Source organism: Equus caballus, chromosome 2 (assembly GCF_041296265.1).
Source record: "Equus caballus isolate H_3958 breed thoroughbred chromosome 2, TB-T2T, whole genome shotgun sequence".
Classification (NCBI taxonomy): domain Eukaryota; kingdom Metazoa; phylum Chordata; class Mammalia; order Perissodactyla; family Equidae; genus Equus; species Equus caballus.
Window position 1 is genome coordinate 52,855,516 of NC_091685.1, and position 72,089 is coordinate 52,927,604.

At 37.4% G+C, this 72,089-nt stretch overlaps 1 long non-coding RNA gene across 3 annotated transcripts; it reads left to right on the plus strand.

Annotated features, from left to right (window-relative positions):
* Window positions 1-31,845: 31,845 nt before the first annotated feature.
* Window positions 31,846-41,031, plus strand: LOC138921530 (uncharacterized). 3 transcript variants are annotated; one of them, XR_011434170.1, is made up of 4 exons: window positions 31,846-32,048; window positions 39,460-40,110; window positions 40,322-40,478; window positions 40,644-41,031. It is a non-coding gene; the product is annotated as an uncharacterized lncRNA (long non-coding RNA). The 3 variants fall into 3 exon arrangements; XR_011434173.1 differs by lacking the exon at window positions 39,460-40,110; XR_011434168.1 differs by lacking the exon at window positions 31,846-32,048 and having other exon boundaries at window positions 39,382-40,110.
* The last annotated feature ends 31,058 nt before the right edge of the window (window positions 41,032-72,089 follow it).

Genomic DNA, 72,089 nt, shown 5'->3' on the forward strand with positions numbered 1-72,089 from the left:
TTTATCTGAATAGCTTCATAAGTTTATTGAATATACCTATATAATTTTTCCAATATTTCAGAAAAGCTGCAGTTCTTTGTTTTCAATAAATTGGATATTTACCAACAAATTTATTATTTCATACCAAATGGTCAATTTTCATTTCATGAGATATTTTCTATTTCAATATACCTACTATTCCTTTATTTTTCTGAAAACAAGAGATACCGTTTTCAGCATTGTGTCTCAGTAGCCCTGTTTATTTCTATGCCTAACACATCACATTTTCCCTTCCGTCTTGTGTACTCTCTCCCCTCCACCCTTTTCTCCTGACTGTGATTTAGAGCTCCAGTCTAATCAGCGAGTATCTGAGCTACCTGGTGTCACTTCCATTGTTATTTTGTCCTGGGGTTTTATGACTAAGTTGGCCAGGTTTCTGAAGCAGTCAACACTAGTACTGTCTGCAAGTATTTAGCACAACTGGTATCAGGGACACTTGGTAAAGCTGTGCTACACTCCTGACTGATCTGTCCTTAATTTTTATTTCCTTCAGCTTGAGTCTCCTACCTTGTTTCCCGGAATAATATTTAAATCATTCCTCTATTTTATGTGTTTTATTTATTTTTAGCATAATTATATACCCCCTCCAGTTTTTTTCTTTTTGTTATTAATATTCCTTTCTCCTACCCCTGCTAAAGAGAGTGTGTATATGACATTGCTTACCCCGTTAGTGGACATTGTAGTTATTTTCTACTTATTGACTGAGTTCAGTGTACTCACCTGATGTTAACCTCTGTGAGGTAATTCAGATCATTCTCTTTATATTGTCTACTTACTCACTCATAAGCCATGTGTTCCAAATATATGAGGGAAACATTTTCCCATTTTACATCAATTGCATTTGTTTCATTTGCTTCATTCAGCATATATGCGAGCTTCAAGTTAAACTTTCCTACTAATATTGAAAGGTATATTACGAAAGCATAAATTTATATAGGTCAGTCTTTCATTCTGAAAACTGCATGACCACAATAGGAATGTTGTGATGATCACCTTGTCATACATTAGCCATTACTTTAGGAAAGGTAGCTATTACTTGTTCATTACTTTTCAAAGAAAACTTTCATATGTAACATAATATGAAATATAATGAAACTTAAATATAGTATATGCAAAGTAGCTGATAAAGGACAAGTAGTCACAAAATGTTATTACTTTTCCTTTCCATTTTCCTCACCCAATTGTTCTCTCTGTGTGTACTCTTGTTTTGTGCTGATGATCAGCAGAGTTTTGAATGAGAGCCATGGTCAGAGATAAGTTAACAACCATCCATTGGTTCTCAGATAAAAGTCTTCCATGAGTAAGCAGTTGAATTTAGAGTTTCATATCTTTGGGGCACACATAAGATATCACCCTCTCCCATTTTTGCCTTCCCTGATGTTTACTCACTCTTCCTAACCTTACCTTTGAAAAACTTTCATCAGATTCCATAGCTTCTCGGACTCAAATATAAGAACTGTTTTTAATACATGAACAGCTTCGGTTATTGAGAGAGAAAAATATGTCAAGTTCTAGTCTAATGTAGAACTTGGACTCTGGCTGCTTTTAAAAGCTCCTCCCATCCCAAATTAATCCTTAATCTGTCTTCAGGCACCGGAGGTAAAATAATGAGGAATAGTCTATTCTTTAAATCAATTTTCATTTCTTTCTCCTTTCTGGTTCCCCAAGGTTGAGGCAAAACTCAGGTGAGTGATTTAAAGGGAAGATTTATGTAGCAAGTCATATTTGAAGTTATCTCCGGTGTGCTAGGGTCCTCTTTATGGCAGTTATCCAAATATAACTCTAGGAATAGATTATTTGAAGGCCCAAATGGAAAATGGCAAATGATGCATTTCACATTTCCATCACATAGCCTTGTTCTCTCAAGATGTACCATTAGCCCCAAGGGTACCCTCCTCACCCGCTTATGGGTGATGATCCCACATCCTCTTAAATGGGATGGCTTCAGGATACTTCATGTGTGATAAATACCAGTTTCCACTTGACTCAAAGAAGATACACACATCCTTAGACATACCAATGACAGACGTGGGCCCTGTCTCTGCTTCAATATTCTCTACTTTTTTGTGGCATTGCAGGCTATCCAAGCCAGCATCCTGCCCTCTGAAATTTTCAGGGAAAAGAAAATGTCACTTATTCCCAAAACTCCAGGGGAAATTTGTTAAGGTCTCCCAAGATTCCTTTATTATGAATCACTTTTTATTTCTGTACTGAGCAAACATCTGTTCAGGGAGTAAGAAAACAGCCTTCCTTTCCTGCAGAAACATTCAGTCGCTCTGAGTGGTTCTCATGGAAATCCACCTCATCTTGGCATTATCCATCTATGTTTACTGTACAATGTGACTTCACAAAATGTTCTTACTTAAATACACTTTCTTAAAATATCTAGTCTTTTTACAGAAGGTGGTTAGTGCAACTGTTTTGTGGTAGAGTTTAAGGGATAAGTACTATATTTTTATAAAGAACTGGAAGAGCTATCAGGAACTTCAGTGTTACTCTCATTAGAATTTATGACCTGTTTTCAGCTTTAGAGATTTAGGGGAAAAAATATGAAGATCACAGGTAAAATTATGTTGAACAGTCTCTTGTGTATATTTATATCAGTAGTTCACTTTGCCGGTATCAATGTATACTAATAATGACTTAGTATAAAAATAATGCTTATTTAAACTCCAAAACAACAGACATAATTTTTTAAACTTAATTTATTATATCTAAAACCTTATTAGCTTAACTGCACAGCATATTTATTTCAAAAGTTAAAAAGCAAGATTTCTAAATGCTAGAGTTGAGCAAAATAGCAGTTGAAAGTCATTATTGTAAACTTAGGCACATATGAGAAACAAACATATAGGCAAAAATACTCCTGTCTCAATAGAAAATAATTATTTAGTGGTAGCTCCTGCAAAAATAAAATAATCTGTAAATGTTGCCTGATATTATACATAATAAATCTTGTGCCGAAAAGTCTCCAAAATCCAAGAAATTGTACATTATTGAAATGGGCTTAATGTAACAATAGAAAGAAAGATTTAAATTTTAGCATTCAAAAGCCCAAGCCTATTGAAAAAACTTATTAGTAAACATCTGACACTTCCTACAGAGAAACGATTTATTTCCCACAGAGAAAACAACATGTGAACAGAAACCTCATAAGGATACAATCTGGCTCTAAAGGGCAGATGTGATCAATGATTCAATATCTGCAATCAAATAATAAGGGAGCAATTGTAAATATTTAGTTATGAAATTGTAATTTATATCATAATGTTTCATGTCTGGAAAAGAGAAAAATTCTGCAACGTAAATTCTATTTCTCCATTTTCATACAAAGAGTATGTTTTGGAAATTAAGAGAGTAATTGCCAACAAACAAAAATAAATTTAGATATTATTCACTGTGGGAGATATTTTCATTAAAAGGAAACTCTGCTTCTAAATTCCAAGCATCTTGATGGACAAACTATTTATCTAACAAAGTCCACATGGAAATAAGTAGGTAAAGTCCAAAGATTGAAGGGATAAATAGAATATTTTAACTTTATCTTTCCGGAAATAAGGCTATTAATATAAGTCATTGATAATGATGGATGATATAGTTCCTACTGTTTCTTTACACTTATTCTTGTCTCAATTTATATTGTATAATTAGATAAAATAATTCAAAATTATAACCTCACCTTTCTCAAATACAACAGTGAATTAAAATGCAAGATCGTTGCCTTGGCTTTATAATAGAGCTCAAGGTCTTGTCAACTGCCTGTTGGGGGTAATTTTATCTTCATTTCACACAGATATCTCCATCTCAACATGGATTGTAATGAATTTTTTTATCTTTGACCTTGGACTTTCCCCCTCTTATATTTGCCATGTAAGTGAACCATACAACTATATATCAATCCATTGAAAGTGTCTTAACATTGTATTCTAGTCCTTAGCACAGAGCCAGTGAATGATATTACTAGTATTTATCAACATTTAGACTTCTTTGTCCCTTTCCAGTTATTTTAGTGTGAAATTAGTGTGATGATCGCTTTCTTTGGCCAATGAAAGGCAAATGGAAATGATAAGTATCACTTCCAGTCTGAAAATTTTTATTTCTCTTTGTAATTCTCCATGTGCTTTTTCTCTGTCATGACAACTGTGGACAGTAATTTTGAGATAGAGAATATTGACCTACCACATCGACAATGGCATCATGAAGAGGACATTTTACTGAGAAATGAAAGAGAATTCCATTAAGCTATTAAAATTTGGGAACGTTTGTTAAGGCATCATAATCCTGACTATCCTTAGAGATACTATATCTATAGTAAGAGATAATCATTCATGTTATAAACCAATGTTACCTCAATAAAAAATAATTAAATAATAAAAGAGGTATTCATTAAATCATTTTGAGTTAAAAGTAATTTTGAAATCCTAATCTCTTTCCCTCCTCCATCAAATAAGCTTTTAATAATTGTTGACTTAATCATTCAATTATCTTTGAGATGCTTTTCTCCACATTTCATTAGCATTCTTTTATTTTCACTGCCAACATCTTGAAATCTTACTTAATGTTTTGCATTTCCCTGATTTATCCTCCTTAATATCACATGTGACCTTTTAAAAACAGGAACCTAGGATCATTCCATGTCTGATACCCTTCCCCCAACAAAGAGGTTGGGGAGATTGTTATGGTTCGCCAGATGAGTGAACCATAGGTTTAACAGAATGCAATGAGTACCTATGTTCTAGGGCTACCATTGTTCTATAACCAGAAGCATCCAGAGAAGTCCAAAATAGAGTGAATCTGGGTAGTAGAGTGAAATGAAGTTGATAAGCAAGGGGTGAGAGTCAAAATATGTTCTCAATCTGAGAAGGTGACTAGGAAGCAGATAACTAAAGTACCGAAGATATAAGGAGATGAGAGCATAGGCCCATGAGTTCACTGGCCATGAAAAACTGTAGATTAGGTAAAACTTAGATAGCAACAACTGGGGTAGAAATTGTTGCCCAAGCTTTTGTGATCTTTGCATGGAAAAATTAATCTGTAAAGCTTTCACATTAAAAAAAAAAAAAGAAAACAGAACAAACATTCAGGCTGTCTGTCAGATTTTCACTTCTTTGTGGGGCACTGTGTCCCTGGTTGGCTAGATTTATTCTAAAAATATTTATTGAGAACTTATTATGTGCCCAGCAGTGTTCAAGGCCATTGGGGTACATCCGTGATCACGCTGGACAAATCACACTTGCCCATGTGAGGCTATTTGTATAATAGGGGAAAACAGGAAATAAATACAGCAAATAAGACAACTTTGTATTATGACGGAATTTGATAATTTCTACGGAAAACAAGTGGAACAGGAGTGCTTGTGGGGTAGTAGACAATTTGTTCCATTTTCACAAGGTAGGATGGATAATCACATTGAGGAGGTTTGAAGATGACTGAGATAGTCATTCAGGTGTAGAAGAGTGTTCCAGGTAAAGGAATAGCCAGAAAACAGGCATAAGCATACCCAGTGTGTGGGAGGAATAGTTTGGAGCCACTGTGGCTGAATGGAGAATGTATAAGTAAAAGTATCAGGAAATCACGTCACTAAGATAAATAGAGATGAGATCACGTACGGCATCATAGTCTATTATGTCATAGTCTGTTATAATGACTTTGGTTTTTATTCTCAGTGAAAGAGGAAATTTTTTCAGGGTTTCAAGAAGAGAAGTGCCACAATTTGGCTTATTGTTTTACAAAATAATGCTGCCTACTCTGTGGAGAATAGATTTTGTAGGGATAATGATAGAAGTAAAGAGAACTGTTAAGAGGCTGTTTCAGGCAGCTAGGCGAGTGGTAGTGGTGATCTGTAACAGTGGAGATGGTGGGAGGATGTTATATTATGTATATAGTTATAAGTCAGTCCTAACAGAATTTGTTTTGGATTAGATGTGGAGTGTGAGAGAAAGAGAAAAGTCAAGATTGATCCAAAGTTTCTTTGCCTAAGTAACTACGGATGAAGATACTATCAACCATGTTAGGAAAAAGTCTGGGGTTCAAATTTGAACATCTTAGATTTTATATTCAAGTGGAATAGTTGAGTAGGTATTTGGATATGTGAGTCAGGAATTCAGGAAGCATTCTGGAGCATTTCTTCAAGAAAGAGAATTCTCTTCGGTGACCTTCCATATGCTTATCATTTAAATAAGGTTCTTCATTAATAGTGCAAGTCAGTGTCCTATTCAAATATTAAATGTCTTTGATAATTTATTCTGGACAAAATAATGCAAATTAACTTTATAATATAAAACTATGTCATAAAAACTTCTCTTTACAGGTTTTTTAAACTAAGACTCAGAACAAATTGATATAAAAATTGTATGTCTATCTATTGAGAATCTCTGTCCTGGAACATGAATTTCATTACTTTTTTCCTTCATAAGCTTTTTCCACCAGACAGTAACATAATTTCTCAGTTACTCTATAATTTCAAATTAAGCATAGCTCTAATTCTTGATTTTTACCACTACATGAAATATTTTTTCCACTAAAGATTTCATGTATTGCTGTTCCTTTGTGATTTAGCTGTCATTCTTTAATTCACAAATGCTTGCATGTTTGTGCTCGGTGATCAAAGATGTTTACAGAGCCATTTATCATTTAATTCTGTCATGAGTAGCATCATTGATTGTTTCTTGAAGCAGAACAGTTTTAAGAAAGGTCTGCACACTTTTCAAAATAAATAAATCAAACTTCTCAACATATATGAGCCTCACATAAAGTCACAGAAGGCAAGTTGAACTCAGTGATTGTTGCCATCAAGCATTATAAAATTAGTATATTCTTACTTAAGATCTATTTTTCTTTCATTATGATTCTTTACTTTTCTTTGTGTTTAACACTAAGTTTCTAGTAACTCCATTAACATAACTATTATGTCCGTATTTGAATAAATGTACTGGGGATTTCTGTGACTGAAATTCGTATATTTCTGTATTTATCTAGATCAAGCTAATGAATTAAATACTCACTTTCATTGTGTTCCTACTTTACATATGGCTCAAAAGCATATATGCAAAAATGTATGCAAATATGTCAGGCTTAAAGTTTACATTGGAGATTAAAATCCATGATTGCATAAGTTGCATTTAGTTCAAATTGACTTTCACTTACAAATCCTAATATGGCAAATTTCAACACCATGAGGTGGCAAGACCAAGATGGCAGAATGTCCTCAGTCCTCAGCAGAGTGTTTATACCTAACAGTCACTCAATGGAAGTGCATTCAGTAACTGAATACACGAAAAACAAATTAGAAAACGTAACATTGGGGCTAATTAGAAATTGCAGTAACTCTTATCTGTAGTTGACTTTCTAAAGTTTATATGTTCTCTTATACTTGTTATTAACAGAAAATATTGCTTTTAAAAAATGAGGCAACTTAATATATTAAAGCCTTTCTGATAATTTTCTTGATTGACCAGTTTACTGAAGAGTATCTTATAGATGGCAGAATATCACCCAGATGAATGCTTTATTAGTTGTTTGGCAAAGAGAGAAGAGTAATACATAATATTAGTATCATATGAAGCCATATGAAACACATCTAAAATCTAGTTAATTTTGAAACGAGTCAGACAACCTCACATACTGTTTCTTCTCATGCTAGGTAGATACCTTAAAACTGTGCATTTAGCCAGTCGGGGAAGACATAATGACATAATTTAGTGTGATTCTCTAAACAAAGACTATTTCGTGTTTTTTTGTTTTTTGGGTTTTTTTTGAGGAAGATTAGCCCTGAGTTAACTACTGCCAAGCTTCCTCTTTTCGCTGAGGAAGACTGTCTCTGAGCTAACATCCATGCCCATCTTCCTCCATTTTATATGTGGGACGCCTAGCACAGCATGGCTTTTGCCAAGCGGTGCCATGCCTGCACCTGGGAATCCCAACCGGCAAACCCTGGGCCACCGAGAAGCGGAACGTGCAAACTTAACCGCTGCGCCATCGGACTGGCCCCACAAGGACTATTTCAAACTAAATAAGACGAGCAATTTTACATATTCACACTTTTAATGAAAACATCCACATTTTTCTTTATCTTTTTGTAATCAAACAACAGTACTTTAATATATTAGTTTCTGTTTAAAAATGGATTTTTCAAAGAACATAGAATGGTCAGTTCATCCCATTGGGATGATTAAGAAAAACTAAAACATATATAAATCTTAGATTGTACTTGGTACTTACCAATTCTTAGATAAAATTAGTGCTCATAAATACTGTAAGCCATAGCTATTTTTTACTTTTTAAATTTCAGTGCCTATTATTCTCATTGCTTTTATTTTAAGTACATACAGGACATCTGTGAGAATAATGGAGTATTTTTACCCTTACAGCGAGAGATTATCTGTCTCTTCAGACTTGAACAGGAACTATCATTTTGGCGAGTCCTACAGTCAGCACCATTGTGTTTGGTTGTTTTCATGCAATTTAAAGTTTCTATGTAAAGCTGTCTGTTCATTTTGTACTAAAAAAATAAAAAACTCTTTCGAGGTTTTCTCTCACACTGAGATATGCATGTCAATGAGCCCAGAGAAAATAATACTTAATCTTTACTATATAACATATTTTCTGGAAGGATTACTATTTGCCAGTTTATAAACCACAGATGGAACGTAGCTGATATATTCGAAAGAGCAGTTATTATTGATCAATGCTCTTTAATCTCTCTCAGAAAGTTAACAGTAACGCTATTGGAAGAGATTACTTTGACTGTAATTGGGTTGTTGTCCATGGTGGAAACTACATAGTGAAAACTGCTTTTTATTACAGTCATATCTCCTACATTTAAAATAATAAATTGGATTCTTTTGTGGAACTAGATGAAAGACAAATACGTGTTTACTTTTTTTCAAAAAGGAAACTATTTTAACTGAGGTTGTGGAGTCTGGCAATTCCTTCAGGTGAGTGTATGGGCTTATTTAAAACCTTTGAGAAACAAAACAAGAATAACTAAGCTTAAGAGGCAAATATCTTCTTTGAGTCACCTTCAAGTGTGATTAGAGCTGCTTATTACTTAAGATGGGGAACGAGTTAAACCTGAGCGTTCCTGCTTTCTTGTTCTTCTAGTATCATTTCGATCTCAGAAGGTAAATTTGAGAGAAATGACCGTCCATGGGTTACGAGAAAGACTATTTGATAGCTTAGTGTTTCTTATGCCTGAATACAAAATTTTGAACTGATTCCCACTACTCACTGATTTGGAATTCTAACAAATATAAATAGCTATGTATCTCAATGCAAGCAAGTGGTTTTCATTTCAAAGACTTCTAAATACGTTCCTAATGGAAACTTCTGGCTTTTTGTTATTTGAGTGGTTATGTTCATCCCCTAAATTCAATTTCACCTGACATAATTTGACTTCATATAAACACAATACCACACTTATGCTGCCAGATCTTACACTTTGTTTCTTAAACTATGCTCTGTGAATGATAATTTAGTTATATAAACATGAAATCCACTCCTCTAAATTTCTTGAACATTCAGTCTTTTCATAAACAAGAAAGTAAAATTATTACTGTCACATTCAATTTGGAGTTAACTGTTTTGACAAATACTGGCCAACTTCACTGCTGAAAAATAGTCTAGAACCTCTCTATATTAAAACAATAATTTCAACTACTCTCAGAAAAACCTAAAATCAAGCGAAAATATCACCAGGAATAACAATGCACCAGCAAAAGGAGACCCGATTAACTTCCGTCAGAAGATAGTGTCATTGCTCAGCAAATTAACACTATTTACAAAAGAATTTTAGGATAATACAATTATAAACCAGTGAGTGCTTTCACCACCATCATGCTCATCAGAAAATCAAAGCTTTCTTAATGAGTTTATTCGCAGTATTTTATAAGACTCCCTTATCCCACTCCATACCTCAAAAACATAAGCTAAGGCTGGTATAGGAAATAGCTGAAGCAAGAACTGGGAGGAGCCAGGGAGATTGGGGCTGTCCTAATAGCAGATACTTTCAATTCCTGAAATATTTACTTTTTATATTTTCTTCTAGCTTTATAGGGTTTTTCTGGGCGAGTAGGAATGCCCAGTATCAGTTACTGTACTATTCTCAGAACTGAAAGTCCTTAATGTAACTATAATTTTAACTAGTTTATTGTCTTTCCTCTGCTTCTCCCCACCCCCACACTTTTCTTATATAATTTAAGTTTCAGTTTACTACAGTATATCAAATGACTTATTAATAAAATAAATGTAAATGTTATAATTTTTAACTGTTTCATATATTAACACAGTTATGCCTCGCTTAATGGTGGGGATATGCTCTGTGAAATGTGTCATTTGGCAGTTTCACCATTGTGTGAACATCGTAGAATGTAATTACACAAACCTAGATGGTAGAGCCTACTGCACAACTGGGCTAGCTGGTACTAATCTCAGGGGACCACCATTGTTTTGTGATCTGTTGTTCACTAAAATGCGGCTATGTAGCTCATGGCTGTATTTATCACCAATCCCACTTGAGCGCTAATTTGGTACTTTTAGAATTCAACGATGCAATTCATATTTCCTCAGAACTTTGAAGTCTATCAGCATCGTAGGTTGAAGATACACACTCATAGGCTAGTACACTCATTTTTCCCTGCAGATTGTGTGTGTGTAGGTGTGTATATTTGTCTGAGAGTGTGTCTCATTTTTATTCACCCTTCTCTATCTGGTATCTTTTTGGATTTATCTATGCACTTGGTGTCCTTAATTTCTAGTCTGTTGTGTCTATGTGGGGATTTTTCACTCTAAATGCTATGCCTTCTTTGGAAGCCCATTGCAATCTGAAGACCACTGCATTTACTCCACATAGGAGAGAATCTGTCATATTGTTTCTTTAATTTTTTTCTCCAAACTTCTTCTGAAACTCCTACTGGTTGTATAGTTTCCAAATATAGACCAAACTTTATTCCAAACTTTCCCCTTACTTTTCATTTATTAATTCTTTTGCAATTACATCTGGAAGAATTACTTGACTCTGTATTCAAAGTTATTAATACGAAATTAGTTGACATTTAATCTATTTTGTTTTACACTATGCATTTAAATTTCAAATTCAAAAATCATATTTGTATTTCCAATATCTGTAGTACTCTCAAACCATAAACTCACAGTCTTTCTCATCAGAGTTCTCCGTACTGTTTATCACTCTGAAAAACTCCCCTAAGTCTCCTCCCCTCCTCCTTCTTATAATCATCGAATTTGTGTTTGGAGTACCCATAAATTCCCCCTTCCTTTAAAATAATGTTCTCTTACATGCATTTTAAGCTACTGTATCTTTGGGCTTTGTTTCTCTGTATGTATATATGTATGTGTATGTATATATAGATACACATACACACACAGACATTTTGACTATCTGTCATTCAATAAGTCTGCAAAATTTCTGTTCTGTAATGGAGCTTGGATTTTCCTCATACTGTTATTTGTTGGTGATTTTTATATTTTTTTCTATTTTACCTACCCAATCTATCATCTTGATCTATATTCCTTGGTGTTATTTTACTAATTATTTGAGTTTGTATTTATTAATTTATTTGATTGTTATTACTTTGTTCAGGATTCCTATATCTTCTAATTTTTATATCTTATATTCAATATTGGGCGTTTATAATTTCCTGGAAGACTATACTTCACAGAAATCTTCCAACTTATTGGCATGTTGTCTCAGCAAAAGGAAACCTGTTATACTTTCTCTACTGAAGTCTTTGGGTGACCAAATTCTCTCTATTTTTGTTTTTCTTAATGAGTTTTGTTTCATCTCATTTTGGAAGGACTGATTATGATTATTATTTAATTTTAGTTTGATAGTATTTTTCTTTGAAATGTTTGAAGACATCATATCATTGCTTTTTTATTTCCTTTATTTCACTTGAGAAATCTTATTGTTGCTCCTTTAAAGTAATATATCCTGTCTTCCTTTCTTTCATATTTTTCTTTGTCTTCTCCCACCCCCAACGATGTTCCTACGATTCCTAGGGGTGTGTGTGCGTGTGAGTGTTGCATTGTATTTCTTTTGCAGTACGTGCTAAAATACTTTCTGGACCCTATTCTTTCCCTCTTTCAATCTTTTGAGGCTTTGTCTATCCACTTCATCCATACTACTGAGCTTTAAGCTTGCGAATTCCTACCCAAAACTTCAGATATATGGCGACCTGAGCTCTGACTATTGTTCCACCACGTCATAAACGTGTTATAGACTCAGTATCTAGAGTGAGATAATGCCCAATGGGGGCAAAATGTTGTTAATTTGGTTTCATTTCTCTGGGTTTTTCTCCTTTCTCAGATTTTGGCCCAGAAATTCCTCAATGCCTTGGCAACTTTCAGTTTATTCTGTTCATTTACCCAGGTCTGTGTATCTCTGATTTTCAAAACCTGGGATTATGTCACATGAAATGGAGGCACCTGAGTGAGCACTCTCAAATACTTTTAATCTCTGAAACATCTTAAATTTCGGAGCCATTTGACCTCTTTTTCTACTAAGAGTTAGCACTTCTTCTATTCTAGAAGATAGCACAGAGGACTCTGCTCCCTCCCAGGCAGCGATGCCATGAATGCCCTCCTCAGAGTGTCCTACCCCTCCCTTCATGGTGACTAGGACTGTAACTGGAGACGTAATACATCTCACCTGAGAATGAGCTGCACCTAATTATAAAACAAAAAGGCCATCTCAAAGTCTTAATAAAAAAGTCTCAAAGGAGCTGCAAGATCTAACCAGAATGTACCGATAGGAGCTGGGGTAGTGTTCATGCGACAGCCTATTAGGGCACTTGATCGGAGGGGCTGAAACTTAAAACTTAAAAGTAGGGCAAATTCTTGGGTACATGCTCAGCAATTGAAATATCAAAATCACCATGGTAAATGGTGAAGGAAGAAAAGAAAGGCTCAGGAATGTGTATATATTGAAATGGGTATGCTCTACAACCAGAAGACCCTTCAGCTGATTATGTTCAATGGGAAAGCTGAAGCACACCATTTACCAAGGTTTTAAGGAAACTTCTGCTAGGAGAGACATGAGTATCACTGGATCACAGGTGCTTTTTCTCTGTCGACCAAGACTGACAATAGGAGAAGCTGATATGCAACTTGGCTTACTGAGGATGATTGAGCCCTGCAACTATTGAAACCAGGAAGTGAGATTTAGACTAGAAGCTAGGGGTCACAATCATCATAATGGGTGTTAAAATTAGAGTGATGACTACGGAGTCAGAGATGGTGGCTATGCATGGACCCGAGCATGACTTTCATTTATCAAGGCAATCTAGCTTCTGCCACTGCTGAATGTCCAGTCTGCTGACGCCAGAGACCAACCTGAGCTCCACAATATGGTACCATTTCTCAAGGACACAAACTGTCTACTTGATGGCAAATTGACTTCATTGCTAATATTCGAGGCTATTAAAGCCAATAGTTTATTCTCATAGGAATACAAACTTATTACAGCTATGGATTTATCTTTTCTGACCACAGAGATTCAGTAAGCATCTGAGAGCACTAGGTCTCACAAAAAATTATGGCAGACCATTGCAGCCACTGAACAGCAATGGAGTCACATTAGTAAACCAATGGCTATAGAACGGACTGGTCATATCATATAGAACACCACGCAGAAGTTCCTGCATGATAGACCATCAGATCAACCTGGGAAAGTCACAGCTGAAGCAGGAGGGGAAATAAAACCCAGTTCTTTCAGCCTGATGTGGGAAAATAATGAAGTGCACTGCTTGCAAAGGAACTGTCGGCACTGCATCATAGTCAATGTTCTTTCTCTGCCTAATTCTGCTCCTCACTTTCTTTCACACATTTTGATCACTAATAAATGTCTTATAGATGAAACTTGACTAAGCCTCTTCTTCCAGAAAGCATGTAGTGCGCTCACATAGGGAGTGTCCAAGATGATCAAATACAGTGCAGGAAGGAAATATTATAACTTTCGTGTATCTTTCAATCCATTCTCTCTTTTCCCCTCTATATATGTATGTATATACAGTCATGTATCACTTAATGATGGGGACACGTTCTGAGAAATGCATCATTTGGTGATTTTGTCATGTGCAAACATCATAGAGTATCCTGACACAAATTTATATGGCATAACCTACTACACCTAGGTTAAGTAACACCAATCTTGTGGGATGATCATCGTATGTGCGGTCTGTCATTGACCGAAATGTCAGTATACTGTGTGACAGTACATGCATATATATGTGTTATTATTATAGGCGCTTTTATAATGTTAATACTACTAATAAATATGCCATATCATTGTGTGTTTATGTGTTCCTATACTTCATATTTGCAAGTTATTAAGGCATAGTGGTTAAGAGAGGCCTCTAGATTCACGAGGCATGTCTAGAATTCTGGATATATGAGCTTAATCTGTGTGTTTCTATAATTTTAGGTAAGACAATCTTTCTGTGCCTTGAGTTCCCCAAGTGAAAAATGGAAATTACCTTTTATATAAAATTTAATTGAGCATTAGATAAATTAAAACACAGAATGATGTCTACCCTGTAGCAAACACTCAATAAATACAATAATTATTACTGCATATTGAGTTTTAAATCATGAGATTCATCGTCCAAAAACTTGGAGACTACTAAAAGATAGTAAAAGGAATTTCTTATTTTTAAAATATTTTGGTGGAAGAAAATGAAGGGAAGCAGATTAAGAAGAAATCTATTCCAAATATGATGTCTGAGGAAAGAATAAAACAACTCTTCAATTGAGGCTGTGGCAAAGAACAATAAATACTATGTAATGTCATATTTTAGTCTCTTTTAGATGGAAATCCCAGAACAGTATTGACTGTGTCTGCCTAGTTTTTTACTGTGGTGCTTGACATAAATAGACGTCAAAAAATAACATCCAAATGACTGAATTAATTATCAATGAACAAATTATGCTTAAATCATCTATTACCATGAAATTATTGGTAGCTATACTTTTCAAACTCAATTAAGCTTTTCAAATTTTCAGTGGGTCAACTAGAACTCAAATACCAGGCATTGTACAGAATCTGAGGGAAAATATGCACATAATTCCAAAGGAACAAATTAAAAGGAATGTTTGAGACCTACTCAATATTAATAAGAGAAATTGCTTCTAAGACTTTGTCAATTCGTGCATACAAAAATACACACACACACACACATGCCCACACAAATAAAAGTATATTCAGTCTCATTTTTAACACACTTGAAGTATGCATGTTGGAAATAATTTTACATGTCTAATTTATCTATTAAATAAAATACCCCATTTATCATAGGATATGTCTAAAGAAACACGCATGTTGTTTGTGCTCAGAAGGTTTGGGATTCTAGATTTCTTGTGAAAAGAATAGATCAAAATAGACGTTTACACTTGGAACAATTTTTTTAACGTTATAGTTTTTACCCTTATTATACTTGCTGATTTTATTTTAATCTTTGTGTGAGTTTTTACAATTGGCTAATTTAAATGTAACTGCAAAAACACCATTGAGAATCAGAGAAAATAAAATTTCTAATCCTGTATCATATGATTACTTATATAGCTTATTCAGGGAAATGAAATAAACATTTAAATAATACCTCAAATGACTTTGAAAGAACATTTTGGCCTTTTAACTACTCATTTGCAGTAGCAAAGTGGAAATGGAAATGTTTTAATGAAAATCATATACATAAATATAGTGTATAGTCCAAAATAAATGTAAAATGACTACCTTCGGCATTCCTGGAGGCAAAGCAGGCATTTCTGTTTCTTCTTCCACGGCTAATATGGCTGAGCATTAATTAGATTTATTAGAAATTGATTTTTGGAGGATAGCTTATAGTTATATTAGAAGTCATAGACACTTAGGACCAGTAACATCCACATGAAACAGCTACTGAAAAATGTAGCTAGCATTTATATTTTCAGATTTCAGCTAGTGTTCAGATGGTGATTTCCTCTTCCACTAATCCAGTTTATTTCAGTGAATTCAGCTTAGTGAGTTGCTTCAATTCTCCAAGACTAATATATTTCAAAACTAGTATGCCTCATCCTAATGCATTACGTTCCCCCCAAATAAGAGATCCTACGCTTGATAATTTTTTTTTGGTTTAATTTATGACAATCTTAAATAAATTCTAGTGAAGTAGCAGATATTATAGCCAAACCACTCTAATATCTTAAAACGGTATTTATGAAAATGCGCATTTTGTGGCATCAGTTTAAAGAGTGGAGATGCTGTGTGTGTGTATGTGTGTATATGTAAATTCATATATACTGTATGCATGCATATATGTATGTATGTACGCATATTAAATACTATTTACTATTTTACAGTTTACACTGTTTAAATATATAGATGCACATATTGCCTCTATTGCTTTCTTCTTTCTACTATCTTCCAAAACCCAAACCCTTCTTTCTTCAGGGTTCAATAAATCAAGACGTCGTTTAGAAAAAGAAAATAAGGCTGATTTTTATTGAACATATATGGTGTGCCAAGTTGATTAACCCTTGGTAAACATTAGGATCACTGGATCGATTTTAGCTTTCCAGTTTCTCTTTTGAACAACTCTGTTTTCAAGGATCCATATTTCATGACTTTTATTCTTTGAGTCCTTCCAAAGAACAAAAATTGCATTTACCTTTTTTCGTAGAATATAATTCATACTCCCTTGCGATTATCATTTTGGTCCATTGGATTCTGTAAAGAATCTAAAATGAATTACGAGATCATGATTTTATTTTCTCTGTATTTGAAACATTTTTCTAATTCATCATCTTAAGAATTCTTCCATCATTACTCATGATTACTCATCAGTTATTCCGACTAAGCTGAAAAAAGATAAGTAATAAGAAAACAAAAGAATGGTGAAATCACTTAGGAGGAGGACACAAGAGTGGAATAAATTGTTATTTTTCTGTGTTTTTATTGTGTTATCCAACTATTGCATCATCTTTTAAGAAAGTGTTAGAAAATACTAGGGGCAGCATCTCTGTAGTTTGCTTTCAGATCCACTCAATATGAGAATTAGAAGTTTTTATTTTCCAACCATGATGACAAAGAGAAGAAATTTCACATTCCATAGCCATAAGGTGAATACGATCAGAAGAATGAATGAATGTAAAGGAAAAGATTGCAGCACTTAGGCTCTAACGGTACGATGAAATTTTCATATTAATGAAATCAGACTATGTGTCTTCAGATGACGATATTTTAAATAAATTTTCTCAAACTTAAGAATTGATCCCTAAACAATGTATTTCCAAGAAAAGAAAATGGAAATACAGTATTCTCCTCCAGTTAGTCCTTCAAAGGAAAGTACTTCACGCAACAGTTTGAAATAAAAATCTGGACAGTCCCACATTGTTAAAAGATGAAAGTATTCTTTCATCTCCAGTGATGTTTATGGACAAAAATTTACTGATTAAAATAGTTTTACTATATTTAAAATGTATTAATATTTAATAAAGTTGATTTCAGTAAGTCTTTATGATTGCATTTGTAAATTCTTTGTAAAATGACATAAAATTATATGAAGTTAAAATGTGCCCAGAGGGTAAACAGCAATAACTATTTGCCCTGTAATCTGAGAGTTAGATATCCCATCTCAATTCATTTTCACAAAAATTCTCAAGGAATCATTATCCTTTCACCTCCACTTTGAGTTAACTTGTCTAAGACTACAGCATAAGACAACATTAAAGGCAAAATTTAAGCTCCAATTTCCTAATCTTGAATTCCACATTGCTTCACTTATACCGTGGTACTCGCTTCAAAGGAGGAAAAACACTTACCTATGTCCTCTCATAACTCCGAGGACCTCTTTCGAAAGAAGTCGGACAGAGATGATATTTAATATTCAAAGGAATAATGGAAATTGAAATCTGCATTTCTTTATCACTTTCACATTGTGGATATTTATTTACTGAACAATTTCCATAACCTTGTGATAATGTGTAGTATTCAGACAAGCAAAAGGAGAAGCCCATGTTATGCTTGTCCTCGAAATAATCTTCTTAGTTAGGACACTATAGCTTAATTTCCCGGAAAAGTTATAAGACTTTGTAGAGCAGTTCCCAGGAATGGTCCAGATTAAACACTGTAGAATGTTAGGCAACAAGTAGATTCAAGTGCCTTAAAAATCATCTAGTGAAGCATCCGAGAATGTAATTCCCCTTATGGAGGAAAAATATTACATGGTACTATTAGATTTTGATGAATAGAAGACAGAAGGTAACCAGCTGGTTTAAATTATGTTGTAAATCTAGTAAACTAAAGGAATAAATACATTAGTACATTGCTTTGATATTATAGGTTTTGTGCAGATGTTTGCTGAATAAACTAATCACTAATTTAGAAAGAGATCACTGATCAGCAATGATGGTTAATTTTTTGTGACAACTCAACTGGACTAAGGGATGCCCAGGGAGCTAGTAAAACGTTATTTGTGGGTGTGTCTATGAAGATGTCTCTGGAAGATATTAGCATTTGAATCAGTAGGCTGAGTGAAAAAGATCATCCTCACCAATGTGCGTAGGCATCATTGTATACCTTGGGGGCCTGAATAGAACAAAAAGGTAGTGGAGGGCAAATTTGTTCTCTGTTGAGGTGGGACATCTGTCTTCTCCTGCTCTTGAATTTCAGCACCCCTGGTTTTTGAGCCTTTGGACTAAAATTGGGATTTACGTCATTGCCTCTCCAGTTCCTCAGCTCTTCAAATTTGGACTAGAACTACACCACCAGTTTTCCTGGGCTTCCCATTTGCAGGCTACAGATCATGGAACTTCTCAGCCGCCATAATCACATGAGCCAATCCCTCATAATAAATCTCTTTCTGTACACCTCTATCTCTGTCTCTGCCTCTGTCTCTATCTCTATATCCTGCTGGTTCTGTGTCCCTGGAGAACCCTGCCTAACACAGCTAGCATTCCCTTTTACTTATGGAAATCTCAGACAAGAGATTAGTCATTTAATATTAATATACATTGTGCACATTACATATACAACTATCTATCTAAATATCTATTTTCAAACAAATTTTATTTGTAATTCTAAAAAGAACAGACTTTATAAAATGCTTATTCCTATTTTTAAAATATTTGCCTGGAGGAAGATACTATTAGTATTTTCATTGGTATGTTATTGTTATTATTTTAGTGTTCTTGAGTTTATCTGAAATTACAAAAAGAAGGGAAAGGTGTTTAGGTAGTAGGTTGTCTGTGGTGGATTGATGAGTATGTTTAGAATACTTCTGAAGACTACAGATTGATAAAACCCACACTGTATGACTCTTTCTTTCAGGACATGAAAAGGCTATGTAAATTTTTAAAGGCTGTAGTGCAGAATATTTGATTGTTTAAGAAAATATCTTGTAAAACTCTGTATTTACTTTTTAAAAAACATATATTTTACAAATCACATATATGGATATATATCAGAGTTAGCACTACCCTGATTCTAACGTGGTATACCTAGATCTTACTGTTCGACGTCAAATGGCTTGTATCCATCTCTAAACCCATTTCTAGGTATTCTGAGCATTAATAGCATATTAAAAATTAGGTAAACATACCAATGTAACTGCCATACTTTGTATCTGCCATTCTTTAAAGCTTTTCAAAATGTATTGATTTACCAAAGGAATATCTAGTTATAATGATGCTACTGATGATAATAGCTAGCATTTATTTTTTACAATATACTCAGCACTTTGTTATGTGCATAGTTTTCCAGTATAAGGTTCACAGCATTATAGAAATGTTGATGAGGGTTTAGATTTCAGTATTAAATAGAGGGTCAGGGTAGGACCCAGTAATCCTAGTGAATTCTCAAGATAATATTCTAGGCGGAGAGAACAGGGTGGGAGCACAAGTCCTGAAGTAGATGTGTGTCTGGCTGCGTGGTGTGTTTGAGGAACAGAAAGGAAGTGCGAGTAATAAAAACAGAATCAATACAAAGAAGAGTGATGGCAGAAGAGATCAGATAGGCAATGGGGGCAAATCGTCAGGCACTTCAGTAGTAGGGCGAGGAAACATCCCACTTGTCCTGGCCAATTTATTTTTATGTCTACTCTTCTGTCATAATTGCTGTAAGGCCTTCTTTCACTCTCTAATCTGGGTTGGATCATAAATTATGTGATCACTCTACTGATAAGCATTGCAGATATCTTGGCTTTTATGCTGAATATAGAGTAGCCATACAGAGTTTTAAGCAAAAGAGTGGTGTAATCTGATTTATGTTCTAAAAGATTCACTTTGGCAGCTGTGTTTTCAGGGTCTAAGCTCTTGGGCATTAGGAAGAACTCGTAGAAGGCTATTATGCAAATCCAGGCGAGAGGTGATGGTGGCTCAGGCTAGAGCGGGAGAAGTAGAAATGGGAAGAAGTGGTTGGAGTTCAATATATTTTAAGATAGAGCTGGTGTGATTTTATGATGGTTTAGATGTAGTGTTTTAAAAATAAATAAAGGATTCTAGGGTAAAACAAAGATTTTTTTTGGCCAGAGAAACTAGAAGGAAGAATTTTCCATCAACTGAAATAGTTAAGGCTGCAGATAGATAAGATTTTTGTGAGATGTTCCTGAGTTTATACTTGGACATATTAAATTTAAGATCTCTAAGAGACAACCAGGTGGTGATGAATATACGTTTTAAGTACGAGAACCTAAGTATGGGAATTCACAAAAGAATTGTGGATTAGAGATACAAATTTGACAGCTGTGAGTACACAGGTAGTATTTAAGCCATGAGGATGAATGAGATCAGCAAGGACTAGGCTTAAGGCCTCTTCAAGTTTAAAAGCCCAAGAGAAGAGGATGCAGCCACAGAAACCGAGAAGCAACTCTAACGATAGGGGAGAAAATCCCACAGAGTATTCAGTCCTGAAAGTCAAGTGAAAAAAGTAGAAGAAGGAGAAAGGAGTTGTGTCAGATGCTTCTAATAAATCAAATAAAACCAGGATGCAAATAGATCACTAAATTTAAGAAGCTGTATATCATGAGTGACATTGATGAAATCAGATTCGTTGGAGTGATGAGAGGTCAAGAGCCTGATTGGATGGAATTAAGAGAGAAGGAGGGGACAGAAGTTGGAGACCTGGAGTCCATTACCAGAAAAATAGAGCAGACCAATTAAAGAAAGAAAATCTTAATAGTAATAGTAATGCAGGTCGCAGTGAGGACGGTTCCAACCATTTACACAGTCCCTTGGTTCTTTTTTCATTTCCACCGTTTGTTAGGTGTTTAACATTAAATAAGACAATAACTTCTCTAAACCTAAATTAACAGTAAAACGTATACACTATTATCACCCATCTCAGCGTGTTGATAGTGTTGGTGGTGTTCAATTTAGTGGTGTTCAATAGAGTTTACTAGAGTGAGGTCCTCTATTGAAAACATCTAAAACATAGAAGTAATCAAAAGAAGTCACTGTTATTTCTTCTTTTATTATCATTACTAATACTGCTACTACTACCCCTGCTATTACTATTTTCTTCAATTGCTATTCAGCTTTTACTTAACAAGGAGTGGTGAGTAGTGTCCTGACCCTGCTTGCTCCTTAGATTTTTGTACTTCTCTCATTCTTCCTCCTGTCACCACATGCCAACATCTCCTTCTCTGAGAACTATAACAAGCATACAAAGAAAACAAAATTTTCTTGCTTAATTTTAGGAAGGCACTAGGTATCCTTACATTCTTCTTCAGAGTACATCCATATGATAAAGAATTCTCTTTATTAATAATATTTCTCGTATTTTATATTACAAGTGCCTGCCAGGGTGAGGCTGAAGCAGAAAGACAGACATGAAGGAGGTGTGTGTGTTAGCTATGTCTCTGACGTTCCACATTCCCTGACTCAAGATCTGTTCATATGCCGCACGCTCTGCTTAAAATGTCCACCTCTTTCTTCTCTTCACTAATTATCACTTGCTTTACTCCAAGGTTCCACACTCAAATGCCTTCCAAACTAGAATTCAAATTGTCCCTAGCCCACATAAATATTTCAAGTGTACTGAACATCTAAACAATCTGTGTTTTTTAAAAAGGTGCCAGCAGTGAGTGTGGGAAAGAGAAACAGTCAAATCCTTTGTGGCCAATCTCCCTCCCCTCCTCTCCTCTTTTCTAGGCCCTTAGCAAGGCATTCTGACATTCCTGTCACTGGAACGGATGAGAATGCTTAGAAACATGGTTCATTTTCACAAATTACAAATCTTACTATTTCATCTCACTTACATAAATTTTAATCAGAATTGTATATATTTATCATCATCTTTGGTGCTTCTACTGGATGGAATTCCTAGACTGTAAGATATATTTTCTTTATGATGAGATTCCAAGTAATAACATTCTATTTGGAATATGGTTAATATTTACATTTTTAACTAAGTTGAACCAAATTCTGTTTCATCACGACTTTGATATAAACATTTCCTATATTTTGACATAATGACATAATTATGTATACATAGTTGTTATGCCTTTACTGTGACTTCTATTCTTACTCTATGACAGCGTAAAATATTTCTCATCAATTGTTTTATCAATATGTAGGATGAGGAATTTGTCCTTAACTTATAGCCGTGAAAGAAGCCTCAGATTCTCTATATTAGTGAAACTTAATGAAGAAAGGATGATAATGTTGCTTAATTTTCACTATATACACTTCTTTGGTTACAAGTTCTGATAGTTGTTTCGATTGTTGCATATTGTTATGGAGCTACATGCAAATATGTATAAGAGAGTATTTTACATGGTAATGTGATGTTGAGTTCCAATATATGAAATATAAGATGTTTAAAAATCTCAATGTACTAGAAGATTGCTAAAGGTGAGAGATGTAACTATTGTCATACAAACAAGAATAAAACCAAAGGGCCCACTCCATTGTAATTTAATTGGAGATTGTAAAAGTGGATTTCACTAGTATCTCTGTCTGTGGCTACTGTGAAGTGTTTACATTCCCAAAACAGTATAGAAGACCAGCAGCAAATATAAGATGGACATCTGGCCTAAATTGGAACAGGGATATTACTCTGCCATGTTCAATGGCAGTTTCCATGAGATGTTCATGTTTCCTCCCGCTCTTTACCTCCAGCACCAAAGGAGATTGACCTTAAGGAGGATGGGACTAAAAAGTGTCACAAAATCAGGTTTTGCCTTTTATCTCCCAAATCACTATCACCATTAAACTAGAGGGATGTTTTAAGTCTGCTTTTGAGACTGGGAAAGATATGAATTTTAAATTGAATTTGAGATCTCAGTTTTAAATCAGACTTGACTTTTCATAAACAAAAGTGACGAGAGTCTGGAACATCTTACAGTGCCAGAAAGTATGGAAGAACTCACAAAACAACAAAATGAAGGAATATGTCAAAGGGACACAGGAGCTAACTGAAATAACAAATTGGCACAATTTGAACAACCACATAAATAATGCATTATTGGATTATAATCTAAAGTACAAAATAAATATCCATTGGTGCATAGTGATACAAATAAATGATTGAATAAATAAATTAGTGGGAGAGAATAGATAGATCCCCATTGGAGAGGAATCCAAATAATTTCTATAAATACTTCCTCCTCCAGGAAGGAGGGCATAACTCTCCGCTCCTTCAGTGTGGGCTGATTACAGTGACTTACTTCAAAGAGGACAGTACAGAAAAGGGGGAAAACAGTAAGTTTACAGTATAGAAACCTAACCAACACTCTCTTAGTCAAGTGTTCAAGGTTAAGATCAATAGTCGTAAGACATACTTTTGATATGATATGAAGAGAATGGCAATTTACCTCTGTGGTTGGCCTCCCCAAAACCCATTACCCGATTACCCTAGTCAAAAAATGAGAATTATATCAGAAAAATTCTAGGAGATACTTTTCAAAATATCTGACCAGTATTACTCAAAACTCTCAAGGATATTCTGTAAACTGTCACAGTCTGCAACTAAATGTGATGTGACTACAGCGATATGACAACTAAATGGATGGAATCTTGTAACAGAAAAAGGACATTAGAGAAAAACTAAGGGAATATGAATAAAGTGTGGACTTTGGTTAATTATATACCACTATTGGTTTATTAATTGTGACATATATACCATGCTAATGCAAGATATAAATAATAGGAAAACTAGATGTGGGGTGTATGTGAGTTCTCTACACCATGTTGACAAATTTTCTGTAAATCTACATCTATCCTAAAATTTTAATAAGTTTATTAAAAAATTCAGAAGAATAGGGTATGTTAAAAGAACACATTAGCCAACCTGAAAGAGCACCCGGTAAACAAAGCTGGATCAATTTGAGGAATGAATAAATAATACAGTATTGGATTATAACCAAAAATAGAAAATACATATTCATGAGTCCATACTAACATAAATAAATGATTAAATAAATAAATACATGAGGAGAAGCAGCAAATCTTCCTGACAGAAGAACTACATTAATATATGGATACATCTCCTCTTTCAGGAGGTAGAAGTTAATCACCTTCTAGGCCCTGCTTGAGGGAGGGCTACACGTAGTGACTTGCTTCCAAAGAATATACCATAGAAAGGTCGATTAGTAGTTTTTACGTGGATGAATTTGGCAAACACTACCTTAACCAAGTGATGAAGGTTAAAATCCCCAATGAAATCTTGTTGATATCATGTAGCACCCAATATGATGTAACGAGAAGAGTACTGTGTGTTATTTTTTCCAAAAACCATATACTAGTCTAACCATAAAAAAAAAAAAAGAAAAAATCAGACAATCCCCAGTTGGGTACATTCTACATAATTGGTCAATGTTTCTAAACACTGTCAAAGTCACAGAAGATTAGGAAAGACTAAGAAACTTTCACAGACTGGGAAGATATTGAGAACTAACTATAATGTGGTACCCTACGTTTGAATCTGGAACAAAAAGAGAAAATTAATGGGAAAACTAGTGACATCCAAATAAAGTCTAGAGTTAGTTAATACTAATGTACCGATGCCAGTTTCTTTGTTTTTGCAATTGTTCCATGGCACTGTAAGACGTTAACAGTGGAAGAAATTGAGTATGGAGTATTTGGGAACTCCCTGAACTATCTTGCAACTTTTCTGTAATTCTTGAAGTATTCCAAAATAAAAAAAGCTTATTTATAAGGAAAGATACGTGACATTATTTTATAAATAGTATACGTGGTGCTACTAGTATCACTAGTTCTTGAGATGGTGTTCTACTGGAACAAAAATCTAAAACTTGTGGAATTAGCTTTGAAATGGAGTGGTGGGGAAGCTCCCAAGGACGCTATTGGTGAAAGCTGGAAGGACAGTGATCTTGCTATTGAATATAGGAGGAAAGTGAAATAACATTTGCCAGTACTGTTGCTTGAGATGTTCTGGAAAATAGAAATGGTATCTAATTAACTCACAGATATGGCCTACAAGGTTTCCAGGAAGAATGCTGCAGCTACTAGCTGACTTCTTTGAGCTTCTTATGAAAAAGCACGAAGCTTTGAGAAGAGCCAAAATGAACTCTCAGTCTTCAGGTGGAATTTAAAGGAAAAATAAAAGAGCAGGACTGTGTTTGAAAATAAAACTTTCTCATTCCAAGTCTTTAAACAACAATAAGTTACCAAAGTAATAAAAGGCTTCAGGTAAAAGATTCAATTCAGTGGGACTTTAAATCCAGTAAAGTGGTCTCTGAGTCAAAAATGTCAATGGTGGATCTTGTAAGACCCTTTGCTAAGACCTCAGAAAGATTTATGGACCTGTCTCACAGACCCGTGCAGCTAGATGAAGAGCTTCTGAGCAGCAGAAGAGTGTTGTCCAATGGCAGCCTAAAACATGATGTAGGGTAGAGAAGGGCCTTCCTTAGAAAGAAATCTGGGCTTGTCTCCCACTTCGTCTCATTGAATTGAATATAAATTGCAGAAAAGAAACTCACAAATTTTCAAAAGATTAATCCACTTGAACTGAAAGGGACAGAGAGAGTTTAAAACAAAGAGTGGTCTCTACGCCCTTAACTTCCCAGAACCGTGACCCAGACTGAGAAAGCTATGCAGCTGCAACTTTGGAATATTTCTAATGGCAAAGGGCAGAGCCATGAACTTAGAGAGGGAAACGAAGAGCCATAGAAAACCATTCCCAGAGTGCGGCACTGAGCGCTAATCAAGCAACTGGCAATACACACCCAGAGATTTCAGAATCGCTACGAACTAATGATTTCTCTCTGCCTCCCATTCTCCTCCTTTTTGAATGAAAGTGTCCATTACCTTTTTCCTATATCTGTCATTTTATTTGGGTATATGGAGGGCACAAAACTTTTCATGTTACTTCATGTTTTTTTAGACCAATAGAAACCACGTCTAAAAACAACCCCCACATCTGCATCTCCTGAAACAAATGAAAATACTCCAGATTTGAGTATGATGACTAATGAGATAAATCTTTATGTCTTATAGGGTATTTTAAAGGTGAGTGTTATGTAAATAATTATGGATAGAGGGTAGACTATTGCAGATTAAAGAGAACTATAAATTCTTTGTCACTCCCCTCAGAAACCTGCAGTCTGTTTCTCTACCCCCTTGAATCTGAACTGTGTAACCAGAACTGTGAGTGTTTCATAGAACATAGCGGAAGTGACTCTGTGCTGGGTTCAGCCCTAATTTCTTAGAAGACTGTCAAGTTCTGTGTCCTCTCTCTTGATATCTATCCTGCTATGAAGTGGAAAAAAGCCCAGATAACCATGTGGAAGAGAATTTAAGCCTTAGTTGAGAGTCCCGGCTGAGTTTCCAGCCAACAATCAGCCACGATGAATTACTGGATATCTTCTAGCCCCGATTAAGTTGTTTCACATAGATTAGAGATATGCTGTTCTGGCTGAACACTGCTCAAATAAAAAAACTAAAAACTCAAGAGCAAAGAATTTGTTGTTTTAAAAAACTTCGCATTTAGGGTAGTTTGTATGCAGCAGTAATAATGAAAATACTAGGTCTCACGTCTTTCTCTTTCATGACAATGCCAGCAAACTTAATGTAGGTTAGAGTAAATTAGATTGAAAACATTATTTTTCTAGTAGCATTATTAAAATACATAACACGTGAATGACTGAAATAATTTCAGCATTCACTATATGTTGCACATAAATGTTTCCCCCTTTATTAAATTGAGGTTTTTTAAAACAAAATTATTTTCATTCATTTGATATTTATTTCAATGTAACAGTCTTCCAAGTTTACTCTACACTGGAATATAATGATTTTTGTATACTATATCCATATTGGTGCTTAAAAATGAAAATTTAGATTTACACATAATTATCATTAAATTATTGTGACAAAAATAACCTTGAGATAAAGCCTTAGATAATGAATTTTAATTTTAAAGGGGTTATTGTTACTTGAACTAAATGGTATTCTCTGACAATGTACACAATTGCATTTATTTGCCATTAATTTAATCTCATTACTGTCATAAGTTCTTTATTTTTACATATAGTATGCCATCTAGTGACAAAAAATTAAATATAGCAAACATACTCTTTTAAGTCATCTTGAAAAAAAACTGTACACTATGCACTTGCTTCATCTGGTACAGAAAATAAATTATGTCTTTGCTTTTTCTTTTTAAAATTATTTTCCACTTTGGAAAACCATTTAAAATGTCATCACCTTTAAGATACTCCATGTCATATATATCCAATATACCCGCGTCTGTTAAATCCAATTCCACTGTAAGGAAAATAAAGTGATGTTAAATTTACTCTGTCAAATAATAATATTTTTGTATTCTAATCTGGATAAAAGTCTTGTCATTTATATTTACTATTCTGTTTCTTTTATAAAATAGAGCTCATTAGCTTGTTTATTTACCAATTAAAAATATCTAACACCTCTTCCCTCTATAGAAGTCTCTACAAACACTCACAAAACAGATTTTTTTCAGGTGAGTATATCCTTAATGTTAATACATACAATGGGTATTTGTGTTCCAAAAATAAAACATTTTTTCCATCTGTCTCATATATTGTCCACCTGAGCCATTTCAGAGATACAGGTATTGAGACTTAGAAAGAGTAAGTGACTTGTCTCTAATAATAAGTGGTATAACTAGTACTTGAAAAGAAGCATTCTCATGCAAAAATCAAAATTAAAATTCTACTTGGCTAATAAAATCTCAAATATAAAACATAGTATCATATTTGACAGAGATGGTGGCTAAGGTTTTTTTTCCCTTATAATTCTAAGTTCCTCATTTATTTTTATAGGCAAATGCTTTACCATCTTTCAGATAAGGGGTACAAAATAGGGATATTCCAATACGGATATCCCATAGCTATTTCCCCCAAATTACCCCTTGGCAAGGAGCTAGAAGATTAAGCAATTTAGAGCAGAATTTGTAAAACTGTTTTTTCAGTTACTTTAAGATTCTAACAAAATTTGTGGGAATTTTCTCCTAAAAAGAATCACTCTTGTAAAGCCCAGCAAAGTGATCATTAGGGATATTGCATGAGGGAGCCTTTCCCTTACGGACTGCCTCCGTTTATTTGCCACTAGCAAGCTTCTACAACATTTTTTTTCCTTTTTTAACATTTTTGACAAGTTTTCTTTAAATGTGATCATGTTCCCTCCAAAAATGTGTAGCAGCTGAGAATTCTGCTCTCTCTACATATTAATGTACCAAAGGAAATATCTTGAAATACACATATATATGTATATAGGTATATACGTATATACAAATTAACATCGAACTCATCCTTTGTGTTCTTAAATATCTTAAAGAATTCATTAATTATATGCATGAATGGATTTTTTTGCAAGATAGTGAAGAATAGAAAATTACTTAGCTTTTGAATATAAAGCTTAGAAAAAAATTATTTCCTATATTCCTATTCTTTGCATTTATCGTATCAAGAGCTAAGCTTTGAGGACCTGATCATAGACAGAGTTTAGCATAAGGGAATTCCCAACCAGATAGTGAAAGAAAAGAAGGAAAGACCACCTGTCCTGGTCCCAGGATTTTATGGAAGTAAGCCACATATATAAAAGCAAGAATCTAGGCAGATGTCTTAATCTGACTTGTGCAAATTTCAAACCTGTAATAAAAGTATTTTATATGTCTTTAGACACTGGATAGCTGAGATTTATGAAGGAGATACTCCACACAATGCTCTTCTCCCACATCGGTGGGTTCCAGTAAAGAAAAGAGAGAAGATCAGCTTTGCTATCTGGGAAGAGGGATTAGCTGACACTCTTGAATATCTTTCATCTCCTTTCAGCATAGTGAGACCCAGAAATCTCCACGTGCTCTTTAGAGTCAATAGATGTAACCAAACTGAGAGCCAAGAAGACCTCAATAAATGTGCTACGGCTCAAAAGGTAAAAGTCACTGTTGAAATGGAGGCCGAAGGCAACCCAGCCAAGAATCCAAATGCAGAACCTGGCAGACATTGAGAGATAAGGGCCAAGGGATGATGAGGCAGCAGCAAAGATTGCTAATAAGGACTACCAGCCTAAATTAATGTAAAAAGAGATGAGATCCAACATAAGGAAGCCGTAAACATGAGACACATCTACCAGCTGCACACCCAGGGATGGGATTGAGCCAAACCCTCTTTGGAGTACACCAGCCCAGGAGAACCTAGAGGCCACCTTATGCATCTGAAGATTCTCTATTTTCTTCATTGCCACATTCTCTTTCTATCTTAACAGTCTGAAGATTCTCTGTTTTCTTCATTGCCACATTCTCTTTCTATCTTAACAGCCTTTTTCAACTCTTCCACTCCATGAACACAGGACCAGGTAAAGGGAACACATAGTAAAAACACCGAAATTTCCTTGCATTTTCCAAGCAGAGATTGTGTATAAAACATTAAAATAAATCCAGTGGATTCTGTTGACTCTTTCAAAGTCCCCCAAAACTCCCATCCTATGCCTGCTGCAGAAAACTACTTACGGGTAGAGAATTCACAGCAAATAACAGATTAGTTAGAAAGAAATGAAGACACTAAACTTTTTCTTAATATCTGCTGTGGACTTTCTGTTTATGTTGCCCCAAAATTCATATGTCGAAACTTAATCCTCACTGTGAGGGTATTTGGAGGTGCCGGCTTTCAGAAGTAGTTAGCAATGCACTTAGTGCCCTCATCAAAGAGGCACCAGCGTGCTCCACCACGTGAGGTCACAGCAAGAAAACAGCCATCGAAGGAGCTGGGCCCTCACAAAACCCCGAATTGCCAACTCCTTCATCTTGGACTTCCTGGCACCCAGAACTGTGAGAAATAAATTTCTGTTGGTTATAAGCTGCTCAGTTTATGGCATTTTGTTATAGTGGCCTGAATGGACTAAGACAATGTCAGAATGCCGAATAAATTTTCAGATTTCACTGGATACCTAATTACTATATTATGTGGTTCTTACAAGGAAAAGTGGAATAAGAATATGCATGGAACTCTCTTTCTCTGCTACCAATACATATGATAAGATGATAGAGAGTGCATCAATATAAGGTTTAATTAGTATACTTCCATTTTGTTCCTTTGATAGTCTCTAATTTTCAACTGGACTTTAGTCTGTGAGAATATGCAAATATATGTGGCTACTGAACAATTATGGTAAGGAACTTGTGAAGATGAAGCTATGACATAAAGCTACGAATAATTTAGTCTTATTATTTACAGAAATTATGAAACAATGACTTTTTTTAATAGTCACATTTTTACAGGTGTCTGGTGATATTTCATTGTGTTTTTTTTTTTTTTTCAGGAAGATTAGCCCTGAGCTAACATCCACTGCCAACCCTCCTCTTTTTTGCTGAGGAAGACTGGCCCTGAGCTAACATCCGTGCCCATCTTCCTCTACTTTATATGTGGGACACCTACACAGCATGGCTTTGCCAAGCAGTGCCATGTCCGCACCCGGGATCCGAGCCAGCGAACCCCAGGCCGCCGAAGTGGAATGTGTGCACTTAACTGCTGCACCACCGGGCCGGCCCCTCATTGTGGTTTTAATTTGCCTTTCTCTGATGCTTAGTGACATTGAGCACGTTTTCAGATGCCTGTTGCCCATTTGTATGTCTTTTTTGGATAAATGTCTATTCAAGTCCTTTGCCCACTTTTAGTGAGAATATTGTTTTTATTATTGCTATTGAGTTATAGGAGCTCCTTATATATTTTGGATCTTAATCCTTTATCAGATATATAGTTTGCAAATATTTCCTCACATTCTATAGCTTGCCTTTCATTTTGTTGGCTATTAACTTTGCTGTGCAGAAGCTTTTTAGTTTGATACAGCCCCACATCTGTTTTTGCTTTTTGATTTCATATCCAAACAGTAATTGCTAAGCCAAATGTCAAGAAGCTTTCCCCCTGTGTTTTCTTCTAGTTTTACAGCTCCAAGATTTTTGTTTAAGTCTTCGATCCATTTTGAGTTGATTTTTGTGTATGGTGAAAGTTAAGGTTCCAATTTCGTTCTTTTTCATATAGATGTCCAGTGTTCCTGCCAGCATTTGTTGAAAAAACTATCCTTTCCCCATTGTGTATTCTTATTACCCATGTGGGCTCTCTTTTCTGTTCTATTGGTCTATATGTCTATCTTTATGCCAATACCATACTGTTTTAGTGCGTTGGCAAGGATGTGGAGAAATTGTAACCCTTGTACACTCTTGGTGAGAATAGAAATGGGACAGCCACCATGGAAACCAGTGTGGTGGGTCCTCAAAAGATTAAAAATAGAACTACCGTGTGATCCGGAAATCCCATTTCTGGGTATATGTCCAAAAGAATTGAAATCAGGATCTCAGAGGGATACCTGGACTCTTGTGTGATTGCAGCATTATTCATAACACCCAAGATATGGAAGCAACATGAATGCCCATCAATGGATGAATGGATTAAGAAAACGTGGCATATACACACAATGGAATATTTTTCAGCCTTAAAAAAGAAGGAAATGCTGCCATATGGGACAAAAGGGATGATCCTGGAGGACATTATGCTAAGTGAAATAAACCAGCCACAGAAGAACAAGTAAGTACATTATTCCACTTACATGAGTTATCTAAAATAGTCAAACTCATAGAAGCAGAGAGAAGAATGGTAGTTGCCAGAGGTTGGGGGAGGGGGAAATTGGAGCTGTTATTCAATAGGTGTAAAGTTTTCATTACGCAAGATGAAGACGTTCTAGAGATTTGCTCTACAACATGGCGACCATGGTTAACAATACTGTATTGTACACACGACAATTTATTAAGTAGATAGATCTCATATTAACTGCTGTTGCTACAATAAGAAAATTACACAATTGGGTACTAGCTAAACTTCAATAAGTATCTAAATTGATGTCCACAGCTCCAATAAATTTTCCTCCAACAAAATGCTCAAGAAACATCATTAAAAATAAGTTTTAAGGGTACTCTTCCACTCGGTCTAAATTAGGACATTCAAGAATTAATGATAATTCATTTGTAGATTTTCCAAAATGTCATTTTGAGGTGTGTTTTCCTTATGCTGATTATCATAAGATAAAGATTTTCTATAGGCAAACTACTGTTTAAGTACTTTATATACATTAAATAAAAACTATCATGAAGTAGATACTATTATACAGCCAGTTTCAAAAGTGAAGGAACTGATGCACAGAGGGGTTAAGCAGCTTGCCCGAGGTTACATTGCTAACACACAGAAGATCCACACAGTGTGGCTTCAAATTCTGTATTATTTACCATTATGTTACATTGCCTCTGCCATTATATTTTGAAATATAACTCTTGCTGTCACTTCCTCAACAGTTAGCTAGTATCCTACTCTTCATAACCACCCAAAATTTTTGGGTATTATGGTTATACTTCTCCGGAAATGTAGTGCAACATGCAGCTCAGTCTAAACAAAACATTCAAAATCTCATCTCCTGAGAATGATTACTTATTCAGGTATGATGCATGACAAAATTGAGAAAATGAAACATGAGAAGATATTTTGAGAGAACTTCTGGAAAGAAGTTTCCTCAGTTTTTAAGAGTTTCCCAAAGCAAAACTGTATTTCTTTCCTTAGTAAGATTGCCAGATTTAGCAAGTAAAATACAGGATGACCAGTTAAATTTGAATTTTAGATAAACAATGAATAATTTTTCATAAGACATACTTATACCAAAAAAAAAAATGCTGTTTATCAGAAATTCAAATTTAACTGGGTGCTCTGAATTTCATCTGGCAATCTTACTCTTTAGTTCATTACAGAATAATGAAGATCTGGGAACTCTTGGCAGACATCTTGTAATCATAACGGTAAGTCAGTCTTCAGACGAAATGTCAGCTAGTAAAAGAGAGAGATGGAAACAAACAAGATAACAATGACATACTTTAACTGTTGAAACAAAACAAGCCCGAAGCCAACCTTACTTCATATTTTTCACTAACATGGCCAATATATTCCATTAGTGTTTTAGCTAGGCTAACTTGAGCACTATGTTACTATAATAAAATATACCTACTGTGATACACACAAAAGAATTATCATGGATTGTGATTGATCTAATAAAGTTGTTCTGTTCTCCTGAACATGCTTCAGCTAGTCAAAGTTTACACTCTCCACACATGCAAAGAGAAGTGACTTGGGATCTACAGACAGGTTACATCATATAATATAATTCCTTTGCTTTATTTGGCTCCTAAAACTTGAAACTTCAAGACAGAAGGCCAAAGGGGTAATAAGAACTCTATTTTATATCATGCAGGGAATATCATGAATCAGTACCAAGGCCAGCAATATTCAAACATCATATCTTGATGTTAGAATAGTGTACAATTTGTTCCATCACTGCACATGACTGATGTTGTGTTTTGGTTGTTGTCATTGCTCTTTCCCTCAAATCACCTCTTGGCTCTCTATCTCTATGTTGTGTTAGATCTATTATTCAACTGCTATCTTTATTATCAGCTCATTATCTCACTGATGGCGTGATGTTTCCCTGGTGATGCTGGAATGGGCCTGCATAAAGATGTTCACACACTTGGGTTTTGGTTAGAATTAGAAAAACTTGACACCAGTATCCCCCAGAAACAGTGATAACCACTCTTTTATATGTGTGAGATGTGTTTCAGTGGAGGAATGTTAGAGATAATACAGATGAATACTTAGTAATAAGTAGCTTGAGTAAGGAAAGTCGGGTGAATATTTATTTTATTCAAATAGCCAGCTTTGTCTTTATATATTTTCAAAGTAGACAGCATAAAAAAAGACTAACAAAAAAGTGTAACCAATCACATATCTTTTCTTCAAATGCAATCCTATTTTTCTCTTGTATTTAATAATATATATATATGTATATAGATATGTATATTGTCCCACTATCAGCCCATTTATTATCTTTCCCCTATAGGAATTCATATCTCATTGTCTTTCCCCTATAGGAATTCATATTAGTTGGCTGTTTTCAGGAACACTTCTCTAAAACTAGATTTAAACCCTGACAATCTCCTCTACTCTATATCGAAAAATGTTTTCTAGTTGCTCGCTTTTCTTGACCTAAAAATCAAATTTTATTTTGAACTTGTTATCACTCAATACTGACTTATTCCTAGGTCATTTTCTTAGTATTTGTATTTTCCTCTTCAGCTTCTCCTTTACGTTAGTGAACATATATTCACCAAATGCTTATATATCTGGTTACTCTTTCAATTGTGAAAAATAACATATTTCCATGGATTTTCTTTACACAGAATCTGAAAAGAATTCTTGTACATTTGTGGTAGATTTTATTATTCTTTTTTTCCTCTCATAAGAGTATATGTAATCAGTATTAAGGTACATCAAATAATCCAAAACCTGAGATTAAATGGTTAGTAAATATACTTGAGCTAGACAAGCACAGAGCTATTGCCAACAAAAAGAACACAGTAAAATCCAATTCAGTTCTTAGAAGCAATACAAATGAGCATTTTACAAGGGTAAATAAATAATTAGATGTACCCATATATTCATTTTTTAAAATTTTCCTACAAAGGAAACTTACTAACATTAAATGTGTACCCCAGAGTACTGTGTGCATATGTATGTAGGTATCCACATACACACTATGCACCACACACCTACACACACATATATATGCGTACATACACACTTTATATATATACCTAACAGACAAATATATATATGTACACATGAATGAAAATATATACATATAAATTTATTATTATTATTTTTGAGGCAGATGTGCTAACATCTGCTACTAATCCTCCTCTTTTTGCTGATGAAGACTGGCCCTGAGCTAACATCCATGCCCATCTTCTTCTACTTTATATGTGGGACGCCTACCACAGCGTGGCTTGCCAAGCAGTGCCACGTCCACACCCAGGATCCCAACCGGTGAACCCCGGGCTGCCAAAGTGGAACGTGTGAACTTCACCGCTGTGCCATCAGGTCTGTCCTATATATCTAAATTTGATGCATAGTATTATGTTGAAAATTATTAACCTAGTATCAATTTTATCATGAGAAAGGTGTTGAAAGCAACATTTTATTGGAAACTAGTTGAAAAATTATGAAAACTTCAGGAAGAATAGCCACTGCAATGATGAAAATGATGACCTTTAAGATTCATTTAAAAGAACAGCCTTAGTTTAGGCTTGTCTGAAAATATATATATATATCAGAAAGGGCATATTGTTTGGTGAGATATTCTTCAGTGATATCTGCTTTTTTTCAGAGGAAAAATGTTAAATAGACTCTAATTCATAAAGACAAAACTGTGTCATGGGAATTAGGAATATTTATCTTGCTCCTCCCCATATGAACTTTCTGAATATTCCAGGAAGACAGAAACTTTTAGAAAGAAGAATGACAACTAAAAATAAAACAAATTAATATATATGTGTGTTAATATATATTATATATATATGTACATATAAAGTAGGTAAGAAAAGGATGAATAAACCATTAATATATGTCAAAGAGAGAACACTGCCTTAAAGATCTTGCCACAAAGGAAGTGTGGCTCCATATTATTGTGAATTAAAAAAAAAATAATAATGAAGCAATTATCTTTATAGAAGCGAATGAGTGGCTCACAGAAAAAATCTAGGAAAGGAGTAACAAAATGAAATAGAACAATTCAAGAACAAATGTTGAAGAGTAAAATAAGGCCATCACAGAAAGGAAGGTCAAATCAGAAGTATGAGTAACAGAATAATCACTAATGAAAATAAGGCAAGTGCTTGAATAGTAGAGCCAAGGAAAGCATACACAATTAAGGTGAAATGAACAAAATATTAACATGAGTAGAAAGAAAATGGTAAACTGGCAAAGGGATATCAGCATGCACATTATTGGCACCTTTTAAGGAAAGAACTGTAATAATTAAACCAAAAATATAACCAGATATAAAAATCTAAGAAGCCTGAATTAAAAAGTTGAAAATGCACAATGTGTTCCAAGAAAAGTAGAGGAGCAACTTCTATGAAAATTAAATATTTATACATCTTTCATTCCATCAATTCTTTTCTTAAGAACTGTCTGCTGGAAATAAAATGAATATATATAAAGATAAATTATAAGTATATTTTTGAAATATTGGAGTCAAAGTGACTAGAATCAAAGTGACTATTAATCAATAAGGAATAGCACAAATTTTTGTGTTTCAAATATTTGAAAATGATAAATTAGCTCTACACCAGATAACATTTAGAGATCTTCACCAGATATTGCTGAAGGGGAAAAGCTTGATTTAAAATAGTTTGTAATATCTTATTTTTATAGAAGTAACAATAAACTAAGAAATGAACATGCTCTATATGTGTAGGATTTTCCCCCTTTACTCTTCCCTCTGTTTTGTATATTTTCTAGAATAAACCTCTACTTTTGATAAAGATAAAAAGTTATTTTTGAAAATATAATAACTTTCAATTTTTGTGCATGCATACACATTTATAGAGAAATATACTAACCAATTTTCTTTGTATTATTAAATATACCTACTTTTAGCAAGAAATTCGAGTTCTTTTCTTAAAATTTCTCTTTAAAAAATAAAAATTCTAAGAAGTACTGCATTGAGGAAATATATTCTCTGAAGGCAGAGATCCAAATTTGGATAATCCCTCAGTGTATGACAGGGAATTTTTACTACTTATTCTCAACACTAAACAGTTTCTACTCATTAATAAAGTGAAATTGAAAGTTATTCCAGTACTTTGTGAAAGTACAAGTAATGTATAAGCAAAAGAGGAGAATAAAAATTTGGACAAATCATTTAATATCAGTAATACCAGATTAATCTGGTTTTAAATTTTTAAAACCTTTCTGATGTTAAAAGACAGTTAAATAGAAGCTGCAATCTTTTCAGAAAGATTCAGAGTTAATGGGATTCTGAGGTACACCTGTTGGGATGAACAAGGCTTTTTAGTGGAGGTGATATCCTAAACTTGAAAGTCTGCATTTGACTTCAGTTCACCTTTCATTATTTTCTCCCTAGTTACTTTTTAACTAACCTAATGAAACAATCTATAAACAAGGAGCATTTATAAAGCATGGGTAATTAACATAGGTCATGAGTTAATAGCAAGAAATAACCATCATTTAAATATTTACTTCTGTTGTAAAGGCAGGAAGATCAGGGAAATGAAAATCAAAACTACACTAAGATATCACCTTTCACCTGTTAGAATATCCAAAACCAAGAGTGACAAATGTTGGAGAGGCTGTGGAGAAAAAGGAACCCTCATATACTGTTGGTGGGAATGCAAACTGGTGCAGCCACTATGGAAAACATTATGGAGATTTCTCAAAAAGTTAAGAATAGAAATACCTTATGACCCAGCCATGCCACTACTGGGTATCTATCCAAAGAACTTGAAATCAGCAATTCCAAAAGTCCCATTCACCCCTATGTTCACCGCAGCATTATTCACAATAGCCAAGTCATGGAACCAACCTAAGTGCCAAGCAACTGATGGTTGGATAAAGAAGATATGATATGAGATATATATATATATATATATACACACACTATGGAATACTACTCAGCCATAAAAAAGAACAAAGTCGTCCCATTCACAACAACATGGATAGACCTTGAGGGTATTATGTGGAGTGAAATAAGCCAGACAGAGAAGGACGAACTCTGTATGACTCCACTCATAGGTGGTAGTTAACATAAAGACAAAGAGAACTGATCGGTGGTTACCAGGGGAAAGTGGGGTGGGGGGAGGGCACTAAGGGTGAAGTGGAGTACCTACAACATGACTAACAATAATGCACAACTGAAATTTCACAAGGTTGTTAACTATCATAATCTTAATAAAAAAAGTTAGGAATCATTACTCTGGTCCTTTTCCTCATTTTATAAATGACTCACAGGGGCCACACCCATGGCCGAGTAGTTGAAGTTCCACGTGCTCTGCTTCAGCAGCCCAGGCTCAGGGGTTTGGATGCTGGGTGTAGACCCACACCACTCATCAGCCATGCTGTGGTGGTGACCCACATACGAAATAGAGGAAGACTGGCACAGATGTTAGCTCAGGGCTAATATTCCTCAAGCAAAAAGAGGAAGATTGGCAACAGATGTTAGATTAGGGTGAATCTTCCTTGGCAAAAAAGAAATTAAAAAAAAGACCCATTTATAGTGTATCTACAAGCACATATATGAGATGGATCCCTGTCCTCACCCTCACTAGAGTCCTTTGCAAGAAGCTGGCAAGAAACTTGGTTTCCTGACAAATGTGCCGTGATTAGGATAAAAATAAAACACAGGAGACAGCAGAGCACAGGTAACTGGAAAGCTGACAGTTTTGTTTTCGTTTTTAGGCAAGAAAAACTATTTAAAGATGAAGAAATAGGGCAGAAAAAAATCCACTGACATGCTCCTATGAAAGAAACAGGATGACCTTCTAAAAGAAAACAATGTCTAGGTCAATGTTGCCTGACACCTAAGACTGTTTTCCCTTAAAAATAATCTTTGGGGTCCATTGCCAGTAACATGGGGGCCAAAATCACCTGCAGGTCCTCCCACAGGGCGACACACTTAGAAATAAGGATTAAAAAACAGCAGCCTGTTAAACATACAGCTGAGTTTGCAAGTAACTGAAGAAACTCCTAGGGGTCCACGCCCAGAGCATTTAGCGGAGGTGGAGTTCAGCAGCTCTGAGGCTGTGCCGCGGTGGCTTGGTCATCTCCCCAGTGAGGTGCTTAGGTTCTGGTGGCCACGTGGAGGCAGGAGACAGAGCCTTGGACCTCAGTAGGGCCGGGGGTTGGAATCAAGACCCCTGCAGAAAGTTGGAGCCTTCACAGGCCCACAGCTTCAGTGAGGGTGAGCTAGACGAGAACCGGCTCAGGAGCGTGGAGAAAGCCTGGGCCTGGGGAGTCCGAGGGAAAGGTCCCCCATGAGGACGGGGAGCTCCAAGCCTGCTTGCACGCGGGCCTGGGCCTCAGGATGTGTCTCTCCTGCAAGGTCCAGTGATCCTCCAGGTCAAAGTCAGCATGAAGGACCCCTCGCTGTTGGTCTCCCTCGAATCCCGCCAGAAGCAACAAAGATGGCTCCAGAGAGACATCTTTCCCGCAGGATCCCCACAGGCAAAGCCGCCCTGAGCACCATGCACAAGAAAAACTCACAGAGCACACGAGAGCGCCACCACAAGCCCCTGTGAGAACCAGCAGCCGCATTCGACGCCAGCCCTTCAGAAGGTGGAATCACCTGACACACAGGCTAAAACGGCCGTGTTAAAACGATTAAAGGCGTGGTGAAAACAGGAGGAAAGAACAGACTTTTGTTTTTAAAAAGACCAAGTAGTTTTGAAAGAGAATTCCAGAAATAAAAAAATGTTTAATATTAAAAACTCAATGGACAGGTTAAACCACAGATTGAGCACAGCTAAGGAGAAAAGTGGTGAAATGGAATACGGACACAGAACACAGCACAGAGAGAGAAACAGAAATAGGAAAGAGAGGGAAAGAGACACAGAGAGCTAAGGGAAAAAAGTCACCTTCACAGAAGCAGTGGGGAGAGTGTTCCCAGACAGATGGAGTGCGATGCGAATGCTCAGCTCAGGAAGTGAGTCCTGAGCAGGAAGAACACAGCTGCCTTCACACCCAAGGCACTTAGGTGAGTCACCAGAACACCAGCACAAGTGATCACAGCGAGAACACAGCATCTCCTATGTGCTCAACGCTTTACTCAAACATCATCCTTTTAATATATTGGCCTATTTCCTTCCAGTCTTTCATCTATGCATGTTTAGTACACATACAAAAATTTCAGGGGAAAATCAGATTGATACAGTACATATAATTTTGTATGTACTTTTCTTACTCAGCGTTTTCCCATGAGCATTTTCGCAGGTCATTACGCAGCAGCAGCGGAACTGCATCAATAAGAGCGAAGACTTGAGTTGTGGTTACGAACGTGGGATGTGAAGTCAAGCGTTCTGTGTCTGAGTCCCAGCTCACGACTCACCAGCTGTGTGACCTTGGGTAAGTTACTCGTCCTCTCTCTGCTCCCATTTTCTCATCTGTAAGTTAGTGTGAGTTGCTATTTACTAAGCTATCCGCCAGGCACTGTGCTAAAAACTTGAATAATCCCATTTGATTTTCACAAAACCCCTATGGATTACATGTGTTATTGGCCTTATTTTACAGACGAGAGAACTGGGCCTTAGAAAGAATGTGAAGTGATTTGCCCCAAATCACACGGCCGCTGATGGTGCTTCGACTTGAATGCAGATGTGTCTGCAAAACCTGCGCCCTTGATGCCACACTCTTCTTCCATACGTTTGAAGAGGCTCAGAGTACCCACAGACCGTAAAGCTGACGACAAGAGGCCCCGAGTGCTGCACGTCTCCAATTATTTCCTATCACACACAGCCCAGGAAGAACGTCTTTGCCCATCAAACTCTGTGCGCACCTCAGGTCGTGCCTGCAGGGTGGTTACTCTGAAGTGGACTCACTGAGTTGAAAGGTGTGAACATTTTAAGGCTCTTAATCCATGCTGGCACACTGCTTTCCAGAAGCGACGAAACCATTTACAAACCCAGTAGCAGTTTAGGAGCGTAAAACTGATTTATTCTGTTATTCACTATTTAAATGCTTTGCCCAAGTTTCTTTAGATGTTCATTTGTCTAATTTGTATGTTGTATAGTTATATATTATGTTACGTTATACATTATGGTATATGTATTATATGTTATGTGTGCATGTATGCATGTATGTTATATATAATATATTAAGTTCTCTATTATGTTTTATATAGTTATATAGTATACGTATTAGCCAGTTTTATCAGGAATATGTTTAATAAACTTTGATTTTAGAACAGCTCTGGAGTTGCAGGAAAGTTGGGAGATAGTAGAGAGAGCTGTCACATGCCCCACATCCAGTTTCCCCGCTGTGAACACCTTCGTGGGATGGCGCATTTGCCGATATTAATGAACCAGTACTGACGCCCTATTTCGAGCTACAGTCCACACGTCACTCTATTTCCTTGTTCCCACCTATGACCCTCACTGTCCCAGGGTCCCACCCCAGATGCCGCCGCACGGTTAGCCGCCAGGGCTCTCTGGGCTCCTCTGGCTGAGGCAGGTTTTGCCTAGCATTCATTTTTGCAAATCTTTCTTCCAATTTATAATTTCCCTTTCTCATTTATGTGTGCTGTTTCCTGATGTATATGAAAAATAAACTCTATATTCAAATGGATCAGTCTTTTGTTCTGTGGTATCTTCTGCTGTATTTATTCTTAGAACGTTCTTCCCTACATCACAATGGCAGAAATGTTTACCTATAGAGATTCTCACTGTTTCACGTTTTCTCTTTTTATGTATATCTAATTCACCAAACCATACGGGATTTATTTTGGAATATGGTATGAGGGGGGTCTGATTTGCTCTTTTCCAAATAGTTACCATTCCTCTGAGCACCACCTCTTACAGAGTCCTTCCTTTGCCCCTTGATGTGTGACCCTCTGTTCCCTGTGAACGTTTGCTTCTGGGCTGCCCGCTCTTTCCCACAGCTATGCCGACCAGGCGCCCCAGTGTGCTCAGGACTGTGTCAGTTTTAGCGCTGGCAGCCCCGGTCCTGGGCACCCTCAGTCCCGGGCAAACTGGGACAGTTGGTCACCCACCCACGACCCAGCCTTGCACCACTGCCATGCTGTCCTGCTTACTGTTGTACGCCTTTTGTGGTCCCCCAAAGTGGGCTGTTTCTCTTCCATGAAATACAGAATATTTCACCAAATTGCAACATAAAAATCCTATGGGAAAATAATTTGAGAGCAGACAGTGTTGCAGTATCGAGTCTCCTCCTGGGAACACGCAATGCCTCTGTCCAGCCTTCTTTATGTTTCTCAGTAAGACGCAAAGTTCTCTATACACAGGCCTCTACATCCACCTCATTCCCGGGCAACCTAAAAGTTTACACTGCTATATTAAATGGCAACTTTCCCCCCATATTTGCTAAATAATTTTTAAAATATTCCATGTATATTCACACAGTTTTTCCTAGATGCACCAGTGTGAATATGCGCGTGCTTTATTGATCAACCACAGCCTTTTTTCTTTTGCTTTTTGCTGGGTTACCCTAAGTCTTCTCCACTTCTACCCCCGCCCCACATCTCAACAAGCTAGTACGTATCTTTTTATTTTCCCCATACGTAGATACGCCTAGATAGACAGATGGATAGATAGGTAGATACATAAAGTAGGTATGTTTTTTGGATCATTGACTGTTTGGAAAAATGAGATGATATTACATGCATCTTTCAAATCTTTAATGCATCTCGCCCGATTGCTTACCATGGCTGTAATGCTAAATATTTCTCCCATCAATGTGATGGTGCCTGTACGGGAAAAACACTCTTCCTCCCGGGTGCCTCCTGACTCTCACACCACTGCCACACAGCACTCCTGACACCAGATGTGAGGGTGCTCCACACACCAAGCCATCCTCCGACCCCAGCTGGGTGTCCCACAATTCAACTCTGTTCTAACGCTGACTACTCAGAGTGGGCACCACAGCTCACAAGTTAAGGGCTAAGTCGCACGAGACCATCCTCACTGCAGATGCTAGTTGAAAAGGCCCAGGTTGTCACCTGCACTTCTGACTGACCAGCTATCAACTGGGGTACCCATGACCCCCTCCCTGAGTGTGACAATTTGCTAGAATGGCTCACAGAACTCAGGGAACACTTACATTTATGGGTTTATTAAAGGACATTATAAAGGATGTGAATACAGAGCCAAATGAAGACATATATAGGGTGAGGTCAGGAAGGACCTTGAGCATAGGAGCTTCTGTCCCTGTGGGTTTGGGATGTGCCACCCTCCTAGCATGTGAATGTGTTCACCAACTCAGAAGCTCTCCAAACCCTGTACTACTGGGATTTTTATGGAGGCTTCATCACATAGGCCTGATGGACACTAATTCCATTTCCTGCCCCTCTGCCCTTCCTGGAGGATGGGGTTGGACTGAAAGTGCCTAACTTCTAATCACCCCTTGGTCTTTCTGGTGATGAACTCAGATCCTGAAGTTATTCAGGAGCCCACGAAGAGTGACCTCGTTAGAACAAATGATGCTGTTACCACCCAGGACATTACAAAGGATTCAGGATCTCCATGTCAGGAACCAGGCTCAAAGAACAAACACTAGAATAGACAATGCTACTGGTGCTTCTATCGTTTAGGAGAGCACAAGGGTTTGAGGAACTCTGTGCCAGGAACTGGGAGCAGAGTCCAAAATATATATTTCCTATTATTTCAGAGTACTTTTTCCCCACACACCCAGCAGCAATAAATTTTGCCAGCAAGAGTCCATCATAAAAGATTTCCTGGATAAAATATGGTGCATTGGAGCAATGGAACCCCATGCAGCTGTCAAAGGAAATGAGGAAGGTTTCCATGTATTGCTACAGACTGATCTCGAGGACATACCAGGACGGGAACGAACAAGGTTCAGGGCAGTGTTACAGGAGGTACTTTTTACGAAAGAAAAGGGGAAAATAAGACCAGATATAACTACTTGTTTATGTCTTCAAAATAAACAATGGCAGTAGGAACTAAGACCTAATAAAAATGGTTACCTCTAAGAAGAAGGAACAGGACGTTGGGGGTCAGGAGGGGAAGGTAGACTTCTCCGAATGTGTTTCATCATTTTCACTTTGGAATTATGTATTTTTTTTCACAATTATAAAAATTACACCAAAAATTCCTAAGACATGAAAAACAATAAAAACAACAAATGACTCCTAAACATACATCAGCTGTTGACTGGAGCAACACAGAGAATTATTCCATGTTTCTTTAAGGCACAGTAATTGCACAAAACTGGTAGGGGACACCCCAAAGACAAAAGGAATCCAAAAGAAATTGTAAATGACATTCGATAATCATATTTGTTAATAATAATACTGGAATTGTTATTTTTAAGCTGTAAGATATATATTGTAGAATAAAGTAAAGAAATAATTCTATCAATGTTATTAGCAACTGAGATTTCAGCATAAAAGAAATATGAATATAAAATTAAGGAAGTTGAGGGGCCGGCTCCGTGGCCGAGTGGTTAAGTTTGCGCGCTCCTCCGCGGCGGCCCAGGGTTCGGATCCTGGGCACCGCCATGGCACTGCTCATCAGGCCACGTTGAGGGGGCGCCCCACGTCCCACAACTAGAAGGACCTGCAACTAAGATATACAACTATGTACAGGGGGAGTTTGGGGAGATAAAGCAGAAAAAAGAAAAAAATAAGATTGGCAACAGTTGTTAGCCCAGGTGCCAATCCTTAAAAAAAAAAAAAAATTAAGGAAGTTGAGTACAAACCCTATAATCTTAATGTTGAACTGGAAATATCAGAATAAACTGATTTATATTTCTCTTTCTAAAAATACACTTTTAATGTTTATAGTTGAATAAGTCTCTCCTCTTTTCTGGAGCTTCTGGGTACTCGGTCTTCCCTAGAAAGAGTTCCTCTAGCCCTGCGCTGTACCCACTCTACCAGACTTGCCGTGTTGACCATTTCACTTTGATATTCAGGATTAAGCAGCCTGAACTGAGTTTTCAAAATTGTGTGAGATAAGAATCCACTTTTCTTTTCTTCCAAATGGACAGTCCATTGTGCCAGTACCAACGATGACACATCTACGCTTTTCCTGCTGAACCGATCCATTGCCTTGCTCACACGCGAACTTTCACACATCCTAGGAACTCACTCTGGATGCTGTTCTGTTACACTGATCGAGTTGTCTAACCTTATATTCATATTCTGTCACCTTGGTCACACTGGCTTCAGAGCATCCCGTGACACCTAGCGAGGCAAGGTATTCCTCAGAGTTCTTATTTTTCAGACTTTTCTTGACTACTCATTTGACCCAATTCCCACTCAAAAAATTTCACAAGGATTCTAACCAGAATTACATTACATTTATTTGTTAATTCTGGGAGAATTGGTATTTTTATGATATTAAGACTGCTCATTAAAGAACACTGCATGATCTTTTTCATGAGTTCATGAAGTTGTTTTATATTTATAAAATTTTTATAATGATGGTTTATAGTTTTCTTCATATAGGTCCTGTGTCTTTCTGGTTAAATTTATTCAAAGTATTTTATGTTATTTTTACATTTTTTTTCCAGCTTTCCTAGGGTACACTTGACTAAACAAATTGTATATATATAAATATGGTGTAAGATGCAATGTTTGATATATGTATACTTTGTGAAATTATTACCACAATCAAGGTAATTAACATATCCACACCTCCCACAGTTATGATTTTTTTGGGCTGAGAACACTGAAGATTAACTCTCAGCAAATTTCAAGAACACAATTCAGTATCCTGAGCTGCAGTCACCATGCTGGGCATTAGATCTCCAGCACGTGTTCATCCTACAGCCCTGGAGCTTTGTACCCTTTGACCCACATCTTCCCATTTCCCGCCAACCCCCCTAGACCCAGGGAACCACCACTCCACTCTGCTTTTATGAGTATGACTATTTTAGATTCCACACATTAAGTGAAATCAGGCAGTATATTTCTGTGTCTGGCTTATGAGTTGTTTTTTCAGCTCTTGTAAATGTAATGATTGTCTCATTTCCCTTTCTAGGTGTATACAGCTATAACACAGATAATTAGTCGTTGTGTGTTTATCTTGGATCCAAATTTTCTCATTCATTAGAGATTTTTGTTACTAAAATCTCCTGGGTTGTTACTTATATAAACATATGTTAAGCAAAAGAGATGGATCGTTTAATCTCATCTTTCATACTATATATACAGATATTCTTCTCTGACTTCATTCTCTAGAACAGCATGGCCCATGGAGTTTTCTCTGATGATGGAAACGTTCTATAGCTGTGCTAACACAGTAGCCACTAGGCACACGTAGCTGTAGAGCACTATCAATGTGCCTAGTGAGGGGCCGCCCGGTGGTGCAGCGGTTAAGTGGACACGTTTTGCTTCGGCGGCCCGGGGTTCGCCGGTTCACATTCCTGCTGCGGACATGGCACCGCATGGCAAGCCATGCTGTGGTAGGCGTTCCACATAGAAAGTAGAGGAAGATGGGCACGGATGTTAGCTCAGGGCCAGTCTTCCTCAACAAGAAGAGGAGGATTGGCAGCGGGTGTTAGTTCAGGGCTGATCTTCCTCAAAAAAGAAAAAGAAAAATTAAAAAAATAAATGTGCCTAGTGAGACTGAGAAACATTTTGAATTTTATTGAAGTTCAATTCCTTTACATGTAAACAGCCACATGTGACTAATAGCTACCCTAATGCACAGCACAGATCTAGAATATCTGAAACAATGTCAAATAATAATGAAATCGTAGGAACGTCTATATAGCCCCGGCTTTTAATCAAAATAGTTTGAGTCTTTTGCTACTTAGCGTACTCTTTGCTGTCAGTTTTTGGTAAACAGACTATCATATGTAGGTATTTTTTTCTATTTCTGTGTTACTTAGACTTTCTATTAAAAATTCTGGCTGAAGTTTAGCAAATTACTTTTCACTATTTATTTATGTGATTGTGGGACTTTCTCCCTCATTTTGGTGATATGATGGACTATGATGACAGATTTTCGAATATCTGACTAGCGCCAGTGCTGAAATAAGCCATATTTGGTCATAGTCTAACTTGTTTGTATGTGATTTGAAAATAAAAATTAAAAGGTGACTTTTAACTGGAAATTATGTTCCAGCTTCTTCAGCAGCACCTGACTCTTTCCGTTTCTTCCCCATCAGTGACAAGGGAGGACTCTGCCCTCCCTGTTGGGCAGAGACCACCCTCACTGCAGAGTCAAGAACATCACTATGCGGCCGCCTTCCCAGCATAACCAGTTCCTCATTCCAAAAGGAGAAAGGTATTTTCTCCCACTTAGTGGGATGTCTTTTCATTTTGTGCGTGGTTTCCTTTGCCTCGTGGAAGCTTTTTATTCTAACGTAGTCCCATTTCTTTCTTCTTTCTTTTGTCTCCCTTCCCTGAGTAGACATGGTATTCAAAAAGATACTGTTAAGACTGATGTCAAGGAGTGTACTGCTTCTGTTTTCTTCTAATGTTTTTATGGTTTCATGCCTTACATTCAAGTCTTTAATCCATTTTGGGTTGAGTTTTGTGTTTGGTGTAAGATAATGGTCTACTTTCACTCTTTGGTACGTGGCTGTCCAGTTTTCCCAACACCATTTTCAGAAGAGACTTTCCTTTCTCCGTTGAATGTTCTCGGCTCCACTGTTGACCACTGTCTATCCAAAGATGCGTGGTTTTATTTCCGGGCTTTCAGTTCTGCTCCATTGACCTGTGTGTCTGACACTGTACCACTGCCATGCTGTTTTGATTACTGTAACTTTGTAGTATATTTCCAAGTCAGGGACCGTGATACCTCCAGCTTTGCTCTTTTTCCTCAGGATTACTTTGGTTATTTGGGGTCTTTTGTTGTTCCATATAAATTCTAGGATTCTTTGTTCTACATCTTGAAGAATGTCATTGGGATTCTGATTGGGATTGCACTCAATGTGAAGATTGCTTTTAGGTCATATGGACATTTTAACTATCTTTAGTCTTCCAATTGAGGAGCATAAAATGTCTTTCTGTTTCTTTAAGTCTTCTTTGATTTCTTTTAATAATTCCTTACATTTTTCAGTGTATAGGTCTTTCACCTCCTTGGTTAAATTAATTCCTAGGTATGTTATTCCTTTGGTTGAGACTGTAAATGGGATTCTATTCTTCATTTCTCTTTCTGCTAGTTCATTACTAATGCACAGAAATGCAACTGATTTCTGTATCTTGCTTTTGTATTTTGACTGTGCAACTTTGCTGTACTTTTCGATTATTTCTAATAGTTTTTCTGGGATTCTTTAGGGTTTTCTATATATACAATTGTGTGAACAGACATTTGTTCAGAGAAGATATACAGGTGCCCGAGAGCCACATGAAAACATGTTCAACATCACTAATTATTAGGGAAGTGCAAATCAACACTGCAATGAGATATCAATTCACACACATCAGAATGGCTATAATTAACAAGACAAGAAATAACAAATCTTGTTATTTGTTGAGAGGATGTGGAGAAAAGAGAACCCTCATACACTGCTAGTGGGAATGCAAACTCATGAAGCTACTATGGAAAACAGGATGAAGATTTCTCAAAAGATTAGAAATAGAAATACCATATGATCCAGCTATCCTGCTACTGGGTAGCAATCCAAAGATCAAGAAACCAACAACGGAAAGAAATGTATGCACCCCTGTATTCATCGCAGCATTATTCCCAACAGCCAAGATATGGAAGTAACCCAAATACCCATCAGCGGAAGAATGAATAAAGAAGATGTTATACGTATATACAATAGAACACTACCCTCCCATAAAAATAGACAATTTGTGCCATTTATAACAGCATGGATGGACATTGAGGGTATTATGCTAAGCAAAATAAGCCAGACAGAGAGAGATGAACACCATATGATTCACACATATGTGGAAGATAAACAGAACACATGGAGAAGGAGAAGAGATTAGTGGTTACCAGAGGGGAAGGGGGTGTGGGAAGGGCCAAAGAGATAAAGTGACACAAATGCACAGTGATGGATACAAACTAGACTATTGCTGGGGAACATGACTCAGTCTGTACAGAAGCTAATTCCTGATGATAAACACCTGAACTTTACACAATGTTATAAGCCAATATGACTCATTAAAATAATTAAACTTTTTTTAAAAATTAAGAAGATTAATGGGTGGAACAAACAAAAGGTAAATAAACCAAGAGCCCCTTCTCTAGACTTAGGCCAGGCAGTTCTTGTAAAAATGCTTAGGAGGACCAAGTTAACTACAATTTCCATGTGCCACAAACACTTTTTTCTAGTGTTTCAATACAAATAAAAATGGCTAATTAGTTTAATTCTACCTGGTAAATCCTAGGAATAAAGTAAGGAGCAGCAAAGCGCATGTAGAACATGTAAATTAAAGTAAAGAAAAATTTATTTCCTCTTTATTGCACAGGTACCAATTTAAGCAATGTTAGATGGCAGGCATTATATATGGGCAAATATTCATTGAAATATATAGTATTTTCCAAACACTCTAAAAAGTAAAATATCTCCTAAATAAAGAAAGAGGTCAGGGAAATAAAAGATCATTCTCAGCAGAAGTAAAACACTATCACCTAGAACTAATTTGGGAGTATCCACATTAGAAACAGGAATGAGGAAGATAAAAGAAAACTTAGGACGATACTAACAGGGGTCCCAGATAAAGCATCTTCGCGCTGCGTACCTGACTCACACTCAGTCCACCCAGGGCTTGTGAGGACAAAGACACAGGCTAAAAAACCGGCAGCCTCTCCATTTCCTATGGCAAAGAAGACACGAAGTCCATGGATAAGTGAGGGAGGCGACTATAGACAAAACCTGGCGTGTCTGTAATATTCTTTACATTGACTACGCTTCTGAAAGTTCAGTCCAACCCATGTGAAGAATCAGAGCTCTTAAATAGAAACACGTGCTGCATAAACCCTGCATCACCTGGACCAGGCAGACAGATTTTCGGGCCTACCCCCCCCCCGCCCATCTCCTTGCCAATCAATTGTGCATAAAGCCTTTCTTCTTTCAAAGACCAGTGTGCCACAGTGTCAGCTTCTGTGCACAATGGATGGTGAGCCCTTGTTCGGTAACTCTCTGCCTTACAAAACTTGAATAATATTATCTCACTTTGCTGGGTGAATTTGTCACGGACTAATTGCCCCAAGGAACTCAAGGGCGGGTTTGGAAGCATTTAACTATTTTCACAAATTATTTTTTCCCTTTGTTATGTTAAGGACATGCAATCACCAACCACCCTGAACCAGCTGAAGCCTCACCAGAAGAGCTAGCTTCTGACCTCTGCCTTATTTTGAATGCTGGGATCTCTCCAGGAGGAGGTTAGGCCTCATTGATACAGAAGCATGTGTTCCAACTGAGCTTGAGCAAGCGAATACCCACCCCTCCCTTTTGAATATTCATCTCCCATCTGAAATAGATGTCCCTGCTTTCCTTTGTTCCCAGACGCCATGACTTTGGAAATGATTCCACATGGCCTCCTGTTTGCTGCAAATATACTTTGTGAGACAACTACTTCCGGTGGAGAGTCTGATCTAACTCGCCAGGAGGGAACTCACTTTGGTTTCAGTAACAGATTGCCAATGTTTTTGCTAATTTTTCTATTTGGTTGTTTGTCTTTTTCTTACTCTTTAGGTACATTGCAGGGATTGACTCTTTTGGTGTCATTTGTTTCAAATATTCTTTCTCAATTTATCATGTGTATTCTGACTTTACTCACGGTTTTATGATATTTTGACACTCTTTAAAACTATTTTGCATTGGGGCCGGCCTGGTGGTGCAGCGATTAAGTTCGCACGTTCCGCTTCAGTGGTCCTGGGTTCACCAGTTTGGATCCCGGGTGTGGACAAGGCACTGCTTGGCAAGCCATGCTGTGGTGGGCGTCCCACACATAAAGTAGAGGAAGATGGGCACGGATGTTAGCTCAGGGCTAGTCTTCCTAAAAGAAAAAAAAATTTTGTATTATCCATTATGTCTATCTATCTATGGCTTCTGGGTTTCCTGTCCTTCTTTAAATCATTTCCCCTTAGCCATATGTATATCCCAAACTTTCTTCTAAAATTTATTTTTTGTCTTTGCTGATTATACTGTGTAATACATGTCTGATCAATATCTGATTTAATTCCTTGTGCAAACTCCATTTTGAATACCAGAAATCTTGTGTTTTGTTTGATGTTTGTTGTTTTTTAAATTATCATAACACCCAACCACCATTGCCAAAGTCAGTGATTATTGTTCCAGAAAGTGCTGATGTCTCCTTTATTATGGTTATCTGTATGCATGCCTCTTTCCTCTACTGGAATGTAAGCCCCTTGAGGATGGTTTCTTGCCATTTATCTTAATGTCCCTGTACTGGTCCTGAGCTTGTTTGCCCTCAGGCCCGTTTCTCCTCTCTCTCACCCCCAGACTGAGAGAAGCTGCTGTAAGAGGGCTGATGTCTGCGGCCTGCATCTCCTCTGCTTCCCTATCATCTGCCTCCAGCTGGGTTCAATTAATAGGAGGCACTAGGAGGAGACTGAAGAGTGGGAGGAAGGGAGAAGCCAGGGCATGCCTCCTCCTTCTCTGAGGCATCCAGCATCTCTGGAGACAGCTAACTCTCCTCCATGACCCCAGTTCCGTAACCCTGGCCACCAAGCTCCTATATGATCACCACCTCCCTTTGTACCCTCAGATGGTAGTGGCTTCCTGGTGTTGCTAATCTCTGGTTAGCATCACTGTCCTCTCTTTGGCTTCTCAGCTTTCCCATCGTCTAAGTAAACCAGTTCCCTGCTTGAAATTTCCTATATTGATTCAGCCCTGATACACTCTCCAACAGTATTTAATCTTATGCCCTGATCAGAGGAAAATCTCAAATAAATATTTTTTTAGTGATGAGTATCATGATGGCCTTCCACACCTTAGCACAATTACTGGGAACTGCTCATTCTTAGCTATTCAATACCATATGCAATAGCATTAGCCAAACATTGTTAATTATCAGGCAACCATCACCTCCAAAACTACAGCATCCGGTTTCCCCATCACCACAGCAATGGTGCTATCCTCATTAACAGATTCTGTACATTCTGGATTCAGTTCAGAATTTCTCTGTCCTTCATTGCCATTCAACATCATCTTTTCACCTAGGATTCTACTAAATGGATTGGTTATTAAAATCTTTTTTCTTTGGGCCTCCATGGTCTCTACTACCCAAACCGAACCGTCAATATTTATTAAGTGACTGGGCGAGTATCTATTGAGAGCCCAATATCTACCAAGCACTCTGCAAAGCAGAAGCTAGAAGATCACCAAGATATAGCCTTTCTGGGATCTTAATAAGTTGGCAATTATAATGCAATACACACTCTGTATAATCGCTTCCCCTTAAGTAAGGGCAGGATTTGAGAATATGGTGGGATAGTTACTCCCTTGACTGGGTTACATTTTATGTCAAAGGTAGTGGGTAATCACGCCCGTGATTATGTAATGTTGCATAAGATGATGTTCTTAGCGGACTGAGAGGAGACATTCTCCTGCTGGTCTTGAAGAAGCAAATTGCCATGTTGTAGAGTGGGCCATTGGCAAGGACCTGGGTTGAGAGTGGGCCCCAGCCAGCAGCTATTAAGAAAACAGCCGCAAGAAAATAAATTCTGCCAACAACCTAAGGGAGCTTGGAAGCTTAACTATCCCTAGTCGAACCTCCAGATGAGGACACAGATGGCCAAGATCTTGATCTTGGCTTTAGATCCTGAGCAGAGCATCCAGGACTCTCGACCCACAGAAACTGTGAGAAAATAAATTCTGTTGTTTCAAGCTGCTATGTTTCTTACACAGCAATAGACAAAGAAAACAAATAACCTCTGACAGGGGTTGACAGAGGATATTATTAGTACACACAGAGAAAGACCTAACCCAGCCTATGGTCAGGGATGACTTCCTAAGAAAGGCCTAAAGCTGAGACCTCAACACTCTGCCTGTGTTAGTCAAGGCAGCAGGAGGGGAGGGGGGAGAGGAGGGATAGAGAGATACTCCAGATAGAAAATCCCACAAGAGTGTGTGTGTGTTCGTGTGTGTGTGTGTGTGAGAGAGAGAGAAAGGAGAGAGAGAGAAACACAGATGACAAACTCCTCCTCTTTAGATCTCTAGTAGTATGCTAATTTCCGCTGGCTTTAAGCCATACTTAAACCATATCCTTTAGGACGAAGGCTTCTCCTCCGTCCAACCACTCTCACTTCACCCTATATTTTAGCCAACAACTTCCACTTGTATTAGGAAAGATCTGTTTTTCTTACTTTGCAACTCTTATCCCAGAAATTTTGCCATAAATGTCCTAGCTACAGACAGCAGCTTCTTTGACTCACAAGAGGTCTTCCCCATCTGTTTCTCACAATAACTGTTCCATCATCTCCCGGTCACTGCCCTAAGGTACATCCTTTTGGTCTCTACCCAGAATCCCACCCCTCACCCACAACAGCGCATTTGTATAATGACTATGTGCGTGCCTGTTCATGGTATCCTGGCTAGCTTGTCCCCTCCATGGCCTCTCGAGGGCTTGGACCACGTCCATTTTACATTCTGTCTCATTTTAGTGTCTATCATATCATAAACACCTGCTGACTGGCTGCTCCATTTTCTTACAAGCAAGGCTTAGTGACATCTGAGCTAATCAAAGCACAAAGAAACCTCTCTCACCCCCAGCCCCCAGACCACCTTTCAGATCTTCTCTCCTCATGGGATATTGTGGGGTTTGGAGAGATGGACAATGGGCTAGAAATTTCATTTTTGTCTTTGTTCAAATGTATGAATAGCTAAGTTTTTTGAGTGTGTATTATTCGTCCGGCATTGTGTAAAGCTCTTTACATGGATTATCTCATCCCATGCTGCAGACATATGTGGTAATATATTCCCCATTATACAGACGAGGAAACTAAAGCTTAGAGAGATGCAGGGAGTAGCAGAGCAGGGACACCAGCCCCAGAGCTGTGTGTACAGGGCCCAGGTTCTCAATCACTACAGCACAGTGGCTTTCAGGTCCAACCTGGGTCTTACTCCATCCAGGAAGTCCTCCTTGACCACAGATGCAACCAAACAATGTTGGGCCTGGGAAGCTGTCTCCTCCTTGGGGGGTTTTACACTCTGGCACAGAGCTGGCATGTGAGTTGAGACTGCTTCGATTTAATGACATTCTGCCACCACCAACTTTGTGATCTTAATCCCTCAGCCTAAATTACTTCACCTGTAAAATGGGGATAATAACAACTACCTCGTAGGGTAGCCACAAGAATTGAATAAGATAATGCACATAAAGTATTTATTCCCAGCATTAGCAGCTAGTAAGCACTCAAGAAAAATGTGATTACTATTATTCTGATCCTCAAGGAGGTAAAGCAGGTGCATACACTTAGGATAACGCACTTCCTACTAGTGAAAGAGCAAAACTGCTGGGGACTAAGACGATAAACATCAGATATGTTGAAAGTTGAAATGTCTCTTTAAAACATTATTTTCACAATACTTTTTTTTTTTTTTTGGTGAGGTAGATTGGCCCTGAGCTAACATCTGTTGCTAATCTTCTTCTTTTTGCTAGAGGAAGACTGTCACTGATCTACCATGTGTGCTAGTCTTCCTCTATTTAGTATGTGGGATGCTGCCAAAGATGGCTTGATGAGCAGTGTGTAGGTCCATGCCTGGGATCCGAACCTGTAAAGCCCAGGCTGCCAAAGCGGAGCGTGCAGACTTACACACTAAGCCACCAGGCCAGCGCCTCATGGTACCGTTCAAATTATGTATAATAAGCAGAAGGAGAGGGACTGTAAATGAGTGTTTTTACCTTTGTGATTATTTTTTTCCAACTTTTAAAAATTTTATTGAGGTCATAATAGTTTATAATGTTGTGAAATTTCAGTTTTATATTATTGTTTGTCAGTCACCATATATATGTACCCCTTTCCCCTTATGCCCACCCCCAACGCCCTTCCTCTCTGGTAACCACTAATCAGTTCTCTTTGTCCATGTGTTTATCTTCCACATATGAATGAAGTCACATGGCATTTGCCTTTCTGTCTGAGTTATTTCGCTTAACATAACACCCTCAAGGTCCATCCATGTTGTTGTAAATGGGACCATTTTGTCTTTTTTTATGGCTGAGTAGTATTGAATTGTATATATATATATACACACACACCCCACATCTTCTTTATACATTCATCAGTTGATGGGTACTTGGGTTGCTTCCACATCTTGGCTATTGTGAATAATGCTGCAATGAACATAGGGGTGCACAAGTCTCTTTGAATTGTTGATTTCAAGTTCTTTGGATAAATAGCCAGGAGTGGGATAGCTGGGTCATGTAGTATTTCTATTTTTAATTTTTTGAGAAATCTCCATACTGTTTTCCTTAGTGGCTGCACCAGTTTGCATTCCCATCAGCAGTGTATGAGAGTTCCCTTTTCTCCACAGCCTCTCCAACATTTGTTATTTTTTTGTCTTGGTAATTATAGCCTTTCTAATAGGTGTAAGGTGATATCTCATTCTAGTTTTGATTTGTGTTTCCCTGATTAGTGTTGTTGAACATCTTTTCATGGGCCTGTTGGCCATCCATATACCTTCCTTAGAGCAATATCTATTCATATCCTCTGCCCATTTTTAGATCAGGTTGTTTGCTTTTTAGTTGTTGAGTTGTATGAGTACTTTATATATTTTGGAGATTAACCCCCTGTCAGATATATGATTTGCAAGTATTTTACGCCAGTTGGTAGGTTGCCTTTTCGTTTTGTTCCTTGCAGAAGCTCTTTAGTCTGATGAAGTCCCATTTGTTTATTTTTGCTTTTGTTTCCCTGGCTCAGGTAGACACGGGATTTGAAAAGATCCCTCTAAAACCAATGTCAAAGAGCGTACTCCCTGTATTTTCTTCTAGGATTTGTATGGTTTCACATCTTACCTTCAAGTCTTTGATCCATTTTGATGGATCCATTGTTAATTTTTGTGTATGGTGAAAGATAATGGTCTGCTTTCACTGTTTTGAATGTGGCTGTGCAGTTTTCCCAAAACAATTCTTCGAAGAGACTTTCCTTCCTCCATTGTATGTTCTTGGGTCCTTTGTTGAAGGTTAGCTGTGCGTAGATTGCATTGTTTTATTTCTGGGCTTTCAATTCTGTTCCATTGATCTGTGTGTCTGTTTTTGTATTAGTACCATGCTGTTTTGATTACCATAGCTTTGTAGTGTATTTTGAAGTCAGGGATTGTGATGCCTCCAGTTTTGTTCTTTTTTCTTGGGATTACTTATAGCTACATGGGATCTTTTGTTATCCCATATGAAATTTAGGATTCTCTGTTCTATTTCTGTGAAGAATGTCATTGGGATCAGATTGAGATTGCATTACATTGTAGATTGTTTTAGGTAATATGGACATTTTAACTATCTTTATTCTTCCAACCCGTGTGCATCGAATATCTTTCCATTTCTTTATGTCATCAGTGATTTCTTTCAATAATGTCTTACAGTTTTCATTGTACAGGTCTTTCACCTTCTTGGTTAAATTTATTCCTAGATATTTTATTCTTTTGGTTGAAATTGTAAATGGGATTCTCTTCTTGAGTTCTCTTTCTGTTAGCTCATTATTAAAGTATAGAAATGCAGCTGATTTTTAGAAGTTGATTTTGTATCCTTCAACTTTGCTGCAGTTGATCATTTCTAATAGTTTTCTGACAAATTATTTAGGGTTTTTCTATGTATAAAATCATATCATCTGCAAATAGTGAGGGTTTCACTTCTTCCTTGCCTATTCCTTTTATTTCTTTTTCTTGCCTAATTGCTCTGGCCAAAACCTCCAGTATTATGTTGAATAAGAGTGGTGAGAGTGGGCACCCTTGTCTTGTTCCTCTTCTCAGAGGGATGGCCCCTTTGAGTATGACGTTGGCTGTGGGTTTATCATATATGGCCTTTATTACATTGAGCGACTTTCCTTCTATACCCATTTTATTCAGAGTTTTTGTCATAAATGGATGTTCGATCTTGTCAAATGCTTTCTCTGTATCTGTTGACATGATCATGTGGTTTTCATTCCTCGTTTTGTTAATGTGTGTATCACATCGATTGATTTTGCAGATGTTGAACCATCCCTGCATTCCTGGTATAAAGCCCACTTGATCACAGTGTATGATCCTGTTGATATATTTCTGTATGCAAGTTGGCAATATTTTGTTGAGGGTTTTTGCATCTATGTTCATCAGCAATATTGGCCTGTAATTTTCCTTCTTTGTGTTTTCCTTGTCTGGCTTTGTGATCAGGGTGATGCTGGCCTTATAGAATCTGTTAGGAAGTGTTCCGTCTTCTTCAATTTTTTGGAATAGTTTGAGAAGGATAAGTATTAAATCTTCTTTGAATGCTTGTTAGAATTCTCCAGAGCAGCCTTCTTGTCTTGGGCTTTTGTTTTTTGGGAGGTTTTTGATGACTGTTTCAATCTCTTTACTTGTGATTGGTCTATTCAGGTTCTCTATTTCTTCTTGATTCAGTTTTGGGAGATTGTATGAGTCTAAGAATTTATCTATTTCTTCTAGATTGTCCAATTTGTTGGCGTGTAGTTTTTCATAGTATGATCTTATAATCCTTTCTATTTCTGTGGTATCTGTTGTAATTTCTCCTCTTTCATTTCTAATTTTATTTATTTGAGCCTTCTCTCTTTTTTTCTTATTGAGCCTGGCTAAGGGTTTGTCAATTTTATTTATCTCCTACATGAACCAGCTCTTTGTTTCATTGATCCTTTCTACTGGTTCTTTGTTTTCAATTTCATTTATTTCTGCTCTAATTATTATTTCTGCTCTTCTGCTGACTTTCAGCTTTGCGTGTTCTTCTTTTTCTAATTCCATTAAGTGTAGCTTAAGATTGCACACTTGAGATTTTTCTTATTTGTTTAGGTGGGCCTCTATTGATATGAATTTCCCTCTTAGGACCACTTTTGCTGTATCCCATCTGAGTTCCTATGGTATATTTTCATTTTCATTTGTCTCCAGATATTTTTCGATTTCTGCACTAATTTCTGGAGTGATCCATTGGTTGTTCAGTAGCATGTTGTTTAGTCTCCACATATTTGTCATTTTCCCAGCTTTTTTCTTCTGGTTGATTTTTAGCTTCATAGCATTATGGTCAGAAAAGATGCATGATATGATTTCAATCTTCCTAAATTTATTAACGCTTGCCTTGTTTCCCAGCATATGGTCTACCCTTGAGAATGTTCTATGTGCACTTGAGAAGAATGTGTATTCTGCTGGTTTTGGATGGAGTGTTCTGTATATATCTATTAAGTCCAACTGGTCTAGTTTTTTAATTTAATTCCACTTTTTCCTTGTTGATTTTCTGTCTGGGTGATCTATCTATTGATGTAAGTGGGGAGTTAAAGTCCCCTACTATTATTGTATTGCTGTTAATATCTCCCTTTAGGTCTATTAATAGTTGCTTTATGTACTTTGGTGCCCGTGTTACATGCATATATATTTATAAGTGTTATGCCCTCTTGGTGGAGTGTCCCTTTTATCATTATACACTGCACCTTTTTGTCTCTCATTGCCTTTTATAACTTGAAGTCTACTTTGTCAGAAATAAATATGGCAACACTTACTTTCTTTTGTTTGCCATTAGCTTGGAGTATCATCTTCCATCCCTTCACTCTGAGCCTGTGTTTGTCTTTAGAGCTGAGGTGTGTTTCCTGGAGGCAGCATATTTTCGGCCCTTGTTTTTTCATCCATCTAGCTACTCTGTGTTTTGAGTGGAGAATTCAATCCATTTACATTTAGAGTGATTAGTGATATATGACTGCTTAATGCTGCCATTGTATCACTCATTTTCTGGTTGTTCTGTATTTCCCTTGTTTCATGTCCTGTGTATTTCAGACTACCAATTCAGTTTGGTAGTTCTCTATGATGGTTTTCTCAGTTTTCTATTTATTTATCATTGTGTCTCTGTTCCTATTATTTGTTTAGTGGTTACCTTAGGGTTTGTATAAAAAATCTTGTAGATGAGGTAGTCCATTTTCTGATAGCCTCTTATTTACTTAGTCTAAGCCCATTCCATCCCTCTCTTATCCTTCTAAGTTGTTGTTGTCACAATTTATTCCATCTTGTGTTGTGAGTTTGTGGTTAAAACAATGAGATTATATTTATTTTTGATGTTTGCCTTCCCTTTACCCTTAATGTTATAATTAAGTGTTGCTAATCTGTTCTGATAGAGAGCTGCAATTTCCTGATTTTTGTCTACCTATTTATCTCCTTGCTCAATGCTTTGTAAACTATTTCTTTTTTTTCCAGATATGAGGTTGTCCTTGATCAATTCTTGTAGGTAGGGGTCTTGTGGCAATGAACTCCTCCAGCTTCTCTTATTTGGGAAAGTTTTTATTTCTCTTTCATATCTGAAAGATATTTTTACTGGATAGAGCATTCTTGGCTGAAAGTTTTTGTCTTTCAGAATTTTGAATATATCATTCCACTCTCTCTTAGGCTGTAAGGTTGCTGCTGAGAAATCCACTGAAAGTCTGATGGGGGTTCCTATGTAAGTTATTTTCTTGTGCATTGCTGCCTTTGATATTTTTTCTTTGTCAACTTTTACCAGTTTTACTACTATATGCCTTGGAGAAGACCTTTTTACATTGATGTAATTAGGAGTTATATTAGCTTCTTTTACTTGTATTTCCAGCTCCTTCTCCAGGTTTGGGAAGTTCTCAGCTAGTCTTTCTTTGAACAAGCTTTCTGCTCCAACTAGCCCCCTACCTTCTCCCTCTGGAATACCTATAATCCTTATGTTGCATTTCCTAACTGAGGTATTTCTCAGAGAATTTCTTCATTTCTTTTTAGTCTTAGTCCTCATTGTTCCTCCATCTGAAGCATTTTTATATATCTGTCCATCAGATTGCTAATTCTGTCCTCCATAATTTCAGCTCTGTTATTCAGGGACTCTGGATTTTTCTTTATCTCATCCACTGTGGTTTTCATCTTCAATGTTTCTGATTGGTTTTTCTTCATAGTTTTGATTTCTTTTGTGGAGAATTTTCTCTGTTCATGAATTTTGTTCCTGATTTCAGTGAACTGTCTATCTGTATTTTGTTGTAAATGGCTGAGGTTTTTTTTTTTATATATAGCTATATTGAATTCTCTGTCATTTAGATTGTAAATTTCTGTGCCTTCAGGGTTGATTTCTGGGTTCTTGTCATTTTCCTCCTGGTCTGCAGTATTAACATATTTCGTCAGACTATTTGATGGCATGGATTTGTGCCTTCGCATAGTGATAGTATCTGGTTGCAGCTTCCACCTGCTGCCACTGTGGTGGGTGGTCAGGAGCTGTGTATTCTGAGCTCACTGTGATCCCTGGTGTCTGTGCCTGTCCTTAGAATCTATTCTGACAGGGCCCGTCTGCAATTTCTAGCTAGCTCGCTGATAGCTGATGCATTTCTAACATATGTGTGGGTGCTCTGGCTGACTAGTTGAGCTGGAGTGCCAGGCAGAGGGAGGGGCTCTTTCTTTTGTTCATGATCCCTGGGGCATTCTCACTCTGCCCTTGCTATTTGCTCTCCTAGGGTGCTGTCTTGATGGAGACACCCCTGCAATAGATTAGCCACCTCTGTGTGGGGCTTTCCCATGGGCTGTGAGGAAATTTGGAGAACAAGGGTGTTCCCATGGGGAGCTTCCCTTCCCCTCTCTTTTCTCAGAGCCTCATGTGATTCCACGCCCTGGATCACTGCCATTGGGGGAGGGAGAGGAGATCCCCTTATCTCCTTCCACTTCTTCTTAGGGTGCCCTGCACCTCCACCTTCAGACATATGGCCACATGGGTCTCTCAGACCTCTTTTATGTTGTGTGAATATCCTCTGTTGGTTTGTGAATGTCCTTTTCATTGTATCTTGGGGGGGAGAGTCTAAGGGAAGAGCTCACTCCACCTTGATGCTGACATCACTCATTGCCACAGTTTTACACCTACAAAATCCGATCAGTCCTCCTTGGGATTCCTCTACTGGAGAAGGACAGAGAGAATTCAGAAACCACCCTCATCTGCTGTTCAGGAGCTATAGGCCTGAGATCACTGTAATGGCTGTTCATCATCCTATGGGCTTCCACTACCCCTGCTATCAGTTCAGGTTGGGCTCTGGGTTAACACCATTGCCCAGAGCGCAGCCTGCAGGCATTATGTGCCTAATACATCCAAAAATCACCTTTGTGGTTTTTAATGGTGAACTTTAACATTGTTGTAAACTAGGAAATACTTCAGCTGATTCCTAAATCCCCAATAACTTTGTGATAAGGTAAGGAGGATGATATTCAACAGAGAGGCTCAGAGCAGCTACTCACTCAATACATCAGAGAGAGCGCAGTATGCTCAAGACAGGAGTCGAATTGGCTCTTTCAATATTTTCAATGTAGCTAATGAAGGGCAAACCTCAGAATGTTCAGAGCTCCAGAACTTTTCAGATAAACACTGGAAATAGTGAGTAAAATTCATGTCAGAGATTGATGTACTCAAATATACTCCATACAAAAATGGAGAGAAAATTTCAGCATTTTAATCTTTTCTAAATATGGTCTCCTTGAAATGCAGTGGGAAAGGTCTCATCTGCAAGCCAAGAGATGTGGGCTCCAGTGCTGGCTCTACTTAACTAGCTGTGTGGCCTTGGCAAGCTGCAGTGTCTCACTGGGCTTAGCATCCCTATCTTCACAAATGAGCAGTTGGGGAGCCCGACTGGAGGACCCCACAAGTTCCTTCCAGCTCTAATATCCAATGGAATAAGCGACTTGGCATCTTCTATTTATTTTTGGTATCTTTTATTTTTAAAGCGGATAATCACCTTTGAAAGCATACACTTTAAATAAAACATGGATTTAAGGCATCTTGGAAAGGCATCTTGATGGCCACTGGCTGGAGGAAAACACACAGCAATTAGCAGCTGGAGTCAATGCAAAATTAATTCATGTAGCAAGAGTATTAAAATATTTTCTTAGGCATAAAAATGAAACTTTCAAGATTATCATTTTTAAAATCGTAACTTTCAAAATGTACACAGTTAGTAGCCATGTGAAAAAATAAAGCACAGCATTATAAACAAAATGTATTTTACATGTAAACCTCAATTATAGAAAGCAAAGCCTTCCTATGAATTATTTTCAAACATTCAAATTAGGTGTTAATTCATAACAGCCAAAATTTCCAACAAACTGTATATTTGTATTATACTAGTATATGTGAATTAGTGCACATAGGCTTAGTGAATTTCAAAGCATTATACATTTATTTAAAGTAGGCTTCAGGGGCTGGCCAGGTGGTGTAGTGATTAAGTTCACACACTCCACTTGGGCGGCCTGGTGTTCACAGGTTCGGATCCCGCACAAGGACCTACACACTGCTCATCAAGCTCTGCTGTGGCGGTCTCCCACATACAAAATAGAGGAAGATTGGTGTGGATGTTAGCTCAGCAGTAATCTTCCTCAAGCAAAAAGAAGAAGATTGACAACAGATGTTAGCTCAGGAACAATCTTCCTCACCAAAAAAAAAGAAAAAGAAAGAAACTAAAGTAGGCTTCAGTATAATTGTACTTCCGTGACTCATCTGTACATTTTTGCTTCAGGGAGCTGATGAACCCAGGGACATGGCACCTCTTGGCAAGCCATGCTGTGGTGGGTGTCCCACATATAAATAGAGGAAGATGGGCACCCATGTTAGCTCAGGGCCAGTCTTCCTCAGCAAAAAGAGGAGGGTTGGCAGCAGATGTTAGCTCAGGGCTAATGTTCCTCAAAAAAAAAAAAAAAATACTGATGAAAAGGCACTTCCCATGGCAACTCATGTGAATTATGCTGGCACCTTCCAAAATCTGTGACTGATGCCTGGTTTATGAATCAACTTTTTGCTTTTTGTTGCTATCACTGATACTGTTATTTGTCTTATTTTATTTTTGGTTTGGTTTTTCCCTCTCCCAAGAATTCTTATAATATGTTAATTTGTAGATATATTTTGAAACTGCATCTTTCTTATCATTTTCTGTTACAAAATTATCTAATCCCTGATCCAAATTGTAATACAAATACCCCATCCTATTCTAGTCCTGGTGAAATCGAATAGCTTGGAAATATCTCTCAAATCCATTATCTGTCATCTCTGTGTTCCTCAAGGGACATTAGCTAAATTGTCAAACCTCTCCCTGGAGGTAACAATGAACCAGAGGAAGGTACCCCAACAAGTGAAAAGTAAGCAAATAAGAGAGATATTCCATACAGTGAGCACACACACACATGGATGCTTATCTGTGTTTTGACCAAATGCCACATTTAGGAAACATTAGGAAACTTTATATAGGCTATTCCTGTAAACATGGGATTACTATAAATAATTATAATTCTGCAGTTGCCAATAGTAAATGGTAATTGTGTGTCTTCTAGGTGGTCTTGTCAAAATCGGTTTCCTCTGATGGAAGGAGCTGCTTCCGACAGGGCTGATCTGCTACTTCTGAGCTCTTCCCTTTGGTTGCTCTGAGATGCTGAATGGTCATTTAATCAACCTTAAAGTACCCACTGAACAAGCTGTAAGGAAACCTTGTGATTTAAGTGCTGAGATTAGTGAGCTATCACTCCAGGGAAATTGATGTCTTGAGTGTTTCTAGGGCAACAGTTAATCTCTCTTCCAGCAGCAAGTCGGCTAGAAAATAAGGGGACGGGGATATTGAAACCCTTTAAATTAAAGCAAACACCATGTTTGAAGATTAAGGTCGATGGAGAGATGCAATCAAACACACACTAATGATACAAAGGAGCATGCTGTTTAAGTAATGACATAGTTACTCAGAAAAGCAGAAATCAAGAAAATTTCACTTGATTAAATAGTTTTTTGTTGGGGTAATTTTGGCTTGGTTCGGTTTGGTTTTCTAAGTTCCTTTCTGTGGTTTGTTGATACAGTTTAACTGCTGCGCTGCCCAGAGGTTTGGCTTCAGGAGAATCTGAAGCAATTGGGCAGCCTTGACAGCAAGAGAGAGGACTCCAGGTGCAGAGCTGCAGAATATTTACACAAACGCAGAGAACAAAGGCTACTATTTATTCGCTCGTCATTTTTCTGCTTTCAGTGATCCTCCCCTTCTTCTTAGGACTACCTTTCCTCTCTATTATTTAATCTCCATTCCTGATAAACCTAGAAAACAGACATTCTTCTTTAACATATAATATTCTCAATTGTAGTGGTTTTTTCTTCTTTTAAAGTCTGCAAAGGCTTAGATCAGGGACCAACAATCTCTCAGAAAGGAGAGTGTCCTCTTTATAGCTTTTTCCTCTCATTCACAGGGAGGCGTTTAGCAAGTGGAAGACACAAGTAGTTTGGGTTTTACCTACCTTGTCAGGGGAGGAAAGAAGCCTTTCCATCTGCAGGAATCCTGTTACATAATGCAGATGGGTAGGAAGGATCAAACTGTTATCAACTGACAGAATATTTCACTAGCTGATAACACTCCAGAGGGAAGCAGAAGTTCAAGAGGCTTTACAGAATAATGAGGGCTGCTACAGAAGAACATCTGGGAAGGAAACTAAAGGGGAACAAAATCAGTCGCATAACCTGCCAACCACCAGATAGGTAATCTCCCTGGATGGGTAGTTTGTTTACTGTTTGTTTGTTTTGGTGGGGAGGGTCAGACTGGAGAGAGGACAGTTCTAAGCAGCCACAATACTCAATTCAAAGAAAGAAGAAAAGCTCATTGAACCCTTAACACTTGTCCTTATGCCTTCAAGGACAAGTAAGTCCTCAAGAAGCTTGTAGCTAGTAGAAAGCACAGCTTCAGAGGTTTCCAGGTAGGGGGAGTCCTCACTAGTTTAGCGCACAGCTCACCCCACCTTCTTTCTTTTCATCAGTTCACATGCACCATCTTCCTCTGACATCACCAAGAAATAAAATCTCTGGTTTTCTTCTTTTTTACCAAAGTAGCTACAGATGGGGAAGTGCTTTATTTTGTTTAATAAGATAATTTGAAAAATATTTCCCTGAAGAATCAGAGTTTATTCTCAACATACAAAGAAACTACAACATAATTGAAGGGACATTTCTGACCAGTGCATTGTGTGACTGGCTGACCTCCACAAGATGTGCGTCTGCTTGTTTTTCTTTATAACAAATGTGCTGTTTTAACACCTACTCACTAATGGTAGCAATAAACATTTCCAACTGACTGCCGATGCAGAAGGATTGGGAAGAACATGAATAATAATTTCCTCATAGATGGAAGGAAAAATTATTACTCATGATGTATTTAAAAGCAGCCCTTCTGCCAATCTTAGGTCCTTGGGGAAGGGAGAGTTCCCAGCGCTTTACAAAATAAAAATTAAAAATATCAATGCACTGAACATGCTTTACCTATCTGAACATCTTTTGAAGCCCAAGAAAGAAAGAATTTTCTTTCTTTTCTCTGATCCAATAATTTTTTTTAGAGATACTCTTCTTCCTGATTATTCTAGAGTATCACCGTGTAGGGGACTGGAATTGGCCACCCCAAGATATATCTCTTTGACATGAGGATTATTTGGGGCTGGTTAATTTTAAAAACTGCAGACAGGAAAGAAACTCTGAAAAGTAGAATTTAGTTACCCTTTGTTGAGAGACATTTACATTTGTAAAGGAAATCTCCATCTGTAAAAGTGTCTCCCTCTCTGTACCAGGAAGGAGGGATGACCTTATTTCTAGAAACTCTTATCAATGTGGAAGGCAAGGACTCAAGTCTGCATAATAACCTGACTCTTGTTTACTGTACTTGTTTGGTAATCTCCCATGATCGACTCCCCTGACCCCCAACATCTCCCTTTGCCTTTAGCTGAAGAACATATTTAAGGTGGTGGCTTCAGCCATTTTGGCGAGTGGCTCGGGTTGCCTGGGCCTCTCCCATGTATACATGTTATAAAGCTTTGTTTAATTTTCTCCTGTTATTCTGTCTCATGTCAATTTAATTCATTCTCCAGCCAGAAGAACCCAGAGCGGGTAGAGGAAATGTCTTCCTCCCCTACAACCGTTATGCCTCTCCTGTGTTAAAGAAAACACAAATAGATGAGAGAGGACTTGGCAAGTTAAAAAATATGAGCTTTTATTTTTTAAAGAAAAGAATACCTGGCAAAGATTGTCTGATTATGTGTTCTTTGGTAAATCTATTTCTTTGCTATACCTATTAAAAAAAATCATACCCAAGGACCACGTTGGAGTACATCTACTGTGAAAGCACTCCTTATCAGTTGCCAATTGAAAAAAAAACCTCAAGAGGCAATGAATTTAGTCAATATAGACCTTTTGAGTCCCAGGCCTGAGCTGCAGAAAAGAATGAATAAAGTTAAGAAGCTTTCACTTTTAACTTTTAATTCTGGCAGATTAAACAAACAACATCACCTCTTTTCCCTAAGTTACTAACATTACCAGGCATGGTGGGATTATTCAGAGGTTATTTTTCAAAAATTTCCCCAAACTCTGGCACAGTATTGGCACTGCCCTTGTAAATGTTTTCTTTTAAAGAGTGGTGTTGAATAAGAAAAAAAATTGTTTTAGTTATACATTGTAAACAGTCTAGCTGACAAATAGCTTTCATGGGGATATTTGTTTTGGTGAAACAAAGTGGCATTGATGGAGAGAAAGTGATGTGAGGGAAAAGGAGGCCAATGAGGAAACAACAGAGGAATATAAATTAAAAAGTAATAAAAGGAGCGGTTTAGCGACTGGCAGTAAATTGTTTATTCATGGCCATTTATTGATGTTATATTTCCAAAAATATGCTATGTAATGCTAAAATCTTTCTATTTTAGATGCACATTTAATATTTATCTCAAAGTCTTAAGAAACTTTTCACTCCATTTGACATACTTTTTCAACATATTTGATGTAAGATTCTGGAGAGAGCAAATATAGTAAAACTTTCCAATTCTTATCCCTACGATGTTTTCCTTCCTTTTTTATGGGTATTTGGAGGATCATAAGGCAGAATGTGAGATTCCATGTCCAGAGTGGGTAACTACTTTGGCAAACTCTTAAATTCTGAGGATTGCTTCACGGTCTGTACAAATTTAGTCCTAGCCAGTGTGCTGGAGCTGGCTCATCTGCCTTGTGAGAGCCAACTGTAAAACTGTCAGGAGATTCCTGAGCCAACTAACATTTCCCCAGGAGTTTGAAATTGACCATGTGGGAGGATTTACACCACGTTAATTGTCAAATACTATGAACGAGGACTCCCTAACCCTAGCCCGAGAGCTGGTTAACAAACCTTGACAAGCACACCATTGATGAGAGCTATTCTCTGACATTTTTATCAAATGCCAAGGAAAATAAAATCTATTATGCAATTCAGCTTTGACCGAAAAAACCCTTGAAGACAATTTATATTTATTTTCTAAATCAATAATTTAGGAATTTCAAGAATTGGTACTATTAAACTTAAGGAATATAGGCCAATCAAATCATATGAAATTAGGTTTAGCTGTTAATAATCCTACATGTTTTAAAGTTGGAAATTACGTCCTTCAAAATCTCTCTTCGCTTTCCTCAGACACACGAAGCCAGCAAGCGCCCTGCATGTGCCAGTCCCCTCTTGCTGGCCCTCCTGTTTTGAGGATTTCACTCTATTGATTCAGAAATTCCACATCCTGAGAACACATTTATCTTACAGGTAACTTTATACATGAAAAAAAAATTTACATTTTTAGCCATCTAGCATTACTTTGTTGAAATAAGCCAAAAATTCAGAAGACAGTATAGTCAAATGCATAGAAATTTGAGTTAATATAAACATAAAACTAAAATCCTGAGGAGGAGACAGCTTCTGAGACTGAAACTCTTAATCTCAAATTTGTGTGCCAGATGCGCAGCAAGCCAAACCCTGACACATGGTGCTTGGAGATGGAGAAAGGCTCCATTCATGTTGACCAAGATGAGAAGGTGGGAGCCTGGTTTTGCTCAAATCTGCCTCCCCAAAAGCAGAAAGCAGGGAAGTTTTATAGAGCTAAGGGGCTTGACAGGAGGAACTTCAGGGAAACAAAGGGGTCACCCCCCATACGCCCCTGGGCAATCTGACCTCTGGATTTCAATGGTTGCTGAGGGCCAGCCATCTGATGATCACAACCTCCCCAAAGGCATTCTCTTTCTTCTGCAAAACAAACTCACAAATCCTTGAGACCTAAGTGACCTCTCAAATTAAACAAGAAAACAGCAGATTGACAAGATTTATCTGTGACTGTGTTGGGAACAAGGTCAAAGGGCAATCATATTCTTATTGAATATCTATAGGAACACTCAGGTCCTGGCTTCACTTCCTAGGCCCAACGTTATTTGGTGACAGCTCTGGTCAGGAAGGACCTCCCTGGATGGAGTAACGTGCAGGCTGAGCCCTGAGGAGACCCCATGCTATAGCGATTGAGACACACTCTCCTAAATTCCCAATGGACAACCAAAAGGTAGTAACACTATTTGCACATGAGCCTATTAAAGTTTTCTTCAACTAAATTGTTATAAGGAAAACAAGGTTGTTTCATTCGTTTTGGCTTCAGTTTCACATTTGGGCAAAGAAGAATACTGGTACAGACATCTCTTATTTCTCTAGTGAAAAATAGGCCCTGGGTCTCTGCGTAATAAATATTTAGTGCCTTTGTGGCAGGGTTCGGTTCAAGCAAGATTATGAGAGTGTCTCCTACGTTTAAACACGGAAAGGGTTCACAGTGAGGTGAGAGATTTAAGCTTTTCTTTTTGCTGGGTTTGGGTCGTGCTTAGTATTCCTCAGGAAATGAAGTGTGCAGGGATGTGCTGCCACACCAGAATTCAGAAAGAAGAGACCTTAAAACCACCACAGTAAACCTTCCTCTGAGGAGAACGTAGCGGGCTGATTATGATGCTTTTCATCACTGACCAACAGAACAGAAATAACTAAAGCCGTGGGCTCGTTCCACAAACATTTCTGACCAGTTTTTTTGAGCTTCAGTTTCGTGGCTTCATATTTATTCACTTCAGTATTTTGCTGGTTAAACAACCCTGATGTGAAATATGAATCCCAGAAAGCATTGTTTCCTCCCAAACAGCTGGAAAATCGGTAATTCTTTTTTCCCTGCTACTTGTTATAGATTCGAAGAATCATTCCAAATCCCCACTCTTTATTCTGTTCAGTAAATTGTCTTGTTCTGTGGTTTTACAGAACTGTTAAACAGCAGTCCTAGCGTCTCTTTGGAAATGTCTCAGTTTAGATAACTGCTTTAAACAGATAATCGAAGCTCAGACCCAAATTTAGGGTGGCGGATTCAGACTCAAGCCTCCAGAGCACTGGCATCTACACTCCACATAACACGCAGGATGAGTTTGTTAGCACAGGTGGGGCAAGACCTCCCATCAGTGAACTCTTACTCTTCTCTGATTCTCATCATCACCATTATTTACAATTTTTTTAAGAAATCAAGTATCTTTGTAAAATTGTAGATATTATAACACTACTCATTTTCTTTGCTAAAACCCTATATCAATGACTTTAATACTGAAAAGCTACAAAAGGCAAAGTGCTTTTTCTTAGAGCATGCAAGATACCAGCAACATTCCTACTTTCTCTGCACCAGTGACGTTTGTGAACTTGATCAACAGGTAATCGCTTAAGAATCCAAGATACGATATGAGCCAGTTGGTGTGAATCTGGCTGCGTCCACCACTTTTCATCCTTTGTGAAGGCAGTGGCCAGGTGTCGAGTACCACCGCTGGCTTCTCTCTGCAGAGAACGGCAGTGGCCCAGAGGGGACTGAAATGCAAGGCTTCCCTGCCCACGTGCCATCGATTCCGAGTGACTGGAGGCCACGGACTTTAGCACTGAAATCTCAGAGTCCACGTATGAGGTGGTCTAGCCCAGGCTAAATCCTAATCAAGTGAATCTCTGAGTGGGCAAGCAGAACCAGCCCTTTCTGTCCCTTTCCCGGGGGTCTGAGAACTGATGGCCTTGGAGAGCACACTCTAGCTCTAGCTCCAGTTCTAGGCCACAGGTCTCGCTCTCTCATCTCCAGACCCATTTTTCAATTTCTAGGAAACTTTGGGTGGACTACATTTGGACCACATATCTATATGATCATTCTCTGGATGTGTTTGGATTTTTCACTATGAAAAAGCCACCACAGATCCCATTTAGCCGTCTAATTCCAGGTTGGTTCCCTGTTAGCTTCCAGGAATTTTGCTAAGCAGAGGAAGAAGCCCCGCACAGTCGGTCTTATCCTTTGATGCAGCACCTTTGTTCTAGGTGTCCCCACAGACCGAAGCAGCAGTAAGTCCGTTAGAACATTACATGAAACAGAAACCTTCTTCATGTTGGCAGTGACAGTTCTCATACTGAGAATAAGATTAGGTTTTTTTCCTTCCTATTGTATTACATATTTTATCAGTAATCTAAAAATCCCAATATTAATGTGTCTGTGCTGTGTAGTCAATGCCCGTAAGCTTGCACTGTCAGCATTTTGCATCACTATTTATCCTTCATATTTTTCTTTGGATGTGCCTTTGAATGAAACAAAGAAGGATAATTCTTCCTGTTTTTTGTTTTCCTTCCACATCTCCCTGTCCTTTGGGCTGCTATTTTACAGAACACTCTAATTCATAAAAGAATGGTCTCTCAGAAGTGACGAAGTATAAGAATTTTAAACCCCTTAATTGCTATGTTTATTTCAAACCTTACAACAATGAATTCTAATTTGTTGTTCAACAAATTAACATCCCAAGGATTCTTTTATCTAACAATGTTGCAAAATATCAAGTTGAAAGTCTATGCAAGAGGCATAACCGTCCCACACAATTTGGGGTTTGTTTTATGGTCAGGTGCCTGGGAGAACTCGAGAAAAAGGTTTGCTATTTTCAGGTAACTTGTTTCCTTTCTGCAATCTATACCCAATTAAATAGAATTTTTAGCATTCTTTTTATTACCTACTAGATCTTCGTTTAGTGAAACACAGCATGTATATGAATACATCAGTTTATGTCTCATTTTCCCCAAATTTATGACACCATACTTTTAAGTTTACAGTCTAAAAGTGGAAAAAAGATTCACAAGCATCGTTTATGTTTTCTTTTGCTTGACTAATGGCAGTGGTATCACATGGCCTTGGCCAACACTTGGGGAAAGATGCCAAGTACAAACAGACGGGCCAAACGTCACTAAAGATAAGCAAGTCACTGTGCACGGTCTGTGGTGGCACCAGACATCTGCATAAAATAATTCTTCAAAATAAAAGAAACTCACTGAAGAGAAGTGTAGCTTATATTAATAAACTTTCCTCTGGCAATTGATATCTTCTCATGAAATTCCAGAAACATCCAGCTGCGTAGCCATGATTGTTTGGAGAGCTTCTCGTGTGAAGGCCCTAAGTCATAAGGAGGCACAGACTTGGTTCCCTCCATCCCACACAAAGAGAGCTGAGGACTCTTGATTAATGCTGTGTGTTGTTACATTAACTTGGTGATAAATTAAAATTATTGTTAAAAAATAACAGATTTTTTAAAGAACTAGGCTTTCGTTGAATAAGCTGGGCTGTAGAAGTATGGATGTGCCTACAGTGACACTTGCGTGAATTTAACCCAGAGCAGCAACAACTTAACAGAAATGGATGAGACTGCATCAAAGCGTTTCAACAAAATGCTTACTGACACTTTTATGTAGTTTGTTTTCAAGCATGTTAACTCAGTCTTTGGAATTTTTTTTAAAAGATTTTTTTTTCCTTTTTCTCCCAAAAGCCCCCCGGTACATAGTTGTATATTCTTCGTTGTGGGTCCTTCTAGTTGTGGCATGTGGGACACTGCCTCAGTGTGGCTTGATGAGCAGTGCCATGTCCGCACCCAGGATTCGAACCAATGAAACACTGGGCCGCCTGCAGCAGAGTGGGCGAACTTAACCACTTGGCCACGGGGCCAGCCCCTCAGTCTTTGGAATTTTTAAAAATATTTTAATGTCTTCTATAACATAACTCTTTAAATAGAATAAACAGGTACTTACTAGACTCTAAGGTTAGGGTTACAGATTGAAATTATTGTTTTAATCACTTGAT